This window comes from Meriones unguiculatus, chromosome 1 (assembly GCF_030254825.1).
Source record: "Meriones unguiculatus strain TT.TT164.6M chromosome 1, Bangor_MerUng_6.1, whole genome shotgun sequence".
NCBI classification, from domain to species: domain Eukaryota; kingdom Metazoa; phylum Chordata; class Mammalia; order Rodentia; family Muridae; genus Meriones; species Meriones unguiculatus.
Genome location: NC_083349.1, coordinates 50,560,100 through 50,632,188, shown reverse-complemented (window position 1 = coordinate 50,632,188; position 72,089 = coordinate 50,560,100). Strand labels below are relative to the sequence as shown.

Here is a 72,089-nt window from a genome sequence, read left to right as displayed (position 1 = left end):
GGACAAACCCTGATCGAGGTCCAACAGGGCATAGGTCAACTGCAGACATCTCCATGGACTTCTGGGGAATCAATTCCAGGGCACTTCTGCGAAACGGGCGGAAGCAGTGGCGGAGGTACCGCAGTCAGGAGAGGAGGCAGAGGAGGCGGCCCGCAGTGCATACAACAACTTGCAAAGACCACAGTGCTGCCTGCTCCAAGCACAGATCTCCCTTCTTAAGATTTGAGACTAAAAACACTCAAACCCCCGACATTTCCCCCAGGACCTCCGATCTCCAGCCTTGCCTGAGCGAGAGGCAGCAGAGGAAGCACATAGCGCTTTCCAACTCAGAGAACAGAGCCCAGCCTGCTGTGCTCACAGCTTCTAGCACAGAGCATAGGGTCAGGCACACAGAGCCCACATTAGTGTACGTGTCCCACCCACAGCATCAGCCTCAGACCTCAGAGTCCACAGAACCCACCACAGACTGTAGACCACTGGGTATTCAGGAAACCTGCGCAGGCGCTTTGCACCTGAAACCTGAACTTGTGAGCAGCGCTAGCAACCACATCCCCTCCTGCGCTTGCTCCCAACACCCATATCCCAAGCACCTACACTCTCTAGCACTCTTTCCTGCAAGACACACTTCCACGCACGCACACACACACACACACACACACACACACACACACACACACACACTCCCCCACAATAGCGATTCTGCGCCAGTGGCTTTTCCTCCCTCAGGTACAGCTGAAGCAAGAACTCACACTTTCAAACCATTGGACCTTTCTCATCTTCCTGACAGATACTCCAGACACTAGAGAAAGACACCAGTCTTAAGACTCCAGGAACAAACAGTGAAGGTTAGCAAATGGCCAAAGGTTGTTGTAAGAACACATCCAACAAAAATCAAGACATCATGGCTCTACCAGCAACCCCCAAAATCAATGGATATTTTAATTTAGCAGAAACACATGAAAATGACTTTAAAGCTATGCTTATGCAGTTATTAGAGGAACAAAAAGAGGAAAAGAACAGAACTCTCAAAGAAACACAGAAAAATATAATGGCGCAAGTAGAGGAACAATTAGTGGTATCTAGAGAGGAAACAAACAAAAAAATAGGAGCCATTATTGAAAGACAAGAATCCACATTCAAACAGTTGAAAGAAATAATGCAAAGCATGAAAACAGAATTAGAATCTACAAAGAAAACACAAACAGAGAAAACCCTGGAGCTGGAGAACTTAGAGAAACGATCAGGAACCACAAAGGCAAGCATCACCAATAGAATACAAAAGATGGAAGAGAGAATCTCAGGTGCTGAAGTTACACTTGCTGAAATTGATACTTCCTTCAAAGAAAAAGTAAAATTGGAAAAGTTCCAAAAACAAAACATCCAAGAAATCAAAGACACCATGAAAAGACAAAACCTAAGAATAATAGGAATAGATTAATAAGAAGATTCCAGGCTCCAAGGTCCAGAAACTACCTTCAAGAAAATCATAGAAGAAAATTTTCCCAACTTAAAGAAAGAGATGTCCATAAACATACAAGAAGCCTACAGAACACCAAATAGACTAGACCAGAAAAGAAATTCTTCACGTCACATCATAGTCAAAACACTAAACCTACAGAACAAAGAAAAAATATTAAAGGCAGCAAGGGAAAAAGGTTTAGTAGCATATGAAGGTAGACCAATTAGAATCACACCAGACTTCTCATCAGAAACTATGAAAGCCAGAGGGCCTGGGCAGATGTCATGCAGACTTTAAGGGAACACAGATGCCAGCCCAGACTACTATACCCAGCAAAGCTTTCAATCAACATAGATAGAGAAAACAAAATATTCTATGACAAAACTAAATTTAAGCAATATCTGCACAGCAACCCAGCCCTACAGAAAATACTAGAAGGAAAACTCCAATCCAATGAAAACAACTATACCAAAGAAAATATAGGATATGGATAATTTCCCAACAAAAATTAAAAGGAAACAAGCAATGAATCAGAGTAAGACCACCAACTCCACAATAAAAGGAACTAAGAGTCATTGGTCACTATTATCTATCAACATCAATGGACTCAACTCTCCAAAAAAAAAGACACAGACTAACAGAATGGCTGCAGAAACAGGATGCAACATTCTGCTGCATCCAAGAAACACACCTATGCAAAAAAGATAAACACTACCTCAGAGTAAAGGACTAGAAAAATGTTTTTCAAGCAAATAGAACCAGAAAACATGTGGGGGTAGTGATCCTAATATCTAATAAAATAGACTTTCAACCAAAATTAATCAAAAAAGATGAGAAGGGGCACTTCCTTTTCATCAAAGGAAAATTCCAACAGGAGGACATCACAATTTTGAACATCTATGCCCCAAATACAAGACCACCTACATTTGTAAATGAAACATTATTAAAGCTGAAATCACACATTGATCCCAACACCTTAATAGTGGGAGACTTCAACACTCCACTCTTACCAAGGGACAGGTCATCCGGTCAGAAGCAAAACAGGGAAACAAGGGCACTTACAGAGGCCCTAAATCAAATGGCACTAATAGATGTCTACAGAATTTTCCACCCCAAATCAAAAGAGTATACCTTCTTTTCAGCACCTCACGGAACCTTCTCCAAAATAGACCATATAGTTGGTCACAAAGCAAGCCTCAGCAGATACAAGAAGATTGAAATAATCCCTTGTATCCTATCTGATCATCATGGTTTAAAGCTGGAACTCAACAACAGAAACAGCAAAAAGCCTGCATATACATGGAAACAGAAAAACTTGCTACTCAATGACAGCTTGGTTAGGGAAGAAATAAAGAAAGAAATTAAAGGCTTCCTAGAATTCAATGAAAATGAAGGCACAACATATCCTAATTTATGGGACACAATGAAGGTAGTGCTAAGAGGAAAGATCATAGTACTAAGTACCTTCAAGAAGAAATTTGAAACATCTCATACAAGCAACTTAATGGCCCAACTGAAAGCCCTAGGAAAAAAAAAGGAAGCAGATACACCCAAGAGGAGCAGATGGCTGGAAATAATCAAACTGAGGGCTGAAATCAATCAATTAGAAACAAATAAAACTATTCAAAGAATCAATGAAACAAAAAGCTGGTTCTTTGAGAAAATCAACAAGATAGACAAGCCCTTAGCCAAACTAACAAAAAAGCAGAGAGAGACTATCCAAATCAGCAAAATCAGAAATGAAAAGGAGGACATAACTACAGACAATGAAGAAATCCAAACAATCATTAGGTAGAAAAGTTCTACCCAAAATTACTACAAAAGCCTATATTCCACAAAATTTGAAAATCTAAATGAAATGGACAATTTTCTTGACAGATTCCATCTTCCAACATTAAGTCAAGATCAGGTAGAAAGACTGAATAGCCCTATATCCCCCAAGGAAATTGAAGCAGTCATTAACAGTCTCCCCTACAAAACAAGCCCTGGGCCAGATGGTTTCAGTGCAGAATTCTACCAGGCCTTCAAAGAAGTGCTAACACCAATTCTCCTCAAACTATTCCACAAAATAGAAACAAAAGGAACATTACCAAACTCATTCTATGATGCGACAGTCACCTTGATACCTAAACCACACAAAGACCCAACAAAAAAAGAGAACTTCAGACCTATCTCTCTTATGAACATTGACGTAAAAATACTCAATAAAATACTTGCAAACCGAATCCAAGAACACATAAAAGATATCATACACCATGACCAAGTAGGCATCCCAGGCATGGAAGGGTGGTTCAATATACAGAAATCCATCAATGTCATCCACCATATAAACAAACTGAAGGAGAAAAACCACATGACTATCTCCTTAGATGCCAAAAAAGCATTTGAAAAATCCAACACCCATTCATGTTTAAAGTCTTGGAGAGATCAGGGATACAAGGCACATACCTAAACATAGTAAAGGCAATATACAGCAAGCCTATAGCCAACATCAAACTCAATGGAAAGAAACTTAAATCAATCCCACAGAAATCAAGGACAAGGCAAGGCTGCCAACTCTCTCCATATCTCTTGAACATAGTACTTGAAGTCCTAGCTAGAGCAATAAGACAACTAAAGGAGATTAAGGGGATGCAAATCAGAAAGGAAGAAGTCAAAGTGTCACTGTTTACAGATGATATGATAGTATACATGAGCGACCCCAAAAATTCAACCAGAGAACTCCTTCAACTGATAAACAGCTTCAGCAAAGTGGCTGGATACAAAATCAACTAAAAAAAAATCAGAAGTCCTCCTGTATACCAAAGACAAAAGGACCGAGAAAGAAATTAGGGAAACAACACCTTTCACAATAGCCACAAATGACATAAAGTACCTTGGTGTGACCCTATCCAAGCAAGTGAAAGACCTGTTTGAGAAAAACTTCAAGTCTCTGAAGAAAGAAATTGAAGAAGATATCAGAAGATGGAAAGATCTCCCATGCTCATGGATTGGTAGAATTAACATAGTGAAAATGGCCATCCTGCCAAAAGCATTATATAGATTCAAGGCAATTCCCATCAAAATACCAACTCAATTCTTTACAGACCTGGAAAGAACAATTCTCAACTTCATATGGAAAAACAAAAAACCCAGAATTTCCAAAATGATCCGGTACAACAACAGATCGTCTGGAGTTATCTTCATCCCTGATCTCAAGCTGTACTACAGAGCAATAGTAATAAAAGCAGTATGATATTTGGCATAGAAACAGAATAGTGGATCAATGGAACTGAGTAAAAGACCTAGAAATAAACCCACACATCTATGGATACTCGATTTTTGACAAAGAAGCCAAAACCATTCAATGGAAAAAAGACAGCATCTTCAACAAATGGTGCTGGTCCAACTGGATGTCTACATGCAGAAAAATGAAAATAGATCCATATTTATCACCCTGCACAAAACTAAAGTCCAAGTGGATCAGAGACCTCAACATAAAACCAGACACATTAAATCGATTAGAAGAAAAAGTGGGGAAGACCCTAGAACTCAATGGCACACGAGACAACTTCCTGAAGAGAACACCAACAGCACAGGCTCTAAGATCAACAATTAATAAATGGGACCTCATGAAACTGAAAAGCTTCTGTAAAGCAAAAGACACCGTCATCAAAACAAAATGACAGCCTACAGACTGGGAAAGGATCTTCACCAACCCTATATCTGACAGATGGCTAATATCCAGTATATATAAAGAACTCAAGAAGTTAAAAAGCAACAAATCAAGTAATCCAAGTAAAAAATGGGGTACAGAGCTAAACAGAGAACTCTCTGTAGAGGAATGTAGAATGGCAGAAAAACACTTAAAGAAATGCTCAATGTCCTTAGTCAGCCTGGAGATGCAAATCAAAACAATCCTGAGTTTTCACCTCACACCCATCAGAATGGCTAAGAAACTCAAGTGACAACACATGCTGGAGAGGATGTGGAGAAAGGGGGACCCTCCTCCATTGCTGGTGGGAATGTAAACTTGTACCACCACTTTGGAATTCAATCTGGCACTATCTCAGACAATTAGGAATAGTGCTTCCTCAAGATCCAGCTATACCACTCCTAGGCATATATCCAAAAGATGCTCAAGTACACAACAAGGACATTTGTTCAACCATGTTTGTAGCAGATTTATTCCTAATAGCCAGAAGCTGGAAACAACCCAGATGCCCCTCAATGGAGGAATGAATACAGAAATTGTGGTATATTTACACAATTGAATACTACTTAGCAATTAAAAACAAAGGAATCATGAAATTTGCAGGCAATGGTAGGACCTAGAAAAGATTATCCTGAGTGAGGTATCCCAGAAAGAGAAAGACACACATGGTATATACTCACTTATAAGTGGATACTAGACCTATAAGATAGGATAAACATACTAAAATCTGTACACTTAAAGAAGCTAAACAAGAAGGAGGACCCAGGGTAAGAAGATGAATCCTTACTTAGAAAAACAAGTGGGATGGACATTGGAAGTAGGATAAAGCAAGGAGCAGAAGAGGAGCCTTCCATAGAGGGCCTCTGAAAGACTCTACATAGCAGTTTATCAAAGCAGATGCTGAGACTCCTGGCCAAACTTTGGGCAGAGTGTAGGGAATCATATGAAAGAAGAGAGTTGTAAGACCTGGAGTAGACAGGAGCTCCACAAGGACCAAATACATCTGGGCAGTCTTAGACTGATTCTCCAACCAGAGACCATGCATGGATATAACCTAGAACCCCTGCTCAGACGCAGCAGCCAATGGCAGCTCTATATCCAAGTGGCTTCCCTAGTAAGGGGAACAGGGACTGTCTCTGGCATGAACTCTGTGGCTAGCCCTTTGACCTCCCTATCCCCTGTGGGAGGAGCAGCATAGCTGGGCCACAGAGGAGGACATTGCAGCCAGTCCTGGTGAGACCTGATAAGCTTGGGTCAGATGGAAGAGGAGGAGGACCTCCCCTATCAGTGGACTTAGAGAGGAGCTGGGAGGAGATGAGGGAGGGAGAGTGGAATTGGGAGGGAATGAGAGAGGGGGCTACAGCTGGGATATAGGGTAAACTGTAATTAATATAAAAAATAAGGAAAAAAAAGAATTAAAAGATAAAATTTACCCAGACTTGATGTTGAATATCTTTAATCCCAGTACTTATATGCAAAGGCAGGTGGACTCTGTAAGTTTGAGGCCAGCCTGGTCTACACAGTGAGTTAGGACAGCCAGGAGTAAGTAGAGAGACATAGTCTCAAAATACATAAACACAAACACAAACAAAAAACAAAACAAAAACCCAAAACTTTAGCTAACTACAGTTAAAAAGCAAGCCATTTATTGGTCGTACTATTGTAGTGTATATCCAAAAAGGCTCAGCCTTAGATGCAGAAATCCAAAATGTAAGCTCACGCTCATGAAAGCTTAACTTACCTGATATCTAAATGTCTTTAATGAGTTGTATAGTTTGATATAAATGAAACTCTAAAGCAGAGTTCATATTTGTTCAAAAGTGTTAGTCACCTATGTTTTTAAAATAATATTTATTAAAAAAAAAGTCTTGGTGGGGGGAAACAACTTAGAAAAATTCTACTCTAGTAGCAAAATGATCATTCCTTGGGATTTGATCTGCAGCCTCCATACTTTACCAAGAGCAGGGAGCCAGAAACTGCGAAGGCAAAGGGCAACTTCATAAAGATTGGGGTGACAGGGACATTACCCATTGCTCCCTATTCTAGCTGAGATTAAAAGGGACTCAAATTATCAAGAACAGTAAGAGTAAACATTCCAGTGACAGTGACTATGCTGACCAAGTGATGAACAAACTTGGCCCACATGCCCTATGGGCCAAACATACAAGTCTGGGCACCGTGCCCAACAACAGATGATGGGGAAGATGAGGATGGAGGGTGATGGTGATGATTTATTTGGAGTTAGTAACCTTAAGTTCTCTTGAATGTTCCTGATGACCAACAGCAACAATAAAAGAATCAGAATGGAAATAGTTCAAAAGGGAAGAGAGGACAGATTTCAAGCTTGTCTTTCCATTTTGGTCAAATTGCAAACAGCTGTGCTTTGGTGATGTTGTTTTGTTTTGTTTTTTATTGAATCCCCTCCCTTCACTCCTCCCACCCACCAAGCCTACTTCCCCTCTTCCCTCCTCCATTTCCCTTCAGAAAAGAGCAGGTCTCCAAGAGACAACAACTAAAAATGACAAAACAAGATACAACAAGACAAAGCAAAAGCTCTCATATCAAAGCTGGACAAGGTAACTCAACAGAAGTCCCAAGAGCAGGCAACAAAGCCAGAGACATATGCACTTCCTCTGTTAGGAGTGCCACAAAAATACCCAGCTAATGCCATAACATGCACAGAGGACCCAGGGATGTAGGCCCTGAGCTTCTCACTTGAGTCTCTTGAGAGCCCGTGTGAGTCCTGCTTAGCTGATTTGGTGGCATGTTCTCCTGCTGTCCTTTATCCCCTCTAATTTCTACGATCTTTCCTCCTTCTCTTATGTGGGGTTCCCTAGCTCCAAGATGAAAGAACCAACGGAATGCTAAAAGAACAGAATTGAACAGCTCTTTCTTCCTTCCATTTTTTATATATATATATATATATATATATATATATATATAATGTTTTTCTTTTCCTGTACTTTAAAATAGTGTTGACTTCCAGGCATGGTAGCTCATGTCTGTATCTTAGAAGACAAGTTCAAGGCCTGAGAGAGAGATTGAGAGAGAAAGAGAGAGCAAGATGGTCTCAGAAAGAAAGAAGTTTTGACATAGTCTCATTATATTGTCCAGGCTGGTCTCAAAAATCATAATCCACTTGTCTCAACCTCCTAAGTAGTTATCATTACAAGTATGTGTCACTATGTCTGTCTTACCAAGTTGTTATGAGTGTTTACTATATGTTCTGTCGTCACATACAGATCTAACCTTTTGAGACTATCCATAGAATTTCACTGCTGTCATTATTTATTTTTGAGACAGGGTCTCGAGTACTGACTTGGAATTTGTTATATTGACAAACTTGGCCTCCGACTCACAGAGCTTCTTCTGCCTTCCAATGCTGGGACTAAGGGGAGTTTTAACTAGACATGGCAGTAGCTACTCAGAAGGCTGAGGCAGAAACATAACACACAAGTCCAGGAGTTCAAGACCAGCAAGGGCAACATACAAATAAATAAACAATTCATGCGCATTATAAAAATAATAAAGTAGGGAGGGGGGCTGTAAAAGATGGCTCAATAGTTAAGAGTACTGCCTGCTCTTCCAGGACACCCATGGAGGCTTAAAAATGTCTTTAATTCTGATGGCAGGGGATCAGAGGCTGTCTTCTGGCCTCCTTGGGCACCAAGGACATACGTAGGGTCCAGCCATAATTGCAGGTAAAACCCCCATACACATAACATAACAAAGCATAAAAATAGGAAGATTTTACTCAAATGTGTTCACATTCCATTGTATTAATTCGGTGTATCTGACGGGAACATCAAACGATGCCTCCCACAGTGCAAATGTAATGTAATTTCAATGTAAATTTCAATGTAAATGTTTCATGTAAATCAACCATACAGAGCTTCAAACAGAAAGAAGCATTTTATCTGAAATATGAAGAGCTGCATGAAATCACCATTTCCTCAAAGTATGAAGCTAAATTACACACTTTAAAATATGTTTTAGCCAGTTCCCTCACTACTGGGAGTGCTGGCTGCTTCCAAAGAATAGAGGAAAAGTGTTATCGATGACAGCATAGAAATTCTGTAAACACTACCTTGACCAGTGAGCAGGGCTTATAACATATAATACTGTAACACTATAAGAAGAAAACATTGCAAAGTTTTCCTGACACTGTTCCTTACAGCCTATAATCCAAATCACAAGCAAAAATATTAACAACCCTAAAATGAGACATCATTTAAACTGCCTTCCTGACAGTTTACCTTCCTGCAAAAAGTGGTCCACACCATGAGAAATAAAGACATCTGAGAAACTCTCACAAACCAGAGACAATGGAAGCAACAGATGACTAGTTATAACAGATTGTCCCGGATAAGACTCTGAAACAGAAAGAATGCAAATGATAAAGGTAATGGGAAAAGGTAATGAAATCCTAACATACCAAAGTCTGACTCTTATGTATCTCAGACAGACCTCAATTGCGTGAGATGTTACAAGAGGGGAAACTGAGGGTTAAAGAGGAACTGCTTCCAACCTATCTGAAAATTGAAAAGTAACCTTTACAACTTTTAAGTTTTAATTTAATTATGTTTTAAAATTCCAACAAAGACATCTCTATTTAAAAAAAAGATTTATTATTTTTACAGTATTCTGCCTTGCATGTATGCCTACATATGTAGTCCGAAGACGTCATCAGATCTCATTATAGATGGTTGTGCCACCATGTGGTTGCTGGGAAGTGAACTCAGAACCTTTGGAAGAGCAGCCAGTGCTCTTAACCTCTGAGCCATCTCTCCAGCCCTAGACTCCATTTTTCCCCCTGCAAAATGTTATAATTAAGTGGGTACACTTAGATGTATAGTAAGAAGAAGAATGTGTTAATAGGCACTAGACACTGTAAGCTTTCGCTTGGTTTTGTCAGTTTTTATAATTTTGGCTGTTCTAAACAATAATGCTTGTGTGTTTGTGTGTACACACAAGTGCATACATGTGAGCGCGTATGCATACATGCACGAGCATGCAGATGTACATATAATACAGTTCCTTTTTGCAGCTAAGGTAAAATTCATATAATTCAAGTTGACAGTTCTTTCCAACTGCATATAGACACACAATTAATCAGAACAGGAACCCATCCATCTTCTTTTTCTTCATGTCCATTAATCCCACTTTCCAAGCCCCTACCACTACCCTTGCCCTCTTCAGTAGCTCCCAACCGGTGGACCGCAAACCTCTGAAGGTGGCATATCAGATACTTACAATTCTTAACAGTATCAAAACTACATGCATTTAATGATAAACATCACTTAGTGATGCATTTCTCTGAATGGATTCAATAAAAGGACACATCATGACTAACAAGTCCTTTGCCGAATTAATGCATTACAAATAATTCCTTCCAGTCAGCAACTTGTATGCAATATATTTATTTCCTCATGCTGTTAAACGTACCTGGATTCTTTATCTCATTTTTTTCTATCTTTCAGTTTTCAAATTCACAAGAGCACTGCCTTGTTCAACCTCAACTCCAAGCACAGGGTAACTTTCTGGCCACATTGCTCCTTTCTACAAACAACTGTGTAGTATTCATTTGGATACACAAATAGGCCTTACCAAGTAAACAGATTTGCAAGCCTGGAGTCTGTGAGTAATGAGGAGTAACCACCTTTTTCTAGAAAGCACAATGAACACTTTTTAAGCACTTAGGTTTTGAATATAATAACTACTCTGATGGATGTTACTCCTAAAGAGACTATTTCTCCTAAATAAAACACTGAAAATATTTTTTCTTACTGGCATGGCTATAACAATCAAGTAAGCACTGCTAAAAAACAAAGAGACATTAAGCTGTTAGATGTTTAAATGTTTTTATATTTAAAATGCCCTGGTAGGCAATAACTTTTGAGATTTCTGTGCATTTGTGCTAATGTAGTTATTAGCTGTGTGTTTGTGTGGCTATTAGCTCAACGCACATTAGCTATATCACAACAAAAGAAAACTTGACAGATTTTGATCTTTTCACTTGTAAACGGAAGAAAACGTTATTTTCTAAGGTGTAAGTTTAAAATTTCTTTAAGAAGATGGTTCAGCAGATAAGAGCATTGGCTGCTCTTCCACAGATCCTAAGTTCAATTCCCAGCCAATAGTGGCTCACCACGGTTTAGAAAGGGATCTGATGCCCTCTTCTGGTCAGCAGGTATACATAAAGAGCAGGAAGGAAAAGAAGAAAGGGAGAGAGGGAAGGAGGCTGGGGGGGTAGATTCTAACTAAAGTCCAAGGATCTTTTCTAAACAACGTGCACACGTACTTCAGCAAATAAAGCACCTGTGCATGCCTACTCTCCAAATCCCAGCTATAGCAGACCTGTGAAACTGTTGATACCACACAACACAGTAAAAATGAAAAAACGCTGGGGCTGGAGAGGTGACTCGGCAGTTAAGAACACCTGTCTGAACTCAATTCCCAGCACCCACACGGTGGCTAACATCTATAACTCTAGTTCCAGAGAATCTGACACACTCTTCTGGCCTCTGATGGCACCATGTAACATGTGGTGCAGACATATATGTAGGCAAAACATCCACACACATAAAATAATAATAAAATTCACAACGTACAGACAGTTGGCATGGGTCATCATGTAGAGAAAAAACACAAAAGGAACTGATTTTCTTCCTGTTTTACCCTCGGTGTTTGTGTGTGTGCACACCTGCTAAGGATAGAACCCAGAGGTTGTACATAAAAATTAAGTACTATGCCACTGAGCAACAAGCACCCTCAACCACTAATTCTAATTTTCACTCACACACATACACACAAAAAAAAAGACAACAAACTTTCCTGTACAAAAAATTTTGTTTACAATGATTTTCCCTCTCCAACTCCTGATATCCTCTTCAACTCTTTACCTACCAAATTAAAAAAAAAAGAAAACCAGTAAGACAAGGAAAATACCAAGACAAAACAAGTGCATGCGGAAGAAAGGAAGAAGGAAGGAGGGAGGGAGGAAAGGAGGAAGGAAGGAAGAAAGGGAAGGAGGGAGGGAGGAAGAGAAGAGATGTAATTTTTTTCCTGGGGGGAGCTCATGGGGTCTGCCCCAGAGTGCTTTTCCTTTTCCCAGCAGCTATTAATTGCAAATAGCTTCTTGGTTTGTGTGGGACTTTGTCTACTTCCTCTTCTCAGTATTGTAATTTTGTCTCGTTTGAACCGATTTAGGTCTTATGCATGCTGTCAATCTTAGCAATTGTGTCTGAAAGTGACTTTCCTTGGAGTCAACCTCCTCTTACTTGTGGACCCCTGAGACTTCAGGGGAGGGTTTTCATAAAGACACCCCATTTAAGACTGAGTGCTCCAAAGTTCTCACTGCACACTGTCCAGTTGCAGATGTGTTAATTACCATCTTCTGCCAGAAGAAACTTCTCTGACTGATTATGATTGTTTTCGTGTGAATTACACTTCATTAGACTTTAGCAATGGTTTTTTTTTGTTTGTTTGTTTTTTTAATCACTTTGTTCTTGAATCTAAGAGTATCCTTTCCCAGGGTTGTTTTTCTTTTTGTCCTTTGTATGTACTCAGTATTCTAAATTTCTTTATGTAGGTCTACAAATGGCACTCAGATATGCTCCCCACCCTCAGCCCCTCTCTGCATCCTGCTTGTGGATCAGGATTTAAGTTCTCAGCTACTGCTCCAGTGCCATGTATGCCTGCCTGTCACACTCCCAACAATGATCAAGGACTAACCCTCTGAAACAGAAAGTCAGCCCCCAATTCCTGCTTTTGTTTACACGTTGCCTTTGTCAGGTCTCTTCCAACAATAGAAAAGTAATTAATACATGGTAAACAGGACTTACTCTCTTGCTGTTTCAAATCGGCAGTTAGTCATCTGAGACTAACTAGCCTCCACTCCGATTCCATTTCTGCACCTCCGTTCACCTGCACTCTACCTTGGTTCTGCCTTGAACACCTTTTCCAGGGCTGATGGTAGCAATCTTAGCAGCAGCATGGGTCAGCCTGAATTTTAAGGAGAATGCCGCTTTTGTTTTATTCTTCAGAATGTTTGTTATTTTCTTGAATCAAAAAGTATAATCCAGTATTGTATGGCTAATATCCACTAAGTGAGTATATACCATGTATATACCTTGTCTTTATGCTTCTGGGATACCTCACTCAGGATGACCTTTTCTAGTTCCCACCATTTGCCTGCAAATTTCATGATTTCCTTGTTTTTAATTTCTGAGTAGTATTCCACTGTGTAAATGTTCCATTCTGTTTTATAATAATGATATAAACTAATTAATATGGGGAAAAGAGATGAAATGGCTCCAGTAAACATAAAATAGAGATCTATAAAACTATCAAACCTTCTACAACCTTAGTGGAATTTCTTCACAAAGATTATTACATCAATGAGAAAATGATTTTCAAATTCCTGTCCTCATTCTGACTTATCACTTAAGTCAGAATTCCTGATTTTTGTAACATTCCTAATAGAAATATAAATTCTGTAAATAAGAACCCCAACAACCTGTAAACAAAAATCTGTTCACCTAGAGAAGCTAAGCAAGGAGGACCCTGGGTAAGACACTCAATCCTCATTCAGAAAGGCAAACAGGATAGACATTGGAAGAGGGAGAAAATAGGACAGGAGCCTACCACAGAGGGCCTCTGAAAGACTTTATCCAGCAGGGTATTAAAGCAGATGCTGAGACTCAGCCAAACTTTGGGAAGAGTGCAAGGAATCTTATGAAAGAAGGGGGAAATAATAAGACCTAGAGAGGACAGGAGCTCTATAAGGAGAGCAACAGAGCCAAACAATCTGGGCTCAGGGGTCTTTTCTGAGACTGATACTCCAACCATGCATGGAGATAACCTAGACCCCCTACACAGATGTAGCCCATGGCAGCTCAGTCTCCAAGTAGGTTGCCTAGTAAGCAGAACAGTGGCTGGCTCCTCCCCCGACGTGGGGAGCAGCATTTCCAGGCCACAGAGGAAGACAATGCAGCCAGTTCTGATGAAACCTGATAGGCTAGGGTCAGATGGATGGGGAGGACCACCACCCCTGGGGGAAGAAGAAGGAGGGAGGGTGGAATTGGAAGGGGAGGAGGGAGGGGGCTACAAAATGAATAAATTGTAATAAATAAATAAATAAATAATTTAAAAAGCATAATCCAGCTCGTTCCTGGCACCAGGTAATTGTTATAGTTGATGCTTCTTACTGGACTCCAGGTCCCACCTCCGCTGCCAAGCCTGCTCTACCTCACACCCCTGACAGATGGGGCCCTCCTCCTATGAGATCAAGCAATTCCGACTGTTCTACTACCCACCCACGCCTGTTCAAGGCCTTCAGTGAGGCCCTGGAGCAATGCAAAGACAATCACAGGCAGGGACCCCTGCCCTAAAGAGTCCTAGGCCACTGCCTTGCTCTTCTCCACCCCTCACTAGGAGCTGAACAGGACAAGGGTACTTTGGGACTCGGAATGAGAGGATTTCTCACCCTACAAATTAACAAGACATAAGCATCCAATTAAAGAGATTACTTTAGACCAATGTGCCTACCTACATTCTATATGCCATCAAGTGTGAAACCCTGCGTTCAATCTCCAGGAACCAACTGGAAGAAGAGAATCGACTTCTATCTAGATTCTTACTAATTGCTCTCTGTCCGCTACATCTGTGCTATAGCAAGCACATGAGCAAGCAAGCAAACACAATAGAGAAAAAAATTTAAGAGCCTTTTAAAGTATACAAGTATATTGTTGATATATTTATTGAATTCAAGTTATATATAAAACACCAATCTATACAAAGACATTTGATGCATTACAATATATACAATTAACTTCTAAAATTTACAATTTACAATTATTGTGTATATGAAATATATACTGAAACAGTCTCCTAAAGCGATTTACTTGGCTGTTCTCGTTCGAAGCCGTCGTTTGAGGATCTGATGATCACTTTCTTTTGCTTTCTGTTCCATTAAAATCTGAAATTAACAATTCAGTTTTTCAAATATAGGTAAAAATAATTTGCTTATGAGTTACATGTTTATGTGCTTAATCACTGACTACAGTTAAGTACATCAGAATTTCATTTTTCATCTTCTAAACAAATACATGTGAAAGAAAAGATTTTATATAAGACTCACTCAACATTACCTAATTCAAGAATTAGACTATAGGTGTTTGTCTGTACTGACTAATTCAAGAATTAGACTATAGGTGTTTGTCTGTACTAAAGCCAAGGCAGATCGAAGCTTAAAATAGTTACTAAAATATTTGGACAAAAATACCTCAAACTAATTTTAGGAAGTCACCCTTCAGAGCATTAAAGGTCTAACAACAGTGGAAATCACACTCCATTCTAACTTAAGAAAAGCAATCTGTAGACACAGGTATTGTCTTTTGCTAAGAGGAGGCAAAATGTGACTACAACAGTACAAGAAACACATTCTGACGCTAACTCTTTTCCAGCTGCCTTATGACACCAGTCTTAGTTTTGATAACTACTATTGCAAAAACAGGTCTCTCTTATTTTTCTTAGACACTTCCTGATGAAATCTTAATTATTTTTCTACTTTCACTTTCATCCACTGAGAAATGAGAATTTTTCCTATAACAGCTCTCATAGGGACGATGAACAGATTGACAACAACCTCCTTTTCTTAAAAAGGCCTGAAGAAAGCTAGGTGTGCAAGCACACACCAATGATCCCAGCAACAGGGAGGCTGAGGCAGGAGCACTACAATCTTGAGGCCATCCTGAACTACACAGTGAGGCCTCATCCCAAAACACAACAGCACTAGAGATGGTTCCATGGTTAAGAACACAACTGTTCGTGCACAAGACTTGAGTTCAGTTTCTAATACAGGCAGCTCAATACTCTCCACAACTCCAATGCCCTCTTCTATCCTCAAAGGGTACTAGACACATGGTCTATATTTATACATACATATAGACAAACTACTCAAACAAATAAAATAAAATAAAAATAAATTTTAAAAAACAGCAGCATAAAAACCTGGAAGGTTTATAGAGGAAAGGTGAGAGAAAATGGTGAAAAATCAATTTTCTGTTTCTCATAGGCACACAGACCCAGATTTATGCAACCCTTTTAATAATGATATCACAAGGAATAATAGTTCTTTAAAATAAATAACTTGTGATAGTTCTACTGATAGGAATATATTACTCTGATGAAACTTGAAATGCCACTGCATGATACGCACGTGTGTGTGTGCCAATTATTGTGGTATTTGTATTTAATTATTATAAGGCTAATATACCTGAGAAAAAGTGTAACACCTGTGTATGTGGTATGCATGTGGTACATAGATATACAGTAGCAAGATTCCCCATACACATTAAAAATAATTTTTAGAAAGAAATTAAAAATAATAAATTTCAAATTGTTACAAATACATCAGAACCAAAAATAAAGTCTATAGTTTTACATTGATGAAAACTAAAATATTAGCTTACCACTTGGCCAGATATGTTGATAGGAGATGAAATTTCATTTCTGAATAGTTTCCGCTTGGGTTTTTTTGGCTGAGACACATTTTCTTTACTCACTTCTACAGCTGAGAACTTTGGGGAACTCACTGTTTCAATTATCTTTTTTGCTATAAGTAAAAATGTTAGTTCTTGTGTTAATTTTCTAACTGCAAGGGTTTGAAATTTTTTATGAAAAATACATACAAATTAAGGAAAACAGTGCACTACATAAATGGTGACAAGATATGACTAGATGATTAAGAAATACATCCAATAACATTCAGCAGAGAGAAGAGAGAAAGCTAAAGAAATATCAGTGAGATTCCAGCATCTTTAAGGACTTATTCTACCCAGAGCTGGGTCCATCTGTGGTAAGCCTGCAAATTTAAGGGAGGTAAAGTCAGGTGTGATACATACACCTATAATCTTGGCACCTGGGAGAATGAGGCACGAAGAACTTGAGTTTCAAGCTATACAGAAAGATCCTGTTTCAAAAACTCAAAACACTAAATTAATGAATAAAGAAATAAAGTGGTAAATCTACTGATAGTCACATATCAAGATACCTATCTGTATAGTCAATAACCGCATAGTCACCAAAACTTTCTGTGCATGCATACACGCATGCAGGCACGCACACACGCACACACACACCAAACTGTTAATAACGGATAGATTCTGCGAAGTAGACTAGAAATTTTTAAATTTCCTGCTGAGACATTAAAAGCACTGAATCAAAACAGTTTGGCAACTTACAGTTGGCCTTCACAAAGTACTTTCTGTCTTGATTCAACCATGATTTTAGTTTTTCCTCCCTCATCTTCCCCCCTTTTGGTCTCCAACTGATTTCATTGCTATCACTCAGGAAATCCCACAAGACAACTCTACACACTGTCTTCTCACCTGGAATTACATGTACATTTATTTTATACTGTTTGGGCATTCTATATTCTACCAGCATTAAAACTATTCCCTGTGGTGAATATTCACATATGTATGTATATAAATATACATGGACTTATTTTAACAAAGTTGTATATTATAAAACATGTCCATATTAATGTCACTGTCCCTTCATGATCTCTGCCTGAGTTCCTGACCTGTGCAATGATGGACTATGGCACTGTCCTATCTATAGGGATAGTTAATGTTTACAAATATGTAACACAAACCAAAACCACTGTAAGGATACAGAGTACTAACAGCAATTACTTCCAGAAGGTCAAAGGGTGCAATCCGACATTTCTATGCCCACATCCCATTTACTTCTTAAAAAGTTTTCCCAAAAATCCCTCATCATCCTGTCTTTCTCCCTCCTCCAGTACTATCTACCCCTTTATATTACCACTACTGTATTAAACAGCCTGCTCTATCTAAATCAGTTACTTAGATGTGAACCTTTCTATTCCAATACATAGTAAACACTTAGGAACATCATTTTTTCATCTGATTCTTCCCACAGTACCCAGGATAAGACAAGGCCTGTTGGCATTAAGCATCAGACTTAGTAAATTGTTCAGTGTATATGCAACTAGACATTAGAAAGCACTCTACCTGTATTAGAAAAGGCCATTTAACTATTCTACAAACCTTTTGATTGAAGAATTGTTGGAGAATGTTGCAAGAAGTCTCCAAATTTCTGTAGTGTTCCCTCTCTTTTTTTAGAGGTTATGTTTGCACTAACCGCAGATGTCTGGCTCCGTAATGAGTAGGTTTTCTTAGATGATGGACATAAGGAAACCTAAGAAACAAATACTTTTTGTCACTGATAAAAAAAAAAAAAATGCCTGCTAATAGGCAACTTCCCAATATGAATTACATGTGCAGGAAATTATATGTGAGTTGCAATTGAACACAACTGAATTTTTGGAATACTACTACTCAAAACGTGAAATCTTAAATCTAAGCTCCTACTTTATCACATAAACTATAGTAGCAGTCAAGCAAAGCAAGGGCAAACCTTTTGTTCCTTCTTGACAGAGGAACTTCTTTGCTCTGAAACGGGGAACTTCACATTATATCTGGATGTAGAATTCTTCTTATTTTCACATTTCACCAAGTCCTAGAAGTAATGAATTTCAGCACTGCTTATTTTCTTGACAATAAGTTTCTTAGACTCAAAAAGAATATCTATAAATGCTACATTACTAATTAAGACAGCTCTTCAACAGGGGCATCTTGTGTTCAAAATTCAATATCAATGTTGGAAAATGTTTGGTTGTTTTTGGTTTAGAGAAAGAACATGTTACTGGGTAAAAGACAAAAATATAAATCACAAGGCCCCACAACAAAGAGAGCCCAGCTTAGAACACGAGGTGTACTGAAGTTGAAAAACCATGGGTCAAAGTGAGAACTTAGCAATGGGATGGCCTGAGATCAGTGAAGAACCTCCAAGAACATGTTTCTCCTGAACTTCACTTTAAATAATGTACAGGTCCACATAAATCAGTTCCCATCTCCAAAACATACATGCCTAAAAGCTCTCATTGAAATCTGGAAACATAAAAAAAATAAATAACTAAAACTTCACAAAGGTAAAAAGGGGAAATAGGAAGTGGCACAAGCCCAGAGCTGGAGAGATGATTCATCTCAGCAGCGAAGCTCAACAAATGTACTTCCTCTATAGCTGAGTGTGGCACACACCTTTCATTCCGGCACACACCTTTCATTCCGGCACACAGGAGGCAGACAGACCTTTGTGAGTTCAAGCCAACCTAGTCTATACAGTGAGTTCTAGCAGTCAAGGCTATGCAAAGAGATCCTGTCTCAAGAAAAAAACAAAAATAAACTACACTAGCTACTTTTTCAAAGGACCCAGGTTTGATCCCCAGCACCCATATGGTAGTTCATAACCATCTGTAACTCCAGCTCCAAGGTATCTAACACCTTCTTCTGACTTCCATATGGTACACAAATATAAGCAGGCAAAACACTCATCCACATAAAATGAAAACAAATAGATCTTTCTTAAAAGAAAAAAAGAAATATTACAATATTTCATCTTTCCTAAATGGGCATAGCATCTTACTCTTCATTTCCCCACACAACCTTACATAGGACGAAGACTTCGGGGGGTATATTTCTGAACTTACCTGCTATCATCTTAGCTGTAAATAAAAGAGTTCACATATACATGAAGTGAGGAAAGTACAAGTAGAGAAGGAGAGAAGAGATCACAGCCAAACATCAGAATCCAAGTAACAAAGTAGAGGGTATAGAGTGTGTCATAAGCAGACTACATGAAAAGTTTAACAGTAATCATGAGAAGCAAATAAAGATGCCAAGGCTGGACCATCACATTTGGCAAGCTCAGTAAAGAGCTTCTAGAAGAATTTACCGGAGCACTGTTGAATATATTTTCACAGGGGCCAAAGGGCTGATTCATTACAATAGTGAAGATGTACCAAAATCAGACATACCAAATCCTTCTTAATACTAGAGAGAAACGTACCAAGGAAAAGTCAATATAGCAGAGAAGATGAAATTCAAATATTTTAGTCATATTAAAAATATGCTTATCTTAAAAACAAAAACAACTTTAAAAATCTAACTAAAACTCAAGGTACTCTATGAATCACAAGAAAGCTCTGCTCAATGATAGCCACTCGGAATATGTTACCTGAAAACCGCCAGCCTCAGGAATATAATAACTACTATTTTTATTCTTCCACCACTTGAAAATACATTACTCTTTAAAGGAGTAAAAGAAAATTGGAAAAAGATCTTTTGCCAGACATTTTAAGCATAAAACGAGTAACTTCAAAAACTAAGTATTATCATTTATTATATACGTCCCACAGAAAGAGAGAAAAAGAAGCATTTTAAAAGCGTTAACACTGGGACTGGAGAGATGGCTCAGTGGTTAAGAGCACTGTCTGCTCTTCCAACGGACCTGGGTTCAATTTCCAGCACCCACATGGCAGCTCACAAATGTTTCTAAAGCCAATTCTAAGGGTTCTGACACCTTCACATTGAAGCATGTAAAATAAAAAATTAAAAAAAAAAAAACCACATTAATATATTACTTCAGAGAAGGAAGGACCAGAAGAATTATGTGACTCTATCAACGTGGCAATACAAAGTCTGGCGACCCTGCCATTAAGAAGCTGCACTAACAAGTGGTAAAACTTTAACCACCACTACATGAAGATCCAAATCCTAACACTGGCTGATGGAAAAAGAATTTATTTTCCTAAACTTCCCACAATCGCAGAGACTTAAGGTGTTAGTTAAAAGACAAAGCCACTGACCAAGTAAGCTCGTCACTTGAGTTTCTCTAGTTTCCTCATCAGACATTTCCCACTCCACTGGAGATGGTGTAACTAGTTGGAACATACTAGTGTATTAAAATAGTTGTCTGGTAAAATCCACCATCATTTGACATACTACAGATGAATCAAGGAAAAAACTAATAAGCACAGCTTTCTGAGGACTATGAAGCTACTGCATCATTCTTAAAGGAGACAAAACATGCCATAAATTTGTGATGTGGGTCTTTAGAATGAGTTCTTATGAGCACAATAGTGCCAACAAACTTAGCTATAACTACAACTGAACTTAAGAGCAGTATTTGCTTGCTAAGTTTACACATTAGACAACCACTTACCTCCTCCATTTCATTACTCTTCCTCTTCCGTGCCTTGGGAATCTTAATTGTGACTGGTGTGGCACAACCAGGGTGCTTCACTTCCACTTTGTTTGGCTGCAAAGGTGTAAACTGAATCTCCAATTCAGGTTTTGGAAATCGAGTGCTTTGTACATTTTCTGTTGATACTTCACAGGAGTCAAGAACTACAGATCCATCCTAACAATATAAAAACAGGAGAAATGTCATTTATTTTTATAATCACAAAGAATCAATTTTCTAAAATGATGTTCAAGACAATGACCTGAGAAAGAGAAAGGACTGTGGTGCACAACGGCAAGGACAAAAGACTGGTAATTATTTGCATGCTCCAGGTTACACATCTACACTAAAGTAGGGAAAACAGGGTCAGGGCATAGACCAAACACCTGGTTTCACTCTCTACCAACAAATGAGTTAGAGGCAACTTAAGAGACTGGCATTACCCAAATATTTATAATCCTAAGATCGATGTATGTAAAAGATTACTGGACCTCACTATAAAACCCACTGAGACAGGAACCTCCAATGAAAATTTTGGTGTTTTAAAAAAGCACCCCAATTATATTAGACTTAACTCTAGCAAGAAATGCTTTGCGACTTTTTCCATTTAGGAAAGGGGTCTTTCAGTCTCCTTCCCTTTCATGGTTCCCATGGCTACGAGAAGTTACTGGACAACACGGTTCTTTAAAGAACAATCACAGGAGCACTGTCACTTCCACCCTGACCTTGTCCCCTTGGGATGCTTTCAGGATACTTCCCCTATTGAAAACGTCCCAAACCCAAATCCAGCCACTATACTGTGAGAGGCTCAAGCCTCAGCAGAGGTCACACACACATAACATCGTTTTAGCTACCACCATGCAAAATAAGTCACTTGGTCTTTCAGCCTCATTGATGGTGTCAATGTTACAAAGACAGTAAAAATACACCAAAGAGAATGCTACATTTGATTCCTCCAAAATAATGAAATAGACAAAAACTTCTAGAATTATATATAGGAAACTGGAACCATGAGACTTTAGGACAGAGTATATAAATTTATAAGGAAAACAATGTTCCATAATGTGCTCAGCAAGAGAAGAGCAGAAGGACTGTTGGCATGATACTATGTTCTCTAATCCACCCATAACATCTCAGGCAAAATACTGTGTGTCTTGGGATTCCTTCTATGCTTCCACTACAGTAGTACTACTCTGTAACAGAAACTTGTCTCCAATATTCCTAACTCTTTGCAGATGACAATCATGTCTCATTTATGTTTGTGCCCTTGTGCTTAGCAAAATTCCCAACGCTGAGTAAGCTCAATAAATGATTAAAAAAGAAATTTAAAATAATTGAAACATTTAGGTAGTATAGCACATTATTTATGTATTTAATAATTCAAACTGAGAAATTCTAACTGAAACACAAAACTCTAAATCCAATAAAAATAAAGTGAGTTCACATGGCTATAAGATGTTGGTGGTAGTTATTACAACAGATAAAATTTCAAAGCAAAGTACTATGAAAACAAAAATTGACCTTTATTTTATCTTTTATAAGATATTCTATTTCTGACCATAAAGTTTATTTTTATTAACATTTTAAAAAGGAAGCAAAAGCCTGTGAGATGATCTGAGCTTGATCTCCACAGCCTATATAAAGGTGGAAGAAAAGAATCAGCTTCCCAAGTTTTCTCTGGCCTTTACATGTGCTATATGGCACACATACTGACTTCCCCCCGCCCCCCAAAAAATAAAGAAACTAAACTAAAATAAATAAATAAAAGACAAACGTAATCTGGGGGGTCTAATTTCACAAGGGTGTCTAATTTTCCTTCACTTAGATGAGCATATACGTAGTTAATTATGTAGCAAGGTACGTACACTACTTGATTGCATTATACTTGCTGATGATTAACAGCAGGTGAAGAGAGCAAAGAAGTAGCTATATTACCAAATACCTACCTCTGCTGGATTCCTAGAAATTTTAAAACTTGTTGATTGAGGTTCAGTTTCAACTCCACCAGGACTGAAGGAATCATATTCGGACTTGAGATTTGTGGTTTGGTTTTCCTGAAATAAGGAAACATTAAATAAAATTACTATGAATCTGAAAATAAATACTTAACATAGAATTTTTGAAAATAAGACTTGTACAGACTATGTATTAAAAATGTAGGTATAAAACACTTTCCACTGCTTCAACATTTTCATCTTTAGACTCAAGAAAGGCTGGGCAACTTACCAGCCTCTTCTGAGTCAGACACTGATGAAATTTGAAAGACTGAACCCAGTTAACATTTTACTTTTGTTATAATTGTATAGTTAAGTCTGGAAGAATCACTTTTAGCTGGGCATAGTGGTGAAGGGTTGTAATCAGCACTCAGCAAGAAGCTGAGGCAGGACAATCTTGAGTTCAAGGTCATAGGAAGACCCTACTTCAAAAAGCAAAAGGCAAAAAACAGAATGGGACTGGTATGGTTGCTCAGCAGGTAAAAGCTGCTGCATCTCAAGTCTCACAACCTGAAGGCCATCTCTGGAACCCATGGTGAAAGATAAGAACTGAGTTCCAAATGTTATCTTCTGACCTATGCAATGAGTATGGGCATCTTCTAAACAAAGTGACAGACCAAGCTGTGTTAAATGACAGAATCTCTACTTAGCTACAACTTGAATCCCAATTTTGATGAAATAATTTTTTAAAAACTAGTGGTGGGTTAGCAGGACGGCTTAGCAAATAAAGACACATGCCACCAAGCCATAACAGACTGACCCTGAGTTGGATCCCATAACCTACAAAGCAGAGGGCAAGAGCCAATTCTATGTTTATCCTCTGACATCCAGAAGCATGTTGTGGTCTGTATGTACATGAACGCACACACACACACACACAAAATAAATACATGTTAAAAAAAAAGTGTAAGAAACCTAGAGGATAAGTAATGCAACCAACCTTAAGACTTCTAGAGAAAATAGTAACTAAATCTTTTCTTACAAGTCATTCTTGTCATTTTTGTTTAAGATAGGGCCTATTCCAAAACCGTACTAATGTGACTCATAAAAGAAATATTACATATTTTAAGTTAATAAAATCCAATGTTTATCTTAGCTCAGCCATCCATCCAAATGTACCCATGTTACCTCCTTAGTATTGGCAAAGAATCTACTGCATTTATAATGGGGAAAACAACTCACAAACACTGGCTTCCCCTGTAGTTAAGACTGTACTTGCTACCTTTAAGACAGTGTTCCCTATTTTATTGATCGGTTTTTTGAAAGAGTCTCACTATGCAGCCCTGTCAGGCTTGGAACTTGCTATGTAGACCAGGCTAGCCTCAAACTCACACAGATCCAGTTCTACCTGCTTCCCAAGCTCCAGGATTAAAAATGTGCTACCATACTTAACACATTGCCTATTTTAGATAGTTTAGAAATGCTCAGTATTTCCCACAAGGATCTTTAATCACAGTGACAGCAGTCAAGATCTAGTTTTCCTAACTTCCTGTTCTATGCTATTTATACAGCATGATACTACATCTTTTTATGGGAAGGTTTTCTTATGTAAGAAATGATGTATGGCACACACAAAAATGCACACTGCACACTTACATGCATGAAGTCTGGTTCTACACCCAGGCTGGCCTTCCACCTCAGTTTCTGAAACGCTGAGGACTCTAGGTATGTGCTGTCATGCCTAACTAGAGCAACAATTTTGTTTCGTTTTGCAGAACTAAGGACTGAGTCCAGAACTTTGCACATACCAAGCCTTCCACCCTTGAACTCCACATTCCCCAGCCTTAGAACAGCCAACTTTAATAAGGATAATTCATTCCAGAAAGTGTAGTTTCAAATATGTCCTGACTGTTAGTCAGGATGTGCTACCTATAAAAGACAAGCTCTGCTCTTAGGATTTCCAACTCCAATTATAAAAGTAGCTGCTTTTGCCAACTCATGATGCCTCTCTATCACTCTACTTACTTTAAAAATAGTTTGTATCTTCACATACTAAAATTAAGGGTAGGCTAGAATGGGTGCATTGGTGGTGCATGCCTTTATATCTCCACAAGTTCCAGAACAGATAGAGCTAAACTGAGAGCACCCCAATTTTTAAAAATTAATTATTTAATTAATTGATTAATTGTTCAAGTCTCATCAAAACTTCACAAAACTACAATTTCAAGAAAAATTAAGATAACCCTAAATTGGAGACTTTCAATTGCTTTAATAAAGGAAATATAAGCAGGGTATTAAGAGAAGGTGTTATGTTTTAGCCACTGACAAATCATTTATAATAATAAACTCTTAAAATTTAAAATCCATGAAAAATATCCAAAATTTTCAAGTGTTTGGTTCCTTTCTACTGGGCTCAGTAAGTACAAGTGAGAAGTAATTTTGAGGAAGTCTTATGTTCAACAAGAAGGTACAGAAAGACTAAGAATCCGCTGACCATGCCTGTGCGCTCTGCAGCGGCCCTTTTCAGTTGCTGGATCTCTTCGTCCTTGTGCTTGCTGCTGGAGAGCAGGGCCTTCATCTGTGTCTCCACAGCTGTGACCAGCCGATCCCGCTCTTCCCTCCACTTCTCAAGGTCATCACTTTTCTCGGCCAGCTGCGCTGTCAATGTTTCCTAGTCAATAAGCACAAAAGATACTGAAGTATAATGACATAGGTGTAAAAATGCCAAAATGGAACCCATCACCTTGTTTCCCAACTTAAAAATATTAATTTAAAATTTTAACAAAAATCTTGTTTATTTGTTTGTTTTTTAATCAAGACAGGTTTTCCCTGTGTTGCCCTGGTTGTCCTGGACTGCTTTGTAGACCAGGTTGGCCTCGAACTCACAGAGATCTACCTGCCTCTGCCTCCCTGAGTGCTGAATATAAATCTCTGTAATGAATCTAAAAATGTTTTAAAATTTTTATTAAATATAACACAATAAATATAACATACAATATATTATACATTCAATGCTTGTAAAACAAAATATCATCTATTAAATACATATGCCAGGAGTGTTGGGTCACATCTTTAATCCTAACACTCTGGAGGCAGAGGAGGGGTGATTTCTATGAGTCCCAAGCCAACCTGGTCCTACATGGTGAGTTCCCAGGCTAGCCAAGGCTATATAGTGAGACCTGGCTAAAAACAGAAAAAAATAATTTCTACAAATCATATTTGTACTGATCACACCTTTAAAATAATCATATTACTGGTGATTTCTTTCAATAAATAATTATGGTATTTTTATATTATTTCCTCTAATATTTGAATAATAAAAAATAAAATTACAGCAAAACAAATGACACACTTCATAGTTACTAAAAACAGGAAAATGAAATGAGACACTGAAGTGACAACTCAGCAGTTAAAGAAGATGGGCTGCTTTTCTGGAGGACTGAGTTCAATTTTCAGCATTCACACAGAAGCTCAAGACCATCTGTTCCAAGAGACCCAACATATTCTCTGGCCTCTGAAAGCACCAGGCACACACAGAGTACACAGTCAAACATGTAGAACAGCCATACTCGTAAAATAAAAATAGCAAAAGAAAATTAATTAAAATAAAAATAAACATTTAAAAGATTCATTTGTACTGGGTTCAATCAAACAAGCTTGAAATACTTTGTCAGATTAAAGAAAACAGAAAATCTAACTGTGGAAACTGCTGGCACCCCCAAGGAATAACCTGGAGAGTTGCTGCAGCTATAATTAAAAGGTAAGTAAACACTGAAAGTTCCTAGTTTTAATTGCAGAGGAAAGCAGAAATCTTTGCATAACAAAATGAGAAAGTCCAGAGCCACTACAAGGTCTTTCCTTCCAGTGAGAGGGATTCAGGCAGAGAACCAGCGCCATAGCTTGTTATAGCCTCAGAAAACTTTGTACTTTCTATAACAAGCACTTTAAGAGAGAAAAAGGAGTCAAAAGTCCTGTGAAGTGTATCAATAGATCAGCAGAGGAAGGCAGTGGGAGACCTTTCCTCTTGGCACACCACCAAAAAAAACAGTTCTAAAAGCCCCATGTAATCCACAACTTGGCCACTCCAGGCCCTCTATGAACTACACTCTGGGAACCCAGAGCAAGTGTCACTGACTAAACACTGAAGCATAGCCTACAGGACACCTTTAGGCAGAAAGGAAGAAATTCTGAATCAGAAAAACACAGTATTCAGCAAAGCAGAAATGTAGTCCGAGCCATCATCAGCTGGTAATACATATGGGGCCAGGATCAATCAATGGTGTGATGAGTATTCACCAAAACTACCAGTGAAGGACTTATTCAGTAGTCTGAAGAGATTAGGAACTTGGCCAATGAAGGATCATCAGGAGGCCAATGAGAGATCACATAGAGTCATGAACAGGATCTCCCACAAAGCCTGTAAAAGACAGGTCAGAATAAAACTGCCATCTGCAAAGAACACCTAGATTCCAGACTGGAATTTGTATCAGGCAAGATCATAACACTTGAGGAAATACAAATTAAAACTATTTTGAAATTTTATATAATCCTAAGTCAGAATAGCATGTATAAGACCTAGCACAAAAGCAAATAAGTAAATAAATGAGGGAAATCTCAAAACTCAATGACACACCTTGAGGTCTTAGAAAAGCTAGGGCCATGAGATGTCTCTACAGGTCTACCAAGCCTGATGACATGACTTCAGACATACAGAGAGGCAAAACGTAAGTGTGTGCCAATGCTTTTTAAACTATGCATACAACAGAAAGACTAGGAATACTGTTAAACTCATTTTACAAAGCCAGGATTACACTCATACCAAAGCCAAACATGGAAAAATAATCTCCATGATGAACATGAATGCAGAATTTCTAAAACAATTATTTATAAATCAAACTCTGTTAGACCACAAAAACAATTGCTCACCATTACCAAATAGGATCAATTTCAGGGATTTAATAGTAGGCCATCATGCAAAAATCAACAAATGCAGTAAATCACACTAACTAACAGACTAAAGGACAGAGATCACACAACTGTCTTAACAGATTAATAAAGATCTCTGACAAAGTTCAACCCTTCATGGTAAAAAACAAGTCACGTGATAAACCTATAGCTAACTATACTAAATGGGGACAAAGGAATAACATTTTTTATATAAAAAAGAGAGAGACAATGGTGCCCACTTTTTCCACTCTTAAATATAAGACTAGAGGTCTTAGTGCAATAAGCCAAGAAATAAGATATGAAAATAGAAAAAGAAGAAGTCAAACTATTCCCATTGGCAAACAGTATGTTTCTATATATAAAAATATTCAGAAGTTTCAGAACTAATCAACATCTTTAGCAAAGTAACAGCAGACAAAATAAACAAAGATAAATAGCTTTTGCATATACCCGTGATAAACATAACTAAAAAGGGAAACCAGAAAAACAATTCCATTTGTAATGGGTATTTTATTTTTCAAATCCCCAAAAATAAACCTACCCAAGGAAGTGAAAGCCCTCTGCAATGAAAATTTTAAAACACCAAAGAAATTGAAAGACACTAGACCACAAAAGACCTCCATATCCAATATATAGAAAAATGCCTATGTCATCAAAAAATAATCCAGTTTCAATCCAACTTCCATCAAATTCCAATGACACTCTTCACAAATAGAAGAAAAAAAATCAATTCTAAAATTCATATACAACTACAAAGACCCTAGATAACCAAAGCAATCCTGAGTGAAAGGAACAATGGAGAAATCACAATTTCAAGTCATATTACAAAGCCACTATGAAAACAAACATGATACTAGCATAGCAACACAAATGTATTTCCATAGGAAATAGAAAAGAGAACATAGACTTAAACCCACACAGCTACAAACATCTTATTTTTGACAAAGATACCAAAACACAATGAACAAACATAGCCACTTTATTTAGCACATTGTACGAGGATACCCAAATGCAGAATAAGAATGTAAGACTCTATCTCTCTCATCCTGAACAAAAATACATTCAAAATGGATCAAATGGTCTGAAGCTCTGAAGCTGTTGAAGGAAAACTCTCTAAACATAAGCACAGGCAAAGTCTTTCTCCATTAGCTCAGGAAATAAACTTAAGAACTTAAGGATTTTTAAAAAAGTAAAAAGCTCTGCATAGTAAAGGAAATGACGAAGTAAAAAGATATAGAATCTTTGCAAGCTATACATCTGACAAGAGTATTACTATCTAGACATAAAACACTCCAAATATTAAACATTAAAAACAAAAATCAAGAAAACCATTTGGGCTAATGAGAACATACAGTTCACTAATGATGGAAGTACAAACGGCCAATGAACACGAAAACTGTTAGGCATCCTTAACAATAAAGAAATACAACCTACTGTATATTTTAAAAGCTGTATGTGTAAGTTTTATTTTTATTGTTGTAATAAGACAACACGACCAACGTAACTTTATAAAGAGAAGGATTATTTGACTAAAGCACTCTGAAGAGAAGGCCATCAAGATACAAGATAGATCTAAGAATCATTGCTACCAACCAATTCATTCTGTAGCTTCTCCCTGTCTTCAGCATATTTTTTCATCTCTCTGTTTCGCAGATTCTCAGCTTCTTTTGCTTGAGTAGTAAGGACTGCTTTTTCTTCTAACCACTTACGTCTATCAGCTTTATATTTCTCTTCAGATTCCTGAGTGAACATAGTAAGTTATTTTCACATGGCTAAGCATTAAGTTTCAATAATATCTATATGCAATCCATCTGTTTTCATGTTTTTAAAAACCAAACAATTGGGTTTTTTTTGTTAAATAACAACAATTATCAATTTATTTCAGACTTTAAACAGAAACATTAACTGGCTTGCTTTCACTAATAAACAACATTTTTCCTATGAAGTTCCTTCATCAATGAGCTTAAGACAAATTACTGGCATTTCTGTAAACACTACAGTGACTCAAATATTGCTAAATGACACCACAGGAGGCTTAGTCTATGATAGACACTTAAAATTATTAAGTGTTCCAAAATAAAACACAGAATGACAAACAACTTGTATAATTTACTAAAAGAACATTCAGAATAAGATGGTCAGAGAATATAGATTAAGTGATTTTCAAATTAGATTCCACAGATCTTTGTGCTCATAGCAACCTAATTTCAGAGACTGAAAATCAATCCAAAGAAAACTCTAAAAACAAAACAGCACTCCATGTCCAGTGGGAGAGACGGCTCAGTGGTTAACAGCACTGTCTGGTCTTCCAGAGATTCTGAGTTCAATACCCAGCAACTACATGGTGGCTCACAACCATCTATGCAAGGATCTGATGCCCTCTTCTGGCATGCAGGTGTATATGTAGATAGAGCACTCATCTATGTAAAATAAATAAATCTTTAAAAATAAAAAAATAAAAATAAAAACCATGAGCACTCCATGTCAGAATTATAAAGTTTGCTTGCAAGATGGGAGATTTCATTATCTCAGAAAAATGCAAACACTGCAACAATCTTAATATGGCTGGTATATTATTTATTGTTGTCACAAGAAATGGATAACTTGTTCCAGATGCTCTTGGATTTTCACAATGGAAAAGATATACTTTAAAATATATAATTAAGCATTACCAAGAAAAGGTAATCTTTGTTATTTTTAGTATATAACTCAGGGTACCTGTACTTGGGAGGAAAAGGCAGGTTGAGTTACAGGACAGCCTGGTCTATATAGGGAGTTCCAGAGCTCCATCGCAAGACACTGTTTCAAAACAGGAGAGTGGACATCTCAGAACTAAGCATGGGGCACACTCTCATAATCCCAGCATTTTGGAGGTAAAGGCAGGAGGATGAAAGTTCAAAGTCATCCTCAAATATATAGAGTGTGTCAGGCTTGCCTCTAGTACTTGCTAAATCCCATAGAAAAGTATTTCCCAAAATACTATATTCTACATATTCTATAAATAATACATTATACCTGAACATGAAGACAAAATATAATACAAAATAAAAAATAGATTTCTTTTATATAGCAAATTTTCACATTTCAATGTACATATATATATATAATGCTACTCTGATTTGATAAGCAAACTTGGAAAAAGTTGACAATAATCAAAATAAGCCTCCATTGGCTGACTTCTCCATAGCAATATTTGCTAAGAAATAGAGTAGGCTATTATATTCAAAGACAGCAAAAGCGGTAACTTAAAAATTACATATGCAAGGTCAGGGAGTGGGCTTGGTGGAAAAAAAGACTCAAAGACGATTCCAGAAACTATGTTTTAAAATATATATGGTGTCGTTCAATCCTGTGACAAAATGTGAGGCAGAGATAGAATTAACCAGAAGCTTATGAACCAGCTGGCCTGAAAGATGCTGCTCAGCACCAGAAACAAGAGATTCTGTCTCAACAACTCCTGAAATCTGTCTTCTGACCTCCACAGGCTGTGGCATGCAAACACACAGACAGACACACACAGCAGTGAGTTACACACATCAAACATAAAATTGAGGACACAAGCACTCTCATTTCACTGGCTCGTAATAAATTAAGTCTTGCTACTTTTCCACAGGTTATTTTCAAAGTGAACTGAAAGATTTTTCTCTGTATTACTAATCCCAATGTATTATTTCACCCACAAAACAAGTTATAGAACATAAAATGCTGAATTCTCTTATCAGAAATACAATGGACTGCAAGATTCAGAAAGCTGTAAGAGGAATGATACCTGCAGCTCGTCCTGAAGCTTACTGAGCTTCTTATTAAGCACGTCTGTGTCATCCTGGGCTCCTTTATTTGACCTTTGATTACTTCTAGTTTCCAGATCTTTGAATTTTTCTTTCCATTTATCCAATTCTGATTTAAAATACACACAAATGTCATGATATGTAGCAATATGTATGACCGACCAAAAAGAAAACAAATAAAAAAATCAGCAGAGCTCAAAGTACAGACCAAGATGTAACTGAAATTATTCTAACAGCGGCACTTTAAGCAGTCTCACCAAATCCTTTAAGTTTTCTTTATTTGTTTGTATGTATGGGTATGTCACACATTTGCCTGGTACACAAGAAAGTCTGAAGAGAGCATCAGATCCCCTGGAGCTAAAGTTACTGATGATTGTAAGCCACTATGTGAGTGTTGGGAACCAAATCTCAGTCCTCTACAAGGACAAAACTGCTCTTAATCTCTGAGCCATCTCTCTAGACTCCCTCACATAATCCCTAGTGGATAAATAGAAACTGCAGGAATTTCTCATGTACCCAAAGATTACTTTTCCAAATACAAAGTATAAATTTATTTCAAGCTGAATTGCATATGATATAATCCTTGTGGTTCTCAAACAACAACAAAAGTCTGATCTACGAAAATGGATAGAATGGAAAGGATGAAGAACTCCATCCAACAGTAGATAGTTCAAGGGCTTACAAAGTACTCTCACACTATCATAACACTAATGTACAATCACAAACACGCCATACTCATCACCAACCACATTTCATAGATGCAGATAATACAGAAAATTTTATGTAAAAAATGTCACAGAAATAAATACAAATATTTCTTCCCTTTATACCAGACAATAACTAGCTTAATTATTAGTAAGTGTTACAATTTTCAACACATGCTAGAAAAAATGGATGGTGACAGTAATGGAATGAGTACTTACTAAGATAAACAAATAAATGCTAAAAGCCTGCAAATACAAATCAATCAAAGCCTGCTTTTTCTTTACAAATTTTTTTATTTTATATGGATGAGTTCTTTGCATGTATGCATGTGCTCCATGTACATGCCTAGTATCCACTGACATCAAGAGGTACTGGATCTCCTGGAACTGAAGTTACAGATAGTTGGTCATAAGTCACCATGTGGGTGCTAGAAACTGGACCTAGATCCCCTCAAAGAGCTACAAGTGCTCTTAGCTACTGAGTTACTGAGTCTTCTCTCAAGCCCTATCTTGGAGTGTTAATTCTTTATGACATACAATTTTACTCAGAAAAAATAATTTTCATCACAGTGGAAAAAACAAGTATCAAGGTTTTCAATTATTATAAACAACACTACTTTTGAGAAGGAAGAAACAGGAAAATTAAAATACAGAGGTGAGGTTTGTGAAGCAGTCTCACTTTACCTTTGGCTAGCCAATCAGCTTCCTCTAACTTAGCCTCTAGGACTCGGTCTTGTTCTACCTGAGTTTGCTCCTGTTCTTCTAGTGTTAACCTCATATCTTCAACCATCTTCTCTTTAACACTTAGATCTAAATGTTTGAGAAAATTTAATGTTAACAGCTCAATTTGCAGCACCACAAAGAACTCAGAAATAACAAAAAAAAAATAAATCAGAAAATGTATACAGTGAAAATAAAACATAACCACTGAACTTTATGACCTAAATAAATATAAAGATACATCCAGCATTAATGAAAGATTTTGTTAAATCTTCCTGATTAGAACAGATTTAACATAATCACTACCAAGAATACATATGGCTTTTATGTAGTAGTCAACAGACTGATCCTAAAATCCATGTGGCAAATCACATCACCTAAAAGGAGCCAAACAATTTTGCAAATGACACAAAAATGGAGGACTCACACATCTCAATCTTAACACATATTACATTGTTTCTATAAAAATGAGATGCTATCATGAGGACAAACAGAACAAAAATCAAAAACCAAAGACACTCAATTTATAATTGATTTTTCAACAAAGGTACAAAGATAATGCAGTCAAAGAAAATTAGAAAGGCTAGCCCCCACCAACCCTGCCTCAGAGATCACTGCAAAATGGCCAGGAAGAGTGACATCATACACAAGACCTGTACAAAACGTAGCCAGACCACATCCCAGCATGGAGACGGAAACTGGACAGAAAGCCCCACTCTTAGCAGAGAAGCTACTGGCAACTATTACCTGCTAGAGAGAAAAGGTCAGCATTCTCTGAGAGACTAGCCCCTGCTGAGTTGGCCTTGCTCCAATGGAAGGCTACATACCCAAATATAGAAAGGTAGGAAAAACTGGCCTGGAGAAAGAAGGGAAGGAGGGAATGAGGGAAAGAGGGAGCGAGGAGGGACAGAAAGAAGGAAGGTAAAGGAGTCACAAAGCTGGGAGGAACAGGAAAGGCAGAGTAAGTCTGAGAATTGGGAGAGTATGAGATTCTCACAGAACTAATAAAAATAATTTAAAAAATTATTGACCATTACCAAGGAATCAATGTTGCACTGGATGGATATTATTTATTGCTCTTCTAATAATCAATTTTAAGTTTATAAATTATTCAGTGGAATTAATGTTTTTTTACCCTTGATATCTTTGATTACTGTCATATCAATATTTTCATAAAAAATGTTAACTATTATTACAACTATTTAACAGTCAATTTAATTCTAGAACAAGGAACTTGGTTCTGACCTTTGCACACTTTCTCATACTGTTGTACGGCTTCTTCCATTTTCTGATTACTTAACTGCTCCTAAAAAATTAAGAAATACAACTAAGGACACACATAAATCAACACTTAACAATAGTTAATAGTAGGTGTCAGAACATGGTCCAGGAACATAGTTGTGTGAGGAGAATGCTGAGTGCTTGTGAGAACACTAAAAAAACAAGACATGAATCTTGAAATAGCAGTTTCTTAACAACATAAAGTTGTTCTTGGAATGTGCTTTTGTGCTCCTCCAAGGTGTGAATAGGAGTGAGTTTAGTTAAGATTACTCATTATTGCTTGCTGTTGCTATTCAATAAAAATTTTAACTATCCTTTATATACCTCTGGAAAAGACTGTTTTTGCCACGTGTGATTTGTCTGTGCATATCGCTTATGATTGTATACAGCTTGAATTCATGACAACTTTACTCATGTGACCTTTCTCAACCTTCAGCGTAAAAGCTGTCTGAAACTCTGAATAAAGTTGGCTATTGCATGAGACTTGCCCACCTCATTCATTGGCTCCATTCTCCCAGACCCCATAGCCTTTAGAGTGGTGAACAAGCAGGTCTTAATAGGAGCTAGGTGTGATGGCACACATGTGTCACATCTGTGTGAGTTCAAGGCCAGACAGCCAAGGCTATGAGACAAGGAGAGACTGTTGGGGGTTGGGAAGGAGTCAGAAAATAGGCCTAGTAAGATAAGTCATGTGAGTTAGGTGCTCACCAAGCCTGGCAAGCCTGAGCTCCATCCCTGGAATACACAGAATGGAAGAAGAGAAGCATCACAAGCTGTCCTCTGACCTCCACACATGCAATGGGATACACACATCATGGCACACGTGCAACCATACATTTACTCATATACATGCACATATACATAAATAAACGCAAGTGGTTTTGACTAAAAATACAATAAAACAACTTATATCTTAATATTAGTTCTGACTGTCATACCTACTCAATATATAACTACTCAGAAAGAAGTGTGTTCTCAAGTATCATAAAATGCAAAATCAAGGGAAAATGGTAATGCATATTGAATATACAAATTGTTTTAAATTCCCATTATGAAACACAAAATGTAGAAAAAAATAAGAACCCTATATCTAAAGTGCAACTGTAAGGTTTGACAAAAGTATCAGGAGTCTTAAGGGGAAAAGTTCAATAGGGACAGCAAACCCTACAATTTAGTTATAACCTGTCAGGACACCAAGACTACACTCTCCAGTATCTTTTTATCACAATCTCTAGGCCAGTGTTCTGAACCGTCCTAATGCTGCAACCTTTTATTACAGTTCCTCATGTTGTGGTGATCACAAACCATAAAATTATTTTTGTTGCTACTTCATAACTGTAATTTTGCTACTGCTAGGAATCGTAATGCAAATATCTGTGTTTTCCGATGGTCTTGGGCGACACCCATGAAATAGTCATTTGACTGTAAAGGATTGCAATTCACAGATATCTGAGAACCATTGCCCAATCAAACAGATTTTAGGATGGATCGTTTCAGACCAGTCTGGACTACAGTGCAACACTCTATCTGTATTAAACAGAACAAACAATCATATGGTAGTAGGGTCTGGTGGCTTGTGCCTGTCATCCTGACACTTGACAAATATTGACAGAAGACTCTGCCATGAAGTCAATGCCACTTTAGTAGACTACAAAGTGACACCCTATATCAAAGCAACAAGATAAATGTTCAATACAGTAAATGAATGAATAAATGAAAAAATAAATAAGAACACCTTTTATCAGGTAATAGAATCTCACAACAGAAACAAGCATCATTAACAACATAGCCACTACCTTGAGTTGCTGAATGGTTCGTTGTTTCATATCTATTTCCTGAGAATACTGGTTTTTCTTTTTCTCCAGTTCATTAATTTTATTCCTCAATAATTTCTCTTCATCACGCATCACAGATACCTCCAAAGCAAAATTTATAAAGCAAATTGAACATTTTCAAGCTTTTTGTTGTTGTTTAAAATTTATGGCCATGTTTTCAGGTATCTTGCCCTTTAATCCCAATAGAAAACCACAAATACTGCTAAAGGCAATAACAAATTACTAAGAGGCAAACATTCAGCTTTTTACTATTTCGGGTCTAAACATGCTTTCCCTATCACTTCGGTCTTTCTGACTCTTCCTTTACAGCCCCTTCCCCCAAGCAAGTAGCTTCCTGTGCCACACAGCCAACCTCCTTGCTGGTTGAACTAAAGCACCAACACTCCGCTCCCTCTTCTCTTCTCTACAAGGTAGCTGCCAAGATGTACAGCTTGCCTGCTGAGAGGAGGAAAGAAAAGGGGAGTAGAGGGATGAGGAAAGGAGAGATGGGTTATTAGCATGTTTTTGATTTTTTTTTTTCTTTTGTTTTTCAAGACAGGGTTTAACTTGTGTAGCCCTGACTGTCCTGGAACCCACTCTTTAGACCAGGCTAACCTCGAACTCAGAGATCTGCCTGCCTCTGCCTCCAGGGTGCTGGGATCAAAGTATTGAACCACTACAACCCAGCAAGATGTTTTTGATTTTCATAGGAAGGTACATACTGGGGGGAAAAAAAACTACAGAGCAAAGGAAAACTAAAAGGCAAAAAAACAATCATATGCATTACCCTTCAAGGAAAATGACTAGAAGAAAATAAAAATTTCCCCTCCTTAAATATTTCTTTGTATGTTTCACACTTTGGGATTGTGTAATTAAATTCCCTATTTTGAAATTATGTTAATTTACAGCCATACCACCCTCAAGGTGGCAAAAATCATCTAAATCAAATTACAATGAAAATTTGTTACTACCCTAAATATTAACTTTACAAGCTACATTCTATTTTTTACAGAACATGAATTTTACACTTTTTAAAGGAAAAGGATTCTAGTACTGTATGCAAAATATATATGAATTTCATACTTTCTAAAGAAAAAAATTCTAGTCCTATGAAGCATATATATCTTACACATGAATGTGTGTGCGTGCGCACACACACACCATACCCACCCGGGAGTGGAGACATTTATCACCTACAGTAGGTGGGGTCATTTCCAAAGCCATGATACCCACATATTTTTCTCCATATTAACCTTCAGTGTATTTAAGTTAGCTACATTTTTTTTTTTTTAAATTAATGGCACTCACCATTTTAGGAAAAATTCAAGCTCACAGATGTCCTGTTTAATCCTAAATCTACATCTGAACTTGAAACCTAAGGGAGAAAATCTGTACCACACCAAGTTGCCCACACAACTCTTCATATTACTCACCTCCTTCTGTACCTGCTCAATCTGCTTTTTGGCATCATTGAGTTTCTCTTTCAGCTCAGCATAATCTTCTTCCTTCCTCTGAAGGTCTGCTTTGAGAGTCTGAGTAAGAACCGAGTTTGCAGCAAGCTCCTCTTTCAATCTAAAAAGAAAAAAAGGTGACAGACGACTTGTCTACGGTGAAGTACCACTGACTGCTTAGGATTACTGTGTGAAACAGCAACGTGTCACAAAAGTAGACTCTTTCAAACATAGAATGTATAAACTAACAATAGTGCTTCAGGGAGTGTTGTCATGAGGTGTCTTAGGAGTATATTTTTTCATACAACTTTTGTTTCTAAAAGTTTTAATGAACCAAGTTCAAGCGCTTCACTCATCATATATGCTATATTCCACCAAATTAATTAAAGACCCTCTAATTGTTCAAAAATTATGCAGACAAATTAATGTTTGGAATCTGAGGTGCCTTAGTGAATATAGGAGCTTGCTGCTAAACCTTATGACCGAAGTTCAATTACTGGAGGTCACATGTTACAGGAAAGGGACTCTCTCCCACGGGTTGTTCTTTGACCCCACACTCATGTATGCATGTACACAAATGCACAAACACACAATGTAAAATATTTTACATATGTTAGATAGTTTAAATAAGACTTAGCTTACTTTTCTGTTTCTTGTCCTCTAGTTTTATTTTCTTCTTCCTTTAACTGAAGTGACTGTTTCATATCATGCAAATTATTTGTCAACTGTGTGATTTCTTCTCTCAACTTGACTTCCTTTTCATGTAAATCTTGGGTACCTTTGATGTGATCCTGACAATTTGCTTCAGATTCCTTCAGACTTGCTTCTAGCTTTAAGATGGCAGATTCCTTGTCTAAAATGTTTTGCTCCAACTCAGCCAAACGGCTACACTCAACTTTCTGGGTCTCTACCATCATTTCTAGTTCCTTTATTTTTGCCTTATAACATTTAACATCCTGGGAAAGCTCTGAAAAAGCTTGTTCTCTTTCAGCTGCAAGCTGTACTTGAGCACTGAGACTGACATTTTTTTCTTGCAGTTCTTCTCTGAGCTGCTGAAGAAGACTTTCTTTTTCTTTCAGTTGGTAATCTCTATTCTTATCCTCACTCTCCTTTGCTTGAAGTTCATTATTCTCATCCTTGTAGCGTTTTACTTCCACCTGTAATTTCTCAATCTGCTCTTCCAACCCCTGAATCTGATGAGACTTTTTGGAGGAAGCCTTCACAATCTCTTTACATTCTACCCAAATGGCTTCAATACTAGAGTGGAAGGAACTTTCCCTACTGAGCTCTTGAATGTGATCTTCTTTAGCCCACTCGCTTGACAAGTCACTACCTCGAAGCTGTAGTGATGTGTTCAGCATATTATCCCCTTTAGGACCATTTGAGAGATCCTGGAGATTGAGGAAATCTATTTTTGAAATATGAGAAGGCGAATCAAGAGACCGAAGTTCATCTATTTTTGTTTGCATTAGTTTTATCTGTGCAACATTGCTTTTGATGTTTCTTGTGGCAGTTTCCATCTCCTGTGACAATGTCAGGATCCTCTCCTCCTGCTCTTGGTTCACACCTTTCTGTGTATGTAACTCAGCAACTGCACTTTCATAACTGGCCTGGATTTGTTCCACCTTTGTCCTCAGAGACGAGTTCTTTTCTTCAGAGAAACTAAGCTGCTGTTGCAAACTCGCAACCTGTTTACTTAATTCTGCTTTTTCCTCCTTTTCACTTCGGAGTTCATTCTCATGAATAATTAAAAGTCTTTTTAGCTCTTCATTCCGTTCCTGTAGAGCTCTACTGCCTTCCTCACCTTCTGAAACAGACTGCTGCATTTCTTCACTTTTGTTTTCATCTTCAATAAAGGATGGACGAACAGGTACAAGCCCTTTAAGAGAATATTGGTACTACTGTAAAACACAATAAAGTAAAACTTGCATATAAACCAATACGCAGAAACACCAAAGTGGTAACGAAAAACTGTTTCAAGCTTTTAGAAGAAAAGGAAAATATATAGGACTTATCCATTTACATAAAAAATATAGCTATGTGTCAGAGTTGGCAAAAGATCTAACAAAGTAATAGTTACTACTTCTGAGTACTCACTTTGTTATCATTTCTAATAATTGTTATTTAACTTTAATTCTAAAGACCTTTATCTAACATTATGGAACAAAAGAGAGGGAATTATAGTGAAATTCTAGCAATCAACTATATCCTAAAGAACAGTTTCAAAGTAAAGTTACTGTTAGTGATTTACAGATTGAAAAATCTTATTAAATTTTTTCCTGCATAAAAGTACACGGGGGTTGAAATTCTCAAAAGTCACATAGCATCAGAAGTTAGGACATATAGGCCCACCTTTCACTAAGTCATCAGTAAAATGCTAAATCCTGATCCTTTACTCTAATGGAAAAATGAACCAGGGCTAATAGGTCCTGTGTTTTAGGTATAAAGATCAAAGCAAGTGCTGTGCTTCAGAGATAAAACAGCTATTAGCGAAATCTAGAAAAATACAGAAGGATTCAACTAATTAAACATGAATTTAATGTATGTTTGCAGGCTCACTGACTACATTTCTAGGATAAGGGTAGCTCTGCTGGCCCTGAATCAGAGTCTCAGTTGGTAAAGTGCTTGCCATGTAAGCATGAGGATCCAAGAACGATCCCTAGAACCCATGAAAAAAGCTGGGCGTGATAGCACACACCTGAAACACTAGCACTGGGAAAGCTTAGAAAACTGGATGTCTGTGGCTCCCTGACCAGCAAGTCTAGCCTAATCACTGAGCCCCATGTCTCAGGGAGAGATCCTGTATCAGACAATGAGATACAGGCTAGAGAGATAACTCCATCTGCAAAGTCTTGTCAGGCAAGCGTGAAAGCCTGAGTTTGATCCACAGCACTCACATAAAAAGCCAGGCCCAGCATCATGCACTTGCAATCTGACCACTGGGAAGACAGAAGCAAGAGCTCAAGTTCAGATCCGATGTTAATATTTTCTCTTCACGGAGTCGATTTTTGTGCAACGTAAGAGATAAGGATCTACCTTCATTCTACATGAACACAGCCAGTTTTTCCAAAACATTTGTTAACTCTGTTGTATTTTCTCCAATAAATATTTTTTCACCTTTGTCAAAACTCTAGAGGCTTTAAGTGTGTAGGTGTGTGAGGAAGATTCCGGTGTGAGATAAACGAGGTGGAAATGGCCTACATGTGGGTTAACATTCTATGGATAAGAAGCACAAAACAAGACAAGCAGTAGTGTTCTCTCTCTGCTGACGCCCTCTGCTGCTGGCCTACACCGTGATGAACTAGACCCTCAAACTGTGAACCATAAACCCTTCCTTCATTCAGTTGCTGTGTTAGCCATGAGCAGCTAATATAGGTCAATATAATCTTACACCATAAATATGACCAAGAGTTCTCTATTTCGTTTAGTATGGACAACCTTAAAAGCTCACTAGATAAAGTTAACTGCTTATATAATTTTAAATGTGTAATTTCTTGGCTCAGTGATAAGAGCACTTGCTCTCTGAAGAGAGCCAAGATGTTCCCAGCACCCAGATGGCGGCTCACAACCATCTGTAACTGCAGTTGCAAATCCACTGCCTCCTTCTGACCTCCAAGGGCGCCAGACACACTCATGGTGCACACAAATACAAGGGAGGATATTCATACACATGAAATAAAATTTTAAAAAATAAAAATAATATGGTAAAATATTTATAATTTATACTGTCTTTCTCACCTAAAAGAAGAGGTAAAACTTTTGGCACTGCCTGGTGTACAGCCTCTTTCTATCTTTTTTTAATGTACTTTTGTTGTTCTACTGACACACAGTCTTGACATGTAGCCCAGGAAGGCTTCAAACCCACACAAGCAGGCCTGAGCACTCTGAGGTCTAGGACCACAGGTAGACACCACAACACACAGCTGTTAAAACCCCTCTTTCTTAAAAGAGTGTATTTTCAAAGGTTTTCCTATATTTGCAATTGACACTTTGCTAATTATTTCTTTAAAAAAAAATCACACTTTACTATAAAAGCCTTTTTTAACATATTTGACCTTTTTTAAGTATTTAAAAAAAAGTTATCAATTAACAGTATTTTTCAACAAACTTTCCTCTAGCATTTGAAATACAACTCAAGTACAGTTTTGTTAGTAACATCTGGCTCAAAGTCTGTCAGGTATCCTCTTTTTATCCAAATGAATAAAAAATGAAAAGTGAAGAAAAGAGTAAGTACAGATTTTGGCAAAAACACAAACATTTTATGAATGTGACTTTCACCTATTAAAACCACAGAATGAAATATGAGGCAGAGAATGATAAAAGTTCAGTATCTAAAACCTTATTGATTAAATAAAAGATTTTAAGTACACATATTCCCTGATACATTAGAACACGTTAACAGGAGCATTCATGGTATTTAGGTTTTCCTAAAGCCTGATATTGGTCCAGCACCTCGTGAAGCACCTTTTGGGTAGCTGGAATGCCAGTACCTTTCTTTGCTGGTGGTTCACCTTGGTGAAGTCCATCTTCATTTAATCTTTTCCTTTCTGGATGTGTCTGGGTTCCGCCATTCTTGGGCATTTCAACTGTTTCATCACAAGTTGATTTATTACTGATTAAAGATGTATCCGACTGAAACAAAACAATTAAAATCAATTCTAATGCAAAAAGCTACAGCAAACATAGTAACTCCTCAAATTATCTCTCTTCAGTTTATTCTCAAATTCTGAAACACTTTGCAAGCTGTTTAAGTGTCACCCTAGAATAACTGATGACTCTAGAAACAGAAAGCATTCAGAGATAAACATTAAAATCACACTCAAAACACACTGTGCTTCAGAGGTAATGGGAAAAGCTTATGTCACCAGCTCCTTAGGAGAGTGATGTGGGAGGATGACTCCAGGATACAAGCTCAAGACCAGCTGATCAACCAGTTGAGATTAACAAACAAGCAAAACCCTACACTAAAAACTAAAGAGTACTGTGAAATGAAATCTAACAATATACATTTTTATGACTCTGTTTCCAATACCCTAGCATAGTAATTGATAGAGAGTAGATGATGGGTTTTGCCTGAAAGAAATCACTTTTGGTTTCTCAGCCTTATGCCTACACCTTATTAAGAGGTTATTTCCCTCAGGACAGGTTCAAACATCAGAAACATAATTACATATAAAACACTTTGAGAACAGAGAACTGTGAGTTATAATACAGAACTGCCCCTGCCCATATATCAAAATATTAAAGCCTATCCAGACTGGAGTATGCCTCAATGATTGAATGTTTGCGTGATATGTGTAAGGTAGTGGGTTCCAGCCCATATTCAGGTAATTCAAGGAATGATGATAGGCACTGAAAATACCGTTCTGTCAAAATACAAAGGAGTCTGATGAGTCACCACGAGATGTTATGATCATTAAAAACATACATGTATAGGTGTTCTGACTACATTTATGTCTATGAACCACATGATTGACTGGTGCTGGCACAGGTCAGAAGAAGACATCAGATCTTTTGCAAGTTGAGTTATGGATGGTTGTGAGCTACCATATGGGTGCTGGCACCAAGCCAGGGCCCTCTGCAAGAGCAATAAGTACTCTACCACTGAGCCAACTTTCCAGGACCCTAGAAAAGCCTTTTAAAGAAAGCGAGCACACTTAGCTATTAGCTTACTCTATGAGTTATGTATTATCCTGCTTTACACTCCTATAATAGAAAATAATTTAAAGGGGTTATAATTTTTTAAAAAGCCTCTATAAAAGGATTAGGGCAAGCAAAATAGCTAGGCAAGCTCAAGCCACCAAATCTGACAAGCTGAGTTCGATCTCTGGGGGCCATGGTAGAGTAAAATTGACTCCTCCTGCATGTTCTCTGAACTCTGCATATCCTTGCACACAAACGTGCACACACAAAGTTTTTAAAGAATTAAAGACAAATGTATAATCCTCACCTGAGCCAACTGAGATGCTACAAATGCACAGAGACTTTAAAGGTCATAGTCTATAACTTCCTAAAGAAAACATCTTCAACCACAAATAAAAGAGTTCAGTTCCCAGCACCCATGGCTGTCTCTCCAGCCATAAAAAAAAAAAGAAAACATCTTGTAATAAAACACATGAACATCACCAATACATAATAAAAGCAAGAGCTTGAGGAAAAGAAACTAATTCAATTTAATCTCATGTTTTGGTCCCATGACTCAGTACCAACCACTATTATCTAAATGCATCAAAATTCCTTTGTCCTCAGAATCCCTTCCAAGTCAAGGTTAAAACCTACAATGTGCTGGCTAGTTTTTAATACCAACTTAATGTATGCTAGAATCATTTCAGAAGAGGAAGCTCAATGAGAAAATGCCTCCACTAGATTGGCCAGTGGGCAAACCTGTGAGGCATTTCCTTGATTAATGATTGACGTGGCAGGGTAAAAGTTGGTGGTACCACCCCCTGGCAGGTGGTCCTGGTTTGTATAATAAATCAAGTTAAAGAAGGCGTAGAGAAACAAGCAAATAAGCAACACTCCCTATGAAGTCTGCATCAGTTCCAGCCTCCAGACTCCAGTCTTGAGTTCCTGCTCTCACTTCCTTTGATGGACTATAATGTAAAAACGTAAGTTGAAATAAATTTCTCCCTCCCCAGATTGCTTTTGGTTATGGTGTTTTATCACAGTAATAGAAACCCTAAAACATCCAGAATTTACATATTATTCTCCCTCTCACATACAAAGTACTGCTAGCATATGTAAGATACTATGCTTAAAGCAGTGAGATGCCCTTTTGTATTCTCAGTAGTTTAGATCAGTACAATTAAATAAACTGAATTCAGTGTCAAGATAAATGTGATATTCTCCCTTCTTATGTCAATTACTTTTGTATGCATAAGCAATTTCAAAATGTCTCAATATGGACCAAAATGTAAACATCATTATCTAATAAGACACTGTATAAAGTTAAATTCTTAAAATACCTTAAAATGTACTTTCTACACATTAGGTTCTGAAATTCACTGAAAGTGCCATGTCTTTAATTCTCCCTTCAACTCTTAAATACTTGAGTCTATAATCTTATTTTTCTCAGAGACAGCAACTCTCTAAGTAGTTTGGTTGGTCTGGAACTCACTATGTAGATAAAACCTGGCCTCAAACTCAGAGACCAGCCTTCTCTGCCCTCTCAGTGCTGGAACTAAAGGTGTGCACCACACAACCAGCACATAGAACTATTTACTTTGAAAAGAAAATGACAAGGATTGGGAAATATATTTGGGGAAAACTAGAATGGAAGCATGATGCAACTTTAAAATACCTTCAATTTTCAAACCAATAAAAATAACCAATAGCAACATATTATCTAGCATGATCTTATGTTTTTATTATTGCTGCTTTTACAGACAGGGTCTCAGATAACTTAGGCTAACTTAAAATTATTGATTCTCTCTGCCTCACCAAGAAGTACTGGAATTATAAGCACATATACCCACATCCCACATAATATTACAATATTACATTTGCTTTAAACAAAATTCTAGCTGGGCATGGGGCTCATGTTTGCAATCCTAACATGAGAAAAGTTAAGGCAAGAGGACTGCCATAAATTTGAGGTCAACCTAGGCCACAACTGTGAGAGCCTGACTATAACTTTCCAACAGACAAATAATTTTAGAGAGGTTGTGTGTGTGTGTGTGTATGGGTGTATATGTGTACATGCATAAAGAAAAGAGAACCAATACAGCAGATTAGTTAAGAGGAAACCAGAACACCCAAACCTGGGTTTAAATCTTTACTCTTCCACCTTCAACTATGTCATTCTACAGAAGTTATTTAGCTCCAGGGAAGGAAAAATTACAAAAGACAGGCACAATGGCACAAGCCTATATTTCAGCACTTGAAATGAAGAAAAAAGATATCATTTCCTGGGCTTCTCAGCAAACTGCAGGCAATTCCGAGATATAGGAGACTCAGTCTCAAAGAATATGTAATAAACATACTGGTATCATGAAATTTTTCTGATATTTAAATGAGTTAATATATAAAAAAGTAGCAAAAAGAGTGCCTAGAAAAGTATTCTATAAATATAAACATATATATATAAGTATATATGTCATATATATATGAGATATATAAGAAACTCATTTCTGTTCTTTCCCTTTTCCTCTTTAATTAGAAGAAACATATGAGGGCTTTATTTTCAACTTACAGCATTTTAATATCATTTTAAACTACAACTATTTTTACTACTGGAAAAATAAAGAATTGTGAATACTCACTGTAGTATCTGCAAAGTACACTGTTCCAACTACTCCTTCAAATATTACACATCTAATCACATCTTAAAATATTTTGCTATTTAAAAGCATAACGAAGTTAAAATCAGAAGACAGACAGGAAAAGTGGCAAGCTCTGAGTTTTAAACTCACACTAAGTCCACACACAGTTGTAATCTCATTTTGGAGCTGTAGGTGTAAAACCCTACAGCCAGCAGGGGTGACTGTCTGCCCATAAGCCTCTGCTCAGACTGTACAATGCTCAGTCCTCCCCACATTTAAAAACACTCAGCAACTCAGATGAATACTAGTTGATACATCAAATTAACACCATGCACTACCAAAAGAATATAACCTAGTACGTAGTGACAGAATTAATTCCAAATTATCCCGTAAAGAATGGAAATTCTACATATGCATCAATCTAGAAGACTTGAAGAAATTTTTTATTGACCATTCCTGGAAAGAAGTATACAGGTGAAGACAGTGCTAAATTACTTTTAAACATTTATTTTTATTAGCAATTTGTGTGTGTGTGTATGTGTGTGTGTGTGTAAGTGTGTGCACACGCACACATGTAAGTGCAGTTGTCCAGAGGCCAGATGCTCTGAATCCTCTGGAACTTGAGCTACCGGCAACCATGAGCCATCTGATGTGGGTGCTGGTAATTAAACATGGCTCATTCTAAACTACTGGCCTACCTCTGTAGCCCCAACTTCCGCATTCTTTGCAATAGCTTCATTTGTTGCATTTAAAAAAACAAAAAGTTTTAAATAAGCATATAGACATATTTCATACCCCTCTATTTACTCATTAAATCCTTACCAAGACAAAATAAAGTTTACAGTACCTTACGTGATGTCTTGAGTGCTTGAACCAAATAGTCTGATTCTGTAAAGACAAAGAATATTAAAAAGAAAATTCTAAGCAACTAAAAACACTGAATGAAACACAGGCTACTAAATTACAAAAAAAGAAAAAGAATTTTCAGGGATCCTCTGTGGATAGACTCCTGTCTAGTTTCCCATTTTCTCCCTCTTCTCATGTCCATCTCCTTTACCTTTCTGAATGAGGATTGAGCATCTTACCTAGGGTCCTCCTTCTTGATTAGCTCCTGACAAAATATTATTTTCTTTTTGCATTTTTTATTTTTATTTTTTATTAATTACACTTTATTCACTTTGTATCCCAGCTGTAGCTTCTTCCCTCCTCCCCTCCCAACCCCTTCCCTCCTCCTCCTTCTTCATACATGCCCCTCCCCAAGTCCACTAATAGGGGAGGTTTTCTTTTCCCCCCTTCTGATCCTAGTCTATTAGGTCTCATCAGGAGTGGCTGCATTGTCTTCCTCTATGGCCTGGTAAGTCTGCTCCCCAGTCAGGGGAGATGACCAAAGAGCAGGCCAATCAGTTCATGTCAGAGACAGTCTCTGTTACCTGGCAGGGTATCAAAGCAGATGCTGAGACTCAGCCAAACTTTGGGAAGAGTGCAGGGAATCTTATGAAAGAAGGGGGAGATGAAAGACCTGGAAGGGACAGGAGCTCCACAAGGAGAGCAACAGAACCAAGAAATCTGGGCACAGGGGTCTTCTGTGAGACTGATAACTCCAAACAAGGAACATGCATGAAGATAACCTAGAACCCCTACACAGATGTAGCCCATGGCAGCTGAGTGTCCAAGTGGGATTCCTGAGTAAGGAAAACAGGGCTGTCTCTGACATGAGCTCAGTGTCTGGCTCTTTGATCACCTCCCCCTGAGGAGGGAACAGCCTTGTCAGACCACAGAGGAAGACAATGCAGCCAGTCCTGATGAGACCTGATAGACTAGGATCAGATGGAAGGGGAGGAGGACCTCCCCTATCAGTGAACTGGGGAAGGGGCATGGGAGGAGAAATGGGAGGGAAGGTGGGAGTGGGAGGGAATGAGGGATGAGGCTACAGCTGGGATACAAAGTGAATAAACTTGAATTAATAAAAAAATAAATTAATTTAATAAAGAAAAAGAATTTTAACAGTGTTAATATTAAACTACAAGATTACGTTTCGGAAAAACCATTTTCGAAATTTGGAGCAAACTAACGGGCATATGTTCAAAGGTAGATACATGGATTAGCTAAAGCTGATGTAAAGGTTTGACCTATTGAACCTGTAACTACTGTCAGTGTTAGCAAATCTAAAATATCATATTAAAATTTTTAATTTTATTTATATAAAAAAAAAAAAAGTAGAAATATGGTGGTATCCCATAACAAATAGGAGGTGCCTGTCTGGGCCACTTCATAATTTACCACCAACCTGTTACTTTCTGCCTCTTCTTTCATAGTAAAGGGTAGAGACCTCTCTTAAAATCCAAATGTCACTTATAAGTGAGTACTAGACCTGTAAGTTAGGATAAACATACTAAAATCTGTATACCTAAAGAAGATAAATAAGAAAGAGGACCCGGGATAAGATGATCAATCCTCACTTAGAAAGACAAATGGGATGGACATTGGAAGTAGGAGAAAACAAGAGGACAGGAGCCTACTGCAGAGGGCATCTGAAAGACTCTATCTAGCAGTGTATCAAAGCAGATGCTGAGACTTATAACCAAACCTTGGGCAGAGTGCAGGGAATCATATGAAAGAAGGGGGAGTTAGTATGACCTGGAGAGTACAGGAGTGCCACAAGGACCAAATTTATCAGGTCACAGGGGTCTTTCAAGAGACTGTTTCTCCAACCAAGGACCATGTATGGATATAACCTAAAACCCCTGAACAGATGAAGCCCATGGTAGCTCAGTATCCAAATGGGTTCTCTAATAAGGGGAACAGGGACTATTTCTGACATGAACTCAATGGCTGGCTCTTTGACCTTCCCCCCACCCCCAAGGAAGGAACAGCCTTGCTAAGCCACAGAGGAGGACATTGCAGCCAATCCTGAAGATACCTGATAAGCTAGGGTCAGATGGAAGGAGAGGAAGACCTCCCCTATCAGTGGATACAGGAAGGGGCAGAGAGGAGATGGGGGGGATTGGGGGGAATGAACAAAGGGGGTACGGCTGGGATACAAAGTGAATAACCTGTGATTAATATAAAAAAATAAAAATTATTAAAAAAAAAAAACAACAAATGCCACAAATGTGGGCGGGTGATTTTTTTCCCTTTAGAAAGCAAATGAAGTATCAGTTCAAAAGATTCCTTCCTACCTCCAACTATTCTATGTAAAGATTTCATAAAAAAAATATAAAAGAACAAATCTAACTTTTTTACAACTTCCTTTAAGATAAAGAGAAGACTCTTGTTTTATTTCTGGGTTGCTTTTCTGTTTATTTGATCTCGTTTTGAGAAGTCTTCTCTAATGATTCTGACCTAAAAATAAATATTTAAAAACTACTTTATTTTTATTTCTTGTGTGTGATCGCATGTGTGCGCATGTGGGTCATGTACACCTGCACATCTGCAGAAGACAGAGGTCAATGTCAAGTTTCCTTCCTTACGCATTATACTCCTTGTTCTTTTTGAGCCAATCCCTTAACTGAGCTTGGGCTCAATTAACTAGGCTGACTAGTCAGCTAGTTCCAAGGACATGTCCCTGTCTATGTCCCCAGCACTGGGATTACAAGCATATGCTGCCATATGCAGCTTGTTTTGTAGAGTGTCTGGGGAATCAGCCTCATGTCTTATACTTACTCCACAGCACCAACTTTATAGAGCTATCTGCCAGCCCTAAAAAATATTTCGGTAGTAAATCACAATATAAATGGTAAATATATTGAGATGTTATGTAGTTTAAAGCATTTTCAGGCCACTAAGATTAAAAGTTGCACAAATCTCTATAGCCAACAACAGCAGTCTTTATGTATTTATAAAAGCCAAATAAGGGTAAACTACATGTACTTACCACTCTCTCTATTTTTTAGTTCTTGTTGGGCTTTAGTTAATTCTTCTTTAGTTTTAGCTAACTCGGCTTTAACTTGATTAAACTTTAGCTGCAAACAAGCAATAGCTTCCTGGGGATCAGCAAGAGATGTAATATATAAATGAGCAAGCTCAGCCTGTTTCTTAATATCAGTGACATCATCTTGAAGAGAACCAATAATATCTTCAACTCCTACATAATTATGAGCTTCCTAAAAATAGCAAAAACCATATGTCTAACATTAACAGTGACTTCACTACATGTGGTACTTTAAAGAGTTTACAAACAGCAAAATCCACAACTCAAAATCCTTTAAGTTACATGATTCCCCCCCACAATTATAGAAAACTTGTGCTTCAATATTCTTTTCATATAGAATATGAAGCTTATTTCTTCAGGAATATATCATAAATCTCAGTAAGGCATTACAGAGCAATTCTGATTACCTCATTCAAGTATACCTTCAATCACATATTGAATCTTACATGGCATTTTACAGTAACCTAAGAAAGCAGCCTCCATTTTTATGCCTAAGTCCACATTCCAAGCAATGTTCATATTACAACACGATGGAACGACGGTGAGAGCCTGGAGATCTTTGGCCCAGACCACAGAATCTAGTGGCTGAGAAACAAAGCACATATTCACAGAAAACAAAAACGATCCCTCCAAAAAACCCTTATCAGCTTCAGGAGGGACAGCAAAAACTGATCAACTTTCCTTAAGGTACTTTTCTAACAAAAGCAAGTCTTTTCATATCTAAATGTTTCTGTTTTGATCAGAACAACTAAGTAAGTGACTCTTTACAGTCTCCTTTACATCTTTAATTTTTCTTCATAAATTTTAAGACATTTCAAAAAGTGGTATTCTGTAAGCCAGCACAAATGACTGTTACTGCCTACAAGCAATAAAATGACTCAAAAAAAACTGAAATATAAACAAATGCCCCAAGGATTAAGTTTTTCTAAAAACAAAGGTTATCTTTAAACTGTGTGTCTAGCAAGGTGACACACCTGTCATCTCAGTATGCAGTAAACCAAAATAGGAAGACTGGAGTTCCAGACCAGCCTGGACTGTACATACAATAAAGGCTTGTCTCAGAAACACATCCCCACACACTACCTATTTACCTACAAATTTCCAATAATACAGGTGTAATTACAATAAAGCCACAAAGTACTATTTTAATTTTAAACATTAATACTTCATAACATTAACACTTCTCATCATTGATGTGGGGTATTAAATCCTGGTACCAAAAGCCTTTCTGATTATTCTTAATATTTTCATTGACATACTTCAGTTTCAACTCTCATTGCACAAATTCTACTTGTTGATTCTTCTTGGGTGTCACATTTTTCAACCAAATCTTTGAAGATTGCCAACCGGCGTTCAGTGTTTTCTTCTAATAACTCCCGTTCCTGAAGAAGTGCCTCCCTTTAAAACATAAATTAATTCCATTAAGAGAGCAATTTAAATAATCATGTGTAACATCTATTTGTGCATTCAGTAATCACCTAACATAAATTAAGAAGTAGCTATTAAATAAATAAATCTCAATTCTTGCCAGGTCATGAAGAAATAACTTACTTAAAATCGGCTTCCCGTTGAGTCCAGTACTGAGTGAACTCCTGTGTAACTTCATCTCGAATTTTAAATTCCAATGTTAACTTTTCTTTTTTTTCATTTATTAGTCTTTTTTTCAAGTTTTCTATTAAATCCAACAGTTTCTAAATAAGCAGATATATTTCATATTAAAGACCAAGTATATCCCACAAGAAATATATCAGACTGTTCAAAGATAGCTATTATAGTTTAGTCAATTATAACTATGTCCTTTTTAATGGTGCTAATAGGCTTACTGAAAATTATACAACTACAGAGCCCTTAACCTGAAAAATCAAGTGTGCCTCTCCATATTTTAGAAACAACAAACCAATAGATCTTTGTGTGTGTGTATATATATATATATATATACATATATACCTTAAAGACAAATCTGTAAAAAAATTGTTTCACTGTCAAGCTAACAAAACATGTACTGTAAAAATCTGAGCATTTATTTTCCACTAAGCACTGTTTAGTAGAGTTATGTCTTATTTCATTTTACCCACACAACTCCATGCGCTGGACAGCACTTTCATAAGCAGGGAACATAAGAACCAAACCTGTAGGAAATACGAAAGGCTATGCTAAAGTGTTCTGTTCACGGGGAATGGTAACCTATGACTTTAATCCCAGCTCTCAGAAGGAACAAGTGGATCTCTGTGGATTCCAGGCCAGCCTCAGCTACATGGTGAGGCTGTATACAGAAAAAGGAAAAGTGACTCAGAAGTAAAAGTTCTTGCCATGTAAGCATGAGGATAAGAATTCAGACCCCAGAAACCAAGAACAAACAAGATGCAAAGGCTGATGCGGGAGTACACATCATCAAGGCCTCGGATCTCCAGGTTTGGAATGCCTGGCATTTGCAATAGCCGAGGACCAGAGAGCTCTCTCAGACAAGGAGAAGGCCACGACCAGCACTAGAGGTTGTCCTGTGACCTCCACAGGAGCACCATGGCACAAGTGCTCGTGTGCTCAAGCTCTCTCTTTCTGTCTCTCTCTCTCACACACACACAAACACACTCTTGACATTGACCTCCGACCTCTACATGCACACATTCCCATGATCACATATATACACAAAAAAAGAGGGTATCAAGAATGAAACCAAACTTCAGAACATATAAGCCAAGAAGAGTTCCTAATGATACCTTATTCTTATGATTTTTGAAGAGTCTGCATTCCTCTAGCGTTTCATCTATGTCTTCATCTGTAAGTTCAGTTTCCATGTCTTGTGTTTCTCCATTTTTTTCTTCTAAACCCTCAACCAAATCTTCATTTTCAACCAGATCTTCTAAACTATTTTCCCATGCAACAGTTGTTCTTTTTACATTTAGTATTTTATTATCCAAATTATTGTCTAGTGATACATCTTGAGAAGATTTAATGGACCCAAAAGACTTCTCTTGAAATGAACTTAAAGAATCAGGAACATACACCTGTTAAAATATCCAACATGACTTTTAGAAGACAAAAGGCAACAACTTTTTCACTGAAGTCAAAGTGTTTTGCTGTGTAGCATCTGCCTGGCTGGAACTCACCTTCCTCTGCTCCCACATGCTGGAGCTAATGGTGTAAGCTACTGCACCAAGCCTAACTTTGTAAATTAAGGCAAATGACAATACTAAAGCTATGCAAACAAACATTTAAAAAAGAAATTTGCACCACTAAGTGAATTTTGTGGTAAGAAAAGTCTACTTTGCATGCTATCTACAGCTAAACACTCCTCTCTGAACTCTTTATATTGTCTCTAGCAAAGACATTCTGATGGCTACCACTCATAAATCAGATGAACAGCACACATCCCATAATTATAATCAATCTATAGTTTACATTTATGACTAATACTTAGTATTAAATGTCATTTTACTCCTTTTAGGGACAAAGTTCAAGATTTTTCTATGTTTTTCTAGATAATTAAACAATTATAATTTTATTTTCAAATATTTCCTAGGCTTAGGGTAACAGACACAAAATATTACTTATTTCATGGAACTGTTACTTAGACATCATGATACACACTTGTAGTTTCACACTGAAGAAGCAAAGGCAGGAGGATTTCTGCAATTGCTAGGGCAGGCTGAGCAATAGTGAACCTATCTAAAATAAAATAAAAGGCAAAGCAAACAAAACAAACCGCAAATACTCATTCTTTCAAGGAAAGCGGTTATTCTATGAGATGTTCATAAATTTAGCATGAATCCAAATACATTTACCTTTTGTGCAATGGTTGAAAACTTCAATACATTGAGTGTTTCATCATAGGCAGAACAACACTGACTAATGTTGATGATCATACAGATTTTCCCTTTACCATTGAAAAAACTTTGGAAATAGTGGGTCAGTTTACTCTCCCGGAAAGGCACATGCTGTTGAAACCTATGGGAAATTTTGAAAACACAGCAAGTTTAAATAAATTTCATATAGGGTTACAAATCAGCATGAGAGCTCTTGCCTAATATGTGCCAGGCCCAAGAACGGACTCCCAGCACTAAAGAAACGAATAGTCTCCTCAAGCTCGGTTGCTAATAAAAGGTTTACTCACTTCCTCTTGTCTCCCTCTGTTTTAAGAAAAATTGGTAAGAACAATACAATAACCTAGTATGCAAAATGTAAGAAAAAAAAATCACATTTCACTAAACTGTATTCCCAAGAATAGAGTAATTTTATGGCACGTATCATCAAATACCTTAACTAAAGTTGTGAACGTTAATTAATCTATCATTTAATCACCCTAAAAAGGTGACAAATGCAGAAGTCTGTCAGACCTACAAGAATGCACATAATAAACTACTAAGAGTAAAGCAGCTGCAGGCTGGTGTGTATAGCTCAGCTGACCAAATGGTTACTTCCAACACACAGGTCCTGAGTCAATCTCAAGCAGCACATGAGGAGATGTGTTGGTGCACATCTGCAATCCCACTTGGGTAAAAGTAGGAAGACTACAAGCTCAGGGTCATCCTCAGTACATGCTGAATTCAAGGGTAGCCTAGGCTACATAAGACCATGTCTCAGGAACACACACACAAAGAAGTTTGAGATGCTGAAGCAGCACCAGAGACTAAGGGTCAGAGTATGTCTACTATGAAAAGTAATCACTGCCGTCACTGCGTGAGAAAGTTTGGAGAAAGTACTTTCTAAAGAAAGCTAAGTTAAAAACTTAAAAAGTTTTTGATATTTATATTTATATTAATGATACTTACTTTGACTTTTCACTGTTCTTTAGAACACTGATACACTTTCCCAGAGTCAAAAGAGAAGTGTTGATATTTCCAGCCTCTCTTAACCTTTCACCTTCATTGTGTGTCTTCATGCTTCGTTCTGAACCAGCAAGATCACATAAAGACAATCTAAGTCAAAGCCCCCCCCAAGAAAAGGTTACTGTAAATTTTTTCAAAATGTTTCAAAATAACTACAACTTAAAGAAAGTTCAACTTACTCACTAACTCGAGTTACACGAGGCATTTCAGAATCTTCTATCTGCAATATTCTAATAGTGAATATGCTGTGACTGAAAGAAGAAACACAAAGAGTAAGTATCATCATTCAATTTCAGTGCCTGTATTCTACAGGAGACAAGCATTAGCAATAGACTTCTTCGCCCTAGTTTAATCTATCATCAACCATACATACAATTTGCAACTATCGGCCAGATATGTCAGCCTCACACTCCAACCAGTAACCAACTATCTAGCATCACCTTAGCACTTGCCAAATCCCATATCCCTCAAACATTCCCTTCTTGGCAATAAGACTCGATATGCAGCTACTCATGAGAATAAATCAAACAGATCTAAAGTTCAAGGCAAGCCTGGGCTACTGAGTGAGATGCTGTTTAAAATTAAAGGAAAAAGATGCCTGGAGATGGATCTAGGTCAGTAGAATGCCTGCCTAGTGAACATAAAGGCCCCGGGGTCAATCTCCAAGACTATGGGGGAAAACATGAATGTACTTACAGAGATCACAGTGCTAGTGAAAATACTGAGGTGAACAGCTACATTCTTTGAAAATATACCTAAAGCAAAACAAAAACCTGCCCTATACATAGGCTGCTATAGATCATTTTCACCCCATGCCATTCTCAGTGTAGAGACAGGGCTTTTCCTCCTTAAGAGAGTATTTTAAGCACCTCACTGCTAAAGCTTATTCTGTCTCCTACCTCATAATCCCGTGCATCATGAACCTCCTCCCTTAAACCCCTGAGACTATGGCCTGAATCATTTTCCAAATGGTAATATTACGGTAAGACATAGAGAAGAGGCCACCACTTAAGCAAATGGGAAAATGATCCAGGAAACTGACATAAAGGGAGAGTACAAATGCTTCAGAAACATCCTGCAAACTGGGAAAACTAATGTTCTGACAAATCAACTACTACTTTTTTATCACCAGGTGGCTGTCATGCCTACAAATTCCCAGGACATTTCACAGAAACCCACTGACACATCTATGTAAAGCTATGTGCATTTACACAGAATACTGTGGTTGTCTCAGGACTGACCCCTACTTACCTTCTGCTAGAAGCACTGTTCAGTTTTGTGAAGGCAACGCTCTGATGCTTCACTCCTAGTTTTAAAAGTCTATACGCTTCTTTAGAATCAGATACCTGAATCCACTGCAGATCTTTAAAAAATAAAGAAGATATGCACTAGTTTAGAAAATGGCAACATTTGTGTTACAGTATGAACTTTTCAAAGGATTTCCCTAGTACCACATAAAATCTTTCTGCTGGTCACACAACCTAAAACACTAACTGAGCTATTACTTATTTCACAAGACATGAAAAGATAGGGCTATGAAAACATTTAGTATTTAACGTCACAGAAGACTAGTACCATTTTACAGTTCTAAATAAAAAGTAAAATAATAAGTATTAGAACACCCTATATTTTATCACCATGAATAAAATTAACATTCAAGCAAAAACAATCACGCTAAACCCTATTCTACTCAATTATAATAAACATAAAAAAAGCATACTTCCAAAGCACAAACTAATTATTTTCTTGATGTTAATACTGGACAAAAATACCAATTTTTAAAAAAATAAACTTCCTCTTTGTTGTCTATAGCTATCACAAAACCCAGAAGTTAACTTTGGAACAAAAATTAAAATGTTTGCTGATATACCTTTTATAAAAGAATAGCCCTTTACATCTTGGGAAAGGCGTAGCATCTTTCTCTTTTGAAACTTAGATGATACAGGAACAAATAAATCATAAATACATTCATTGTATATCTCAAAGAAAGAGACCCACACAGAATACTTTATATTATCCACATTCAGGCTAGATTGGTCACAATTATTCATGGATTCTTCAAAATCTGGGATAGTCAAGGAGTTTGTTAAGCTTCCTATAACGAAAGAGCACAAACAAACAAAGGCATAAAGTTAAAAGCTTGACTAAAAATGAAACAGACTCATAGACTCCATAATCACTTTACTGTCTACACTGAAACATTTTAGGGAGCAAAGGAAAAAATATTTGTGGCAATCAAAGCTTAGTTTCTTCTAGTCTTACTTCTTTTTGAAGTAATAAGGAATCAAATACAAATTAATATAAAAGAAAAAGAATAAGAACAATTCCCAAAGCCAATATTAAAGTTAGAGTCAAAGTAGACACATTTGTGATATTAAGTATAAATGAAACTATACAGCCTCTCAGTTCACACAGCTGTGTAACTCTTTGTAGGTAATTAAGACTGAGAGTGACTTTGAAAATAAAACCTTTCAAATGTATTTCATAAGCAAGTTAACATAAGTGAGAAAAGAATCCTTACCACAAAGAATGTCATAACTGTCATTATGTATAGTAACCTAAAAAAGAAAGTTTAAACACACTTTTTATTAAAAGTTAAATAATTTAGATTTTAATTATTTATTCAATTAAGCCATTAACTAATTCATAACCTTTCAATTACTTAACTCAATGATTTCTGTTTATAGTTTATTTCCTAGCTAAACAACAGCATCTCATAATGAGAAATTTGGCAAGTATCAAGTAAGAATATCTTGTTATATATCTGTCAACTAGATATAACTGCAAATATGTAAATATGCCCTACACTTAATTTATACTGTAAGATGATTTTACATATAATTAAAGATTACTTATAAAAATTTGATGGATATTTAACATTAATAGATTAAAAATAACTTAATTGTTCCTTTATTATTAAATATGTGGTTATTTAGAAAATTTTATCTGTAAAAAAATAATGCTATAAAGAACATCTTTATATATTTCATTCTAGATGCTCTATATAAAAAAAATACATAACAACAACAAAACTGATAGACAACAAGATAAGTTTCAAAGCTCCCAGTGTTAATACAGTAGAGCCAAACTCCTGTAAACACATCATAAGCAAAGCTTAAAAAGAATACCTGTTTAGATTTTCATAGATTAGTATCTTTTTAAGTGGATAACTCAATAAAGAATTAAGCAATGGTTTTCATTTTTTTTATGCATTACTTATGCAATTATGGAAAGACCTCCATAATTCGCTAAATTACCATTTTACTTCTTGAGACCATAATTCGAACCTCAGTGATCAAATAAACCAACCTTCCTTCCTTCCCTCTTTCACCTTTAAATTTTTAAAAATTTTGTGTATGTGTATGTACATTGGTTTATGCATTGAATACTGTAACAGAAGAGGTCATCAGATTTCCCGGAACCAGGTTTACACTCAAGATTAACATTAACCGCTGAGCCATCTCTCAAGCCCCATCTCTTTCATTTTTTTCAAGATGAGTTTTGCTATGGATGAACTGAAACAACCATCCAACCTCAGACAACCAAATGATAAAATTATATACATATAAGACTACACTTAACCAAATCATATTACTACCACCACCACCACCACCCTGATTTTTAGTGTTTAATATCTAAGATTTATTTTATTTTCTGTGTATGAGTGCTCTTTCTGAACTTTATGTGCACACCATTTGTATGCCTGGTGTCCCAGGAGGTCAGAAGAGGATGTCAAATCCCCTGGAACTGAAGGTACAGATGGTTATGAACTGTTGTGTGGGTGCTGGGAATCGAACCTAGATCCGCTGCAAGAGCAACAATTGCTCTTAACCTCTGAGCCATCTCTCTAGACCTCGATATTTGTTTGTTTGTTTGTTTGTTTGTTTGTTTTTGAGGCAGGCTCTAATGAAGCCCAGGATGGCTTCAAAATTGCTAATGTATGTAGCAGAGGATGCTCTTGAACTTCTGATCTGCCTGCCTCTGCCTCCTAGTTGGCAGGACAAATATATGCACCATGCCTAGTTTTATGCAGTGTTAGGGCATGGATCTAGAGCTATGTGAATGCTAGACAAACACTAACAGAAGAATCACATCTCTACGCCTTAAATATATTTTTCTTTCTTTCAACTCCAATTTGTGCTATCCACACACTTATGGGTGTAGGGGCATCCACTTAAGCATGGTTGACTATTTATGGACCCCACTCCTAAGGAAACGGACACACCCCTACTCCCAAAAGACATCAGTTCTCCACAGATCCTCAGTTGCAATGGGAGGCTCACAAACCTCCTTTCCCACTCATACTAGTGTCTTGACTAGTTTAATTTTATCCAGCAACCACAACTGGATATGAACTAATGAGTACAGAGGACCTATCGCATCCAAAAGACACTTTTTTTGGTCTTTTCCAAGCTTTGGTTCTTATAATCTTTTTCTTCCCTTGTCCAAAAGAGGCCCTGCTTCTTGGAGAGGGAGGTGTGAAATACATGTTTTACGTGTGGCTGAGTACCCCACTGATATTTACTTTCTGTCCTTAACCAGTTGTAAGTTTGAACAGAACTGGGTGTGGGGAGAGCACAACTGAACAGATGACTCAGTTGTTAAAAGCACTGGCTGTTGTCGCAGAGTACCCAGGTTTGGGTACCAGCACCAAGGTGGCTCATAACCACCTTTAACTCCAGTTCTGAAGGATCTGAAGCCCTCTTCTGGCCTCCTTGGTCACTAGGCATGTACACAGTATATACATACATACATGCATGCATGCATGCATGCAGACACTCATACATAAAATAAAAGATAGAAGTCTTTAAAAATATAGAGATGAAGAAGGATTTTGCTATGTTTTCCAGGCTGGCACTAAATATCTACACTCAAGGAATGCTCCTGCCTCAGGATCTGGAGTAATTTAGAACTACAGGCACAGGCTACCAGACCCAGCTGATGACCACTCCTACAGTCTTTTTTTTTTTGTATGCTTTTTTTTTTAATAATAATAATATTTCTCTTCAGTTTAAAAGAAAAACTGTATTCTACATCTAACAGAAAGGGAGTGAGAATGTAGCTCAGTGTTACAGTGCTTACCATATGAGTGCATCTGAGAGCCTGGCTCAAATAACCAGTATCAGAAAAATAAAATGTGAAGACACTGCATATGTGTATCCATTCGGAGAGACAGAAAGCTCTCTGCATGAGGCAGGTAAGTAGTACACCCGGTAAGTCTAGCACTCAGGAGGCAGAGGCAGGAAAACTGCGAAGTTGAGGTCAGCTGAGCTTAAGGAGCCTGTCTTAAGAACACTTCATTTCTTACATTCTTTTTGTTTGTATTATTTTCAGATTAATATTTAATAAATATTTTAAAAGTAAAATACTAATCCTATAGCAAAACAGACCATTTCTACTTAATATTGCCATTTGCTGCCTTATTTTTTTTTCCCTGAAAACAAAAAAAAGCCACCAAGACCAAAAACAGATTACAGTATACAGGCTAAAATTATCCTGAAAGTTTACAAACAAACAAAAAAATTCATGATTTTTATTTTATGTACTAAAATACTGGCGTACCTCTTTAATTTGTCGCAGCAATGCATTTTTGTTAGCACTTTCCTCTTTCTCCTGGTCAGATGATAGCCGTAAGTATTCTCTACATCTATGGGGTTTGAAGTTCATCTTCATATATTGTCTATCCTGAAGAGTATCAAACAATACATTCAGAGTTCTAGGCAGAATGCCAATGTTTTCATCTGTGCCTATAAAAGGATAGGAAAAAGGCAACTTTTTTAGATTAACAAAGTCCCTTTTATATTATTAATAAGCAAGCTAAGGAATTATTCTATCATTTTAGTCTTTACTGTATTATCAACATATTTTGATTCAATAGGAAGAATTTTTACATTCAGATCTAGTCCTAATATTATGATTTCCTATCACCCATAATTACAAAATAAAATACAAAGTGTCCATTTATGCCATGCTAATTCTCTGAAGCATATCTTAATTCTTAAAAATATTTAACTTTCTATCATAGGTATAAAAACTTTTATACATATATCTGAATTAAATACTATCAGCAACATATGTGACATGCTTACAAAAACTGAGAGGACTTCCAGATAAGAGGGCTAGCTAGAAGTTTTCTCTGTGTGACCAGGTTAAGGTGGTCCTCAACTTCCTTAGGACAAGAAAAGGATAAATGCACCTGGGAAGGTGGTACAATTTATAAAGTCTTCTGTCCAGCAACAAAATGAACATCACTGTGTTCAGGGAAATAAGCTAAATGCAGAAACCAAGTGTGTGTACTTCTTCTCAAATGCAAAATCTAGATTTAAATTGAGAAAGACAGAGAGAATATCAGCAGGAAAAAAAACTGTGATATTAAAAGATATTAAGGAAAGAGAAGGCAAAAAGAGAGGGCTATAGACTATACACACACACACACACACATTTTATATCTATAACATATAAGCAGAAGGAAAGACTATTTGAGAGAAGGAAGAGGACCAGAAAAGGACAGCTTGGGGGATGGGTGAATGATAAAGGGGGAAGTGAAAAGAATAAATTACAATGACATATGTATGAAAATGGCAAAATGAAACCAATACTTTTATGTTGTTGTCTAAGATAAGGTCTCACTGTGTAGCTCTGGCTAGCCTGGAACTCACTACATAGACCAAGCTGCCCTGCAACTCAAAGAGCAGCCTGCCTCCGCCTTTTAAGTACTGGAACTAAAGGAGTACACTACCATCTTCAGCTCCAATACTTCTTACACAAACTTGCTTAAAAGCCTTCAGAACACATACATCTAAGCAACAGTTAACAGGTTCCGCGGGTTATGCTTATTATGTATATGTGATGGTGTGAATAGGAATGGCCCCTACACACTCATGTGTTTGAAAGTTTGCCCACGGAAAGTGGCCCTATTAGGAGATGTGGCCTTGTTGGAGGAAGTGTGTCACTGTGGGGGTGGGGGAGCTTTGAGGTCTCAGAAGCTCAAGCCAGTTCTCTTCCTGCTCTCTGCTGATGTGGATGTCTAACTCTTAGCTCTGTCTCCAGCACCATGTGTACCTGCACACTGCCATGATCCCCACCATGAAGATAATGGACTAAACCTCTGAACTGTAAGTCAGGCCCAATTAAATGTTTTCCTTCATAAGAGTTGCCATCGTCATGGTGTCTCTTCACAGCAATAAAAACTCTAAAACACATATAATTTAACAATAATAATTTAAAAAAATAAGGTCATGAATTTGAGAAGGAACAGTTTAAAGGATATAAAACGCACTGGATGGGAAGAAATGACGTAATTATATTCTTTAAATAAAAAATTTAGTAAAAGTAAAAAATATGGACTAAATGAAGGAAATATAACTACAGGCAATTATGAAAACACTGTGGGGCTAGAGCAATGGCTTGCAGTGGTTAAGAGCACTGGCTGCTCTTCCAAAAGCCCAGGCTCAATTTCCAGCACCTACATGGCAGCTTACACCTGTCTGTAACTCTAGTTCCAGAGATTCTCACTCCCACAGACATATATGCAGGCAAAACAACAATGAAAATAAAATAAAAATAAATTTTAACAAGATAATACTGAATAAATACTAATGATTCTTTTTCTTTTCTAGTCAAAATAAACAATATTTACCTTGAAATGTATATGTTTTTCCAGAATTGGTCAGCCCATATGTGAAGATCAGCCGATTGTGTCCTTTCAAGAGGTCTTTTACTGGTTCCATAATGCAACCCAGAAAAAACTCTTTCTGTGAAGTTTCAGGTCCAAAAACCTGTAACAGCATTTTTAAGATATGACCCTTAAGAAAATTCATGTTCCGAAACTATCAAACATTTGCTTTGAAATATTTATTCAAAACAGGTACCATATCTCAACCACAAAAACACACTGACAGGCATTTAACTGCTATCAAAAAAAATCTTTAGGACAGAAGCTTCAAAGCTGTAAAGATGACTCAACAGGCTTGCCTGCCAGCAAGGCTAACCACCTGATTAGATCCCTGAGAAGCACATGGAAAGAGGAATGCCTTCTGCAAGGTCCTTCACATGCGCACTATGGAAGGCACATACAGTAAGTAAAATTTAACTACAAAATAACTCTAAGATAGAAATCTCACACACTCAGCCAAGCGATTTTTCTTCAGTTTTAAAGACCATTTTTCAATAGACTAAAAAGGTCAGTGAAGGCCAGGCATGGTGGCACACGCCTGTAATCCCAGTACTTGGGGAGGGAGAGGCAGGTGGATCTCTGAGTTTGAGGCCAGCCTAGTCTACAAAATGAGTCCAGGTCAGCCAAGGTTACACAGAGAAACACTGTCTCAAAAAACCAAAGAGGTCAATAAAGTGATTTATTCAAGGTCAATAAAGTGACTTACTCACTTTAAATAATAAGTGTACAGACACCAGTCTTAGTTTCAGGAAAAAAATCGGCAAAGAATGAAGTTCTTTGAGCACAGAGTATGAACTTCAGTGCACACAATTACACAGCAAGTGAGCCCAAGCCAAGTGTCACCCAATTAAAAGAGAAGTAAGAAGCCACGGGGAAAGGAGAAGGCAGCTGGGATGGACGTTAGGGACAGGGTATGTGCTTTAGATGTACAAGGCCCTCAGTCCACTCTATAGCTCCCCACAGCCCTCACACACAATTCCTCAGGTTCCCGGGGTATTTACTTACCCTAGAAAAACTGAATTTCTGTGCCATGTGCCCAGAGCTCTTCTCACTTAACTGGCCAAGGATGCTTTGAGGATCTTTCAGCAGAACAGTCTGTGAATCCAGAACTTGCACACAGCCCTAGAAAGCATGCCCATACTAAGAATAGCATTTGTTGAATGAAAGCAAAACATTAAAATATAACTAAATTCAACACAAACCTCAGCCTCATGTTCTTTTTCTGACTGTGTGAATGGTCTTATTCGAAGACAAACTTGGAGGTAATTTTTAGATCCCAAACTGTTTGACTAAAAGAAAAAAAGAAAGAAAGAAATAAAATAAGCCATTTATTTAAAAGTACAGGAATATAACTTTTCAGAGATTAACTGTCTTTATATGAATGATCGCTTATATAATGATCTACAGAATTTTATTCCGTTACTAATCTTTATAGGTTTTATTTCTTAGTGTTTCTACAACCAAAGTCTTGTTCCATAGCTGAAGCTAGCCAAAGATTCACAATTTTTGATGGTAGTGCTGTCTTTTGTTTTGTTTTATATTTTTTTGGGGGAGGGGGTGTCTTGGCTAGCACATGTAGTTTGGAGGACAACTTTCAAGAGTTGGTTCTCTCCCTCTCCTATGTGGGCCTTAAGGATCAAACACAGGTGTTCAGGCATCAACAATTCCCATTAAGCTGTGAACCAGCTACTAAATCATGATTCTTGTATATCAGCCTCTCAGGTACTGGTTGATTATAGCCCTGTACCATTAGATTTTTAAACTACTTTATAAATTAAAAAAGAAAAATAAAACTGGGCTGGGCTGGATGGCAGTGGTGCAAACTAAAAGGCAGAGGCAGGCAGATCTGTGTGTTTGAGGCCAGTCTGCTCTACAAAGTGAGGTCCAGGCTTGCCAGGGCTACATAATTAACTCCCTGTCTCAAAAAAAAAAAAAAAAGGAAGGAAAATAGGGGAGGACCAGCTTAGAGATTAAGAGTGTTAGTGTTCTTGCAGAGGACCTGAGATCAATTTTCAGAGCTCACTACCACCTATAATTCTATAATTGGGATTAGATGACTCTGTGATATTCTATTTGTAAATTAATTAAAACAATGTGATTTTATTTAAATAAAAAATTATCTTATTTAAATTTAAAAAACAGAGGCCTAAAAAGCAATTCATGTAATTCATTAACTTGGTAAAGGGCATTTACAAAATTGTGAAAAATGATAAAATGGATTTCTTTTTAGTAACTCTATTCAACACTGCACTACAAAGAATTCTACCCAGTGCAACCTGTGAAAGGACAGGGAAAAAAAAAAAAAACAACACCAAAATTAGGAATGAAGACATCACCTCATAGACATAAACATCTACCTACAAAATTTGACAGTTATTGAAATTATTAAAGAAGTTAACAATGACTGTGTGGGATGACTGGAATCCTAAAGAGAGCCCAGGAGCGGCCCTTGGTGAAGGTGCAGCACAGGTGAGCTGCACGATGTCCCCCAAACCCTTCTTCCTGAGGAGGCATGCAGTACTCCAAGAAATCCAGCTGAGACCCCCCCCTTTCCAATGCTCTGTCTACTTGGTCCACCTGGGACACAGCCAGAAGTTACCTTTGCTTTGTCACCTAAGCTTCACTGTCAGGCCCACAGCTGTGCCTCCGTTCCCACGGCCTGATGGACCCCAAGAACATTCAGGTCCACCTGAGGTGCAGTCAGCAGGCTATTCCCTGAGCTCCACTGTCAGGCCCAAGGCTTTGCCTGTGTCCTCTAGGAGTCCTGCTGGCATCAGGAACATCCAGCCAACATCAGGGACAACCAGATGGCTAAAGGCCAAAGTAATAACACAAGCCCCTGTCCCCTTTCTCTCTCTCTGTCCCTGTCTCTCCCTCTCCCACCACCAACATCAAAACAATAGGAATTAACAATCACTAGTCATTAATATCTCTCAATACCAGTGGATTCAAGTCCCCAATAAAAAGAAACAATCTAACATACTGAATGCAAAAACAGGATCCATCATTCTGCTGCATACAATAAACACAACTCAGCAACAAAAATACACCTTAGAGTAAAGGGCTGGAAAAAGGTTTTCTAAGCAAGGGACACAAGAAGCAGGCTGGAGTTGCATTTTAACATCTAATAAAATAGACTTTCAACAAAAAATAATCAAAAGTAATAGGGAATGATACTTCATATTCAAAGGAAAAATCCCCCAAGATGACATCCCAATTCTGAACATCTATGCCTCAAATGCAAGGACATCCACATTCATAAAAGAAACATCAATATAGCTTAAATCACACATCAAACCCACACATTAATAGTGGGAGACTTCAACACCCCCCTCTTACCAATGGACAGGTCATCGAGACAGAAACTAAACATAGAAATGATGAAACTAAACATTATGACTCAAATGGCCCTAACAGCTACAGAACATTTCACCCAAACACAAAAGAATATACCATCTTTTCTCAGCACCTCACAGAACCTTCTCCAAAAGTAACCATATAGTCTGTCACAAAGCAAGCCTCAAAGAAAACTGAAATAGCTCCTTGTTCTTATCAGACCAAGGATTAAAGCTGGACTTCAACATCAACAGAAACAACAGAACTCAGTGACCACTAGGAATCAGGGAAGAAAGAAAGAAAGAAAGAAAGGAAAGAAAGAAAGAAAGAAAGAAAGAAAGAAAGAAAGAAAGAAAGAAAGAAAGAAAGAAAGAAAGAAAGAAATTAGAAACTTTCTGGAATTCAATGAAAATGAAAGCACAACCTACTCAAACTTATGGGGCACAATTAAAGCAGTGCTAACAGAAAAGTTCATAGCACTAACTGCCTTCGCCAGACTCAGGCTTGGTGGCACAGCCTTTAATGCCAGCTGAGTGCAGAGCGAGCCAGAGTTCTGAGTTCCAGGCCAGCTGGTCTATACAGACAGCCTTCAAAAAACCAAAAATATATATAAAATAAAAAAAAAAATTGGGGCGATCTCATAGTAGCAATTTAAAAACACACCTGAACAAAAAGAAGCAAACACACAAAAGAGTAGACTATAGAAAATAATAATCAAACTCAGGGCTGAAACCAATAAAAGAAACAAAGAACAAAGAATCAACAAAATCAAGAGCTACTTCTCTGAGAAAACCAACAAGATAGAGAAACCCTTGGCCAAAGTAACTAAAAGCAAAGAGAATATCAAAATTTTCAGAAATGAAAAGGGGGGCAAAACAACAGATACTGGGGAAATTAAAAGAATCATTAGGACTTACTTCAAAAAGCCTGTACTCCACAAAATTGGAAAATCTAAATGAAATGGATGACTTTCTCGATAGATACCACTTACAAAAGTTAAATCAAGATCAGTTAAACAATTTAAATAGACTTATAATCCCTAAGGAAATAGCTTCTGTAAGGCAAAGGACATTGTCAACAGAAAAAAACGGCAGCCTACATACTGGGAAAATATCTTCACCAACCCTATATCCGACAAAGGGCTAATATTCAAAATATATAAAGAACTCAAGAAATTAAACACCAACAAACCAAATAACCCAATTAAAAAATGGGGTACAGATCTTAACAGAGAATTCTTAAAAGAGAAATCTGTAATGGCTGAGAAACACTAAAAGAAATGCTCAGTGTCATTAGCCATCAAAGAAATGCAAATCAAATTGACTCTGAGATTCCATCTTACTCCAGACAGAATGGCTAGATCAAAAACTCAAGTGATTCCCTGCACTCTGCCCAAACTTTAGCTATGAGCCTCAGCATCTGCTTTGACCCCCTGCTGGGTAGAGTCTTTCAATGGCCCTCTGTGGTAGGCTTCTGTCCTGTTCCCTGTTTTCTCTCTCTCTTCTGAACATCTTACCCAGGGTCCTCCTTCTTGCTTACTTTCTTTAGGTGTACAGATTTCAGTATGTTTATCCTATATTATATGTCTACTATCCGAACAACCTTACCAGGCCACAAAGGAAGACAATGCAGCCAGTTCTTATGAGACCTGAATGGCTAGGGTCAGATGGAAGGGGAGGAGGACCTCCCCTATCAATGGACTTGGAGAGGGGAAAGGGAAGAGATGAGGGAGGACGAGATTGGGAAGAAATGAGGGAAGGGGCTACAGCTGGGACGCAAAATGAACAAAATGTAATTAATATTAAAAAGAAATTTTTTTAAAAGTATTTGCAGTATAGGGACCAAAAAAAAAAAAAAAACAAAAACAACTCTAATGACAGCACATGTAGGCAAGGATGCTGGGAGTGTAAACTTATACAACCACTTTGGAAATCAATCTGGCACTTTGTCAGAAAATTGGAAATAGTTCTACTTCATGCCCCAGCAATACCACTTCTGGGCATAAACTCAGAAAAGGAAATAAGACATCTGAAGTAGATGGAGGGAGCATGAAAAAGAAATAGAAGACAAAAAAGAAAGGAGTTCACTACTGTAACATGATACAAATTAATTCTGCAAAAATCAACAACTGTTATCTACAATGGGATCAGTTATTTTTAAATGCAACACCATTCACAAGAATATTAAAAATTCTAAAACAGAAATAGATGAGAGAAAAGACCTACATGCACTGAAAGCTACAAATCACTATGCAGAGAAATTAAAGACATGGTTTGCTCACTATTTGGAACACTCAATCCTGTTATGATGAATGTTTCTCAAACTGATGCATAGATTCAATGCATTCTCAATTATTTTCTTCCACAAAGCTTATATGAAAAAAATTGACAAACTCATTTTAAACCTCATATATAAAGGTAAAGTATAAATTACATCGAATCCTGCTGAGCAATTCTGAAAAAGAAGCAGTGCTACTACCTGACTTCAATGTTTATTTTTCATGCTTCATGAACTGGACATTTCCTACTACAGAAAGATTTACTGGTGATACAGGCTGAAAACCTTCAGCTGATGATTTCCGAGGTGACCCTGCTTTCCTATAACCATATCAGCTGTTTACTGGATGAGAAGCATTTTGGAATATTTGCATCACAATAGACACAATGCATTTTCAGACCCAGAGCAGCATAATAAAGTATATATTTCAATCAATTAAGCTACATGAATATTCCGCCATTAGCTTAATCACCAAAGAATTAAAACCTGAACTTTCTTATTTAGTTTTTTTTAAATATTTTATTTATTTTTTTTTTCCAGTTTAGGACAAGGATATAGACATGCTAAGTTGTTTATACCCGCTGTTTGAAAAGGAACTGTTATGTGTTTCTTTTGTCCCAAGGCTTCACTGAAAAGCCAAGATACAGCTGGGCAGTGATGGTGCAGACCCTTGATCCCAGAAGCAGGTGGATCTCTGTGAATTCAAGACCAGCCTGGTCTACAGATCGAGTTCTAGCAGAGCCAAGGCTACACAAAGGAACCCTATCTCAGGAAAAAAGAAGGAAAGAAAAAACAAAAAATAAAAAGAGGTGGAGGAGAAAAGCCAAGATACAAATCTGCTTTAAATCTAAGTTTATGGAAACTGTTTGTGACATAAACATGTTTTTCCTGGAGCACAATAATCAGCAGCTTTTTTCTTACATTGTACTTACCCCAGGGTTTGAGGCGACTAAGGAAAACTCATGAGAGAGATCAAGCTTAACACCATCAAAATTGATTTCCGAAGGCCTTGAAATTGGGTCAGCACTAAAAACATAAGACGGTCTAGGCAACACATCTTGATTCAAGTGAGATTCCATTCTGTAACAAGAGCAGCAACCCATTTAGGCAACCTTAATAAATCAGCACATAAGTCACCCACAATCGAAGTGTACACTCCAAGGAACTTGCTGTAATTCAGTTTGTGGCTTGCCTATCATGCACAAAACCCTGGGTTCCATCCCAAGCATAAACAAGGTCTGGTGGCATGGACCTATAATCCCAGCACTAGGGGGTTGGAGGAGAAAACTCAGAAGTTCCAAGTCATCTTAGCTACACAGTCTAGACCAAAGACCTTGTCACAAAGACAAAAAATAATAATAATAATAAATAAAAATAAAAATAGGTTGGACATGACAGCATGAGCCCACCCCACCCGGGCTCCAAGGCAAAAGCAGGTGGATCTCTGTGAGTTCTGAGACCAGCCTGATCCATATAGTGAGGCCCTGTCTCAAATTAACTGATTAATATAAAAAAGTAATTTCTACAATCCAACCCACTACTGCTTCTCCCCTCCCCCCCCCCCCAAAAAAAACATTAGATTTCAGGGAAAGAAAACATTAGACTGCTTCATTTACAGCACTATGACCTATGAAAAGACAAAAGGCCAAATTACATCTACAGATTCTGAATACACTAGTATTAAGCACTACCTACAACTATTCATATAATACATTTTTGTAGGTATTTTGATCCAAAGACATGTCATGAACAAATGCAATTAGTAAAAGAAGAACGTACGAAATCTTCACTTGGCCTGAAACCGTCCTCTGAGAAATCAAAGAGCAAAGAGACCATGGGATAAATCTAGATCTTGTGCTATTTTCATTCCTCAGTATCTTCTGAAAATTTTTGCAAACCAAAGGTTAACACTTAGGACTGAAACTCAGTTATTCGCAAAATGACTTTCAATTTGATTTCTTCCAGGTATAAGTAAAAAGTGAAACAATGCATATAAACTTTGCATTTAAAATAGAGAATTGGGCCCCAGACAGAAGAGTGCAACTCTGAGCACCCGAAGCTCTGGAGTCCATGGCCTGGAACCCCACAAAATAAAACAAATTAATATTAACAATATTACAAAGAATTAGTAACAGACACATCACAAGTGTTGAATTAATGTGGAATAATGCTATCATTGAACTATTCAATCTGAATTGAACATCAAATCCCTATAGTGTAAACCTGACCCGCCCCCCCAAAAAAATCAACATTGAAATATTTAAGAATCGCCAGATGCACAATACCAGAGAGAAAAGGACACTTCTCTCTTATTTCTCAAAGCATCTAGCAGTGATTCCCAATTTAAGAAAACGGGCATGGATCACGTTTCTTGACTCTTCACGGCAGGCTCAAAACATACGTCAACACAAGCGCCCACCTAAAACTGGTTCACTTCCCACTTTCTTTATATACACATAAAACCCAAATGAACTTATTTCCTAGCCACAAAGTGATATGACATTTAAAAAAAACAAAAAAACAAAAAACACAACACACCACCACTGGGCTCTGCCTAGAAAGAGACCTTGTCACGTGCCGAAACAACTGCTTACCTCCGGAATTCGGGCAGCCAGATGTGGCAAAAGTCTTTTTCCTAACCTATACAAGTATTGGAGCCTTTGAACCTAACGTGGACCATCTTTAAAGGACCAGGAAACCGAGGCCTAGAGAGATCACCTACCTAAAAGGTGCGGCTCAGTCCCCGCTTCAGCACCCCGGCTCCTAGACTAAGGCGTCACGAGCCCCGTCAACACTGACCCGGCCGCGGCGCCGCAGCCTCAGGCCGTCTGTGCAAGCAGCCACCCTCTGCACCCACGCAAGCGTCGGCTTCTCACCTGTAGCATCGCCTGTCCCTGACACCGACCGGCAGCTCCAAAACCTCCCCGTTTTCAAATTCAAACAATGGCGGCCAGGGCCCGCACTGAACCCTGGGAGTGGGCGGAGCCTCCGAGGAGGCCGGGGAGCGGCGCTAGCTCGCGGCCGGGCTCCGGAAACGGCTTTCAAACCTGGGGGCGGGACTTAGTGCTCCGGGCGACCAATGGGCAGTGGCAGGCTCGCGGCCGCTGGGCTCGGCGTTTCTCGTGGCCGCCGGAGGTGTAACGCTTCCTTCGGTACGCAGATCGCTGATTCTGTCCTTTAGACCGACGTGAAGGCGACCCCGAGCTGAGGTCGCTGCCGCCGCCTTGACTTCCGTGACGCGCCCCCGGGAGCGGAGAAAAGGGGAACTCGACACCTCAGAGTCCTGTGGTTCCGGGGCCAGAAGGGACCGGTGTCACTCCCCTCGCCGAGTGACCTTACTTTTGGTCGACCACGGCCCTCGGGAATTAAACAGATTTTTCTCAAAACACATTTTAGGAGGATTTTCTTCATCCCTTCGCCCCTCTGGCTTCTCTGAGAGTACAAATCAGCTACCGCTGAGAGTCGTGCTGTTATCTGTTTTATTATAAGCAAGGTCTTTACAGTGCCCAAAAAGTTCAGTGCCCGAGCATCCTTCTCTGCTTCCCTAAAGTAATCCTGTGTGTGAGGGCGGCACCAGTTCACTAATACATTCGTGTGACAAGAATTTGCTGAGGCTAGACTTCGCTTTGAATAAAAATAATGGTAAAGAAACTTGAGTGTTTACCTTGTGGCCCCGCTGGTGCTTAGTTTATTAAGGTGGAGTGTTTGGTCCAGAGAACAACCCTTTAAAAGGTTGCTGTCGTCCCATTTCATACAAGTTAGTAACGGACACGAGCAAATGGAACTGAAATTTGCATTCAGCTGAAGAGTTTTATGATCACATTTTCAGCTATTTTACCCTACTAACAGCAGTTTCGGAGCACTTGCTTGACAAA

The 72,089-nt window shown here is 37.7% G+C and overlaps 1 protein-coding gene across 2 annotated transcripts; it reads right to left on the bottom strand.

The window, feature by feature from the left end:
- Nucleotides 1-14,899: 14,899 nt before the first annotated feature.
- On the bottom strand, nt 14,900-71,427 carry Kif20b (kinesin family member 20B). 2 transcript variants are annotated; one of them, XM_060388553.1, is made up of 32 exons: nt 71,091-71,427; nt 69,147-69,294; nt 63,804-63,890; nt 63,607-63,723; nt 62,566-62,704; nt 60,489-60,673; nt 57,448-57,484; nt 56,797-57,021; nt 56,178-56,289; nt 55,106-55,177; nt 54,870-55,016; nt 53,883-54,045; nt 52,818-53,105; nt 51,652-51,791; nt 51,360-51,498; nt 50,044-50,272; nt 47,017-47,057; nt 42,399-42,540; nt 38,551-39,787; nt 37,891-38,029; nt 36,440-36,559; nt 34,608-34,668; nt 33,327-33,452; nt 31,920-32,047; nt 29,744-29,890; nt 25,698-25,874; nt 23,216-23,323; nt 21,249-21,446; nt 18,603-18,704; nt 18,233-18,383; nt 16,628-16,770; nt 14,900-15,132 (listed from the first exon to the last, which is right to left on the bottom strand). In XM_060388553.1, exons 2-32 carry the CDS (start codon nt 69,291-69,293, stop codon nt 15,055-15,057), a joined length of 5,325 nt encoding a protein of 1,774 aa, XP_060244536.1. In that variant the 5' UTR covers nt 69,294; nt 71,091-71,427; the 3' UTR covers nt 14,900-15,054. The 2 variants fall into 2 exon arrangements, with proteins under 2 accessions (XP_060244536.1, XP_060244541.1); XM_060388558.1 differs by having other exon boundaries at nt 50,044-50,152.
- Between the last annotated feature and the right edge of the window lie 662 nt (nt 71,428-72,089).

Bases quoted from the DNA above. Each gene is read 5' to 3' on its own strand.
- Kif20b (XM_060388553.1), bottom strand. From the start codon at position 69,293: ATGGAATCTCACTTGAATCAAGATGTGTTGCCTAGACCGTCTTATGTT. The intron at 32,048-33,326 runs GTAAAGTGAGAC...ATTTTAAATCAG, and splicing joins AGCTGATTGGCTAGCCAAAG to AATTGGATAAATGGAAAGAA. The intron at 29,891-31,919 runs GTATCATTCCTC...ATGTTCACTCAG, and splicing joins AGCTTCAGGACGAGCTGCAG to GAATCTGAAGAGAAATATAA.